The sequence below is a fragment of the Neltuma alba genome, unplaced genomic scaffold (genome assembly GCF_004799145.2).
Source record: "Neltuma alba isolate B1F8T4 unplaced genomic scaffold, ASM479914v2 tig00013419_pilon, whole genome shotgun sequence".
NCBI lineage: Eukaryota > Viridiplantae > Streptophyta > Magnoliopsida > Fabales > Fabaceae > Neltuma > Neltuma alba.
This window is the reverse complement of record NW_021637672.1, coordinates 96,370-168,458: the sequence shown is the minus strand read 5'-3', so window position 1 is coordinate 168,458 and position 72,089 is coordinate 96,370. Positions and strand designations below refer to the sequence as shown.

Here is a 72,089-nt window from a genome sequence, read left to right as displayed (position 1 = left end):
CTTATAACAGTTAGAAATTCAAGTTGTATTCTAAGGTTAGGTTGCTGTCCAATTTTGGTTGGAATGAGCATGGATTAGGAAAGGATAGAAGCCTTGAAAATGAGTTGGAATTATCATGTTTAAGTGATGTTTGGATTGAATTTTGGAAGAAAACCAAGTTAAGATTCTTAAGTATTCAATTTAGCCATGATGAGTTCTTGGGATAGGAGTTTGTTTTGCTGTATTTTGATTATTCCAATGAGTTTAAAATGTGTTTTTGTGTAGGAAAATACCAAAAAAAATGTGTTTAGAATCATTGGAATCAAAATTAAAATTTTGAGCTTAAAAGAGGTACTATTCGACTAAGTCAAAATGGAAGGAACTGAGCGTGATTTTATTAAATATAAATTGATATTTGGATTTTATATGAAAAATTGTGTAGAAATTAATCAAGAGATTGAAAGAATTGAATAAGAAATAATTATGTCAAAAATAAAGAAAAAATGGGATTTAATTAGGCTTAGGGTTAAGTGTTTATAATCAAGCTTGAATTATTGATAATCTGGTTTGTAATTATATTAGATTGATAGGTTTTGTGGAGGAGAACCAAAGAGAACATTAAACCCTTATGAAGACAGAATTGAAGCAAAGTTAAAAGGTAGCATTTGAATCCATAATTTAATTGTTTTTCCTGCTTACTTAATGTGTATGTATTGCTTGCTTCATTTTGGTATGAAATGGTTGGATTATTCTATGGTATTATGAAACATCCTTCTTTTAACCCCTCAAAGTGCACATTTGGAAGCGTTACGGTTCAAGCGATTCACAAATCAAGCCCATAGATTGAAAATTTACAATTGGTTCTTGGGTTACTATTTACTGGTTAAATTTTAGATTTTTGGTCCAATTTGAAAAATCATAAATAATTATAAAAAAATTATATTGAGGTGGTTCAAAATTATATTTGAAGATATTTCAATTTTCTATAGGGAAAAAAAATAAAAATGGATTTACCCTTGCCAATTCGTACAGTTTATCCATTGAATTTTACTATTCATTTAGTAAAAACTATACTTCCCAATTTCTCTACCCTAACTTTGGTCAACCATAACTCTTAAGACACACATCCATTCTAAGTGATTGATCACTTGTTTTAAAGCTTAGGATGTATACTTTAATCATACTAAATTTCACAGTCAGAATCAATCGTTTGCCTTACATCCATTCTGTCACTATTTTGTGACTCATTTAAGGATGACTTATGCCCCTTATTCACCTCCTTGAGGCTTCCAACATAACCTTTGGCACATTTATCTCTATTTCTCATTCTTGGGTCTCAAGACTTCATCCGTTTTTCTTAGTACTAAAAATTTTTTTCTTTGCGATTTAGTCCCTAGGAATCCCTCTGTCTCTCCAGGGGACTTCTGGGACTCCTGTCACAAAGAGTCTAGTAGCCTTTCCATTTTAGGCTAATTCTGGTACTTCTAGGCGCAAAATTCGAGATATGACAATTCTTTCCCTCTCAAAAGAAATTTCATCCTTAAAATTTTTAGCTCAAACCTCTATTCTTACTCTTAATAAGAGGCTAACTAAGGAGAATATCCCCACTTTTACTCAACCTTAGCCTCTTTAACTTTCTGTTATACTTCATTGTTAGGTTTTAATCTTGGAATTCATATTTATATAGCTTTATGTTCCCTATTCCTCTGTCATTTACATGAACTTGGCTTTTTCTTGTAAGCATTTTGCCATTATTGCTAGCATTCTTCTTATACTTTAGGCTCATTCTTTCATAATATTGATGTAGTTGTGTACCTATCTTCATAGTGTTTCACTGTACCATGGTATTTCAAGTTTCGCTAACACTGCCTTTATCTGTTCCTTTTAGCATACCCTACTATTCTCATCTTCACTTTAAGTCCATGTCTCCTTTCCTTCACATTCTCATTTCATATTTAGCTTGCCTGAATATGTACCCTTTAGGACTTACAGCTTATGGTTCCCTTAACTCTTACTTTCCTTACTTTCCTTTGTTGAGTAGAATAGAATTGAGCTTGATCTAATTAACAATAAAGGTATCTGTAGAAAAGTCAAGGGTACTCTCTCTATACTAGCCAACCAACCTGAGAAGCTTTCCCTATCTTAAACTCACCTCTGGTCATCTCATTCTCGTGCCTCAAAGAGATACTACCCTTATGGCTCAGTAATTTCCTTTAGGCTTGGTCTACTATGACCTTGGGAGCTACTGCGCTCTACCATAAGCCTCTTCAGGATCCATTGTGACCCTGAATTCTTTCACATTCTACACGAGCCATGTTTCGCTCTTTGGGAGCTTTTAGACCAGTGGATTGAGTTAAAGAATAAGTCACCTACCCTCACTTGGTAACTTGACTGATCATTTCCCAAGACTGATCACAGATGCCAGTAGTGCCTTTTTAGCCCTCACTCAATCCTTTTTGTCAACTTTAGAATCATTCATCTTTCCTACCTTTCCTTTTCCCTTAACTTTTGGCTATCTCAGGCCATTTCCCTTTCATTGTGCCCCTATAATTCTATAGGCTATTGGTTTACCTCGCTAGCCTTTTGGGCTTGTCATCATGTTAATTGAATCAAATTGGGAGTGCCATGCTTTCTTTAACCTCTTCATGTTGCTTATTACGATGGTCTCCAATTTTAGAAGCCCAACCTATGATTCAATGCACAATTTATGAGTCCACATAGTAAACAATGGCAACTACAGAAAATAAAATAATTTGATGTTTAATGACTCGACAATTATTTGAATATGGTACAATTCAGATGCTCAAATCATAGAATTTATAACCTCTTCTGTTGCAGCTCCATTTCTCCCTCTCTACCAATTATCTCTTCCATCATCTCACACCCTGTTATTTTAAGCTCTTTAAGGTTTGGAAAACTTCCAACCACAGAAGACGAGAATAAGTACTTCAAGCCGCCACAGTCCTCAACACTCAGGTTGGTCAGCTTGTGAAAAGAATTAGCCATAGAAAGGTGATCATCTTGCCAAATATTTTCTAGATGGATTGAACTCAACTTTAGAGTCTCCAAATGAGAAAACTTAACCTGTTTAAAAAAAAAAAAAACTCTTATTCTCATAATGGTAAATAAATAAACAAATGAATTGTACAAGCACGATGAAAATATGGGGAATTAATCAAATTAACAATAAATAATAATGTTGTTATTGATCTTACTTTATTAGTGTTTGTAATGGTATATCCTAGTATTTCAAAGATGCATGTACACATACATTGGAGAAAATGCAATATCAGAATAAAAAAATACCTTTGCATTGAAAAAAAAAATGATGATGGAACATTAATGTCCGACAACGAAGCAGAGTAGAAATCTTCAATGGCTGGCAAATACCGTAGAGCCAAGGATTGCAACGAACAGAACTCAATATTGTCATCAGCAGTCACTGAGCTTGAGAAAGAGTTTTCTACAAGCACAATCTTCTTCATAGGACTACATTCCAAAACTTCAACCTCAACAAGTTGGCAAAGAGCCTTGACTACGAACCCCGAGAATAGATACTTCAACTGGTCACAACATTTGACTTTGACAGATTTAAGTTTTGCAAACGAATTATTTGTAAATGGGCCATTGCATATCTTCTCCAATTTATTGAGATTTTGAAGTATTAGTGTTTCCAATTTTGGGAAGAAAACATTACTTGTTTTTCTCTCCATTGAGTTGATGATGTGTTGAATTTTTCCATTATTTTGAATGCAAAGGTGCTTTAACAAAGGAAATCCTTCTCCATTCAAATCGTAAAGCACATTGGAGATTCCGTTTACTTCATCCAAGTCCAAATCCTCCACTGGTTTGATAAGTTCTTTAATCCCATGCTCTAAATGAATGATAGTACCAAGTTTGAGCTTCAACATGTTATAGGCCCCACAATTGTCACACCATTCCCAAACATCTCCTATCATTATTTGGTATCTTTCCAGTCTGTCAAATACTATGTCCCTTGGCAAAACCCAAGCTCCTTTTATTTGAATTTCTAGAGCAATCAAGTTTGTCAAAGTCTCTAAGTTCAGAAAGGGAAGCGTTTTTGTTTTCCTCAATTGAATCTTCTTGGTCCCACCTAAGGGAGGTATCGCATAAATACAACTCCTCCAATTTGGTCAATTTTGATATAATGTTGGAAGGGAAGATTTCAATTCCAGAATAAGTCAAATCCAACATTCTAAGATGAGTTAATTCCCCTAGTTCACTAGGCCATGTTATCATAGAAGATCCATAAAAGCTAAGAATTTGCAAATTCGTTAAAGCTCCGATATTGGTCAAGTCTCCCAAAGCACATTGATCCAAACAAAGTGTTTGAAGGTCAGTAAGGGAACAAAAAGATGGGGGCAATGATGGTAAGTGCATGCGGCTCAGATCTAATACTCTGAGTTTTTTCATTCCATCAAAGAAATAATCTGGGACACTTAAAGAGTCGTTCTTATTAGACAAGTGGAAAAGTTTAACATTAGGACATTCTAACCTGTCAGGAAGCTTAGGAATGTGACACCCTTTTAAGATGATTTGATTGCATCTTTGAAGAAATTCATTGGATGGCCAAAGCTCATCAGCCCTTCGAATTTTGCAAACATGTTGATCTCTTGAAGCGATTGAGACTGCTACTTCATGTACAATGTCATGCATTTTAACTTCCTTGTTGGAGTTGTTTTCGAGCAATAGACAAGCAGCCTTTAGGGAAGCAATCAACTTGTGAACTTTAACTCTTGCATCTTTTAAAGTATAAGTTTGCTTGAATGTTCCCAAACCCATAGCATATTTCAACAAGTCTGCAACATTAACTTGGGTACCTAGTAATCCACAAAGCAAGAAAAGTGCCTTGACATCATCACCCTTAAGATGATTGTAACTAAACTCCAAAGCCGAATAAATTTTCTCATTCATTCCTTCCTTATCAACAATATTGAGCTGGTTTAAGGCATATTTCCAAGATTCAATATTATCATCATTTTTTAATGCTCCTGCTACTGTCACTATAAGAACAATCAAGCCTCCACATTTTTGGGCCACTTGAATTGCCACATTACGTAAACTAACATCCCTAACACCATCACCCGCTATGTCTTCAAACAACCTCCAAGATTCTTGTTCATTTAAAACCTCCATCAAGAAATCTTTTTGAGTCTTCATTTTTTGTAATATATCTAGATATCTAGAAGTCAACAATAGCTTGCTACCCTTCTGATCATTTAGAGGAATTCCAAGGTTATCTAACTCAAGCACATCCCAAAGATCATCCAATATGACTAGGATACTTCTCTCATTTTCAATCCTCTGCCTGAGGCGAAATGCTTTTCCAACTATGGTCGTCTCTTCAAAGCGAAGACCCAAAAGATCTGCAATTTCACATTGACTTCTTTCAAGATCGGCAGCTTGGGATATATTAGCCATAACAACTTCATCAAACAACTCGTCATCTTTAACTTGTTTGGCAATTTCTTTAACTAGAGTGGTTTTTCCCACTCCGCCAAGCCCATAGACTCCTATTCGGCTTAAGTTGGGGTCTCTTAGAGCCAAGACAATATCCTCCTTCATTTTCTTTCTTGACTGAAGCATTTCACTACCTGTAGCATAAGTGGAGCCTGCTCCCTCTAGACCAGGCAAAAATGCAAGTGGACCAATGTTATCTTTTCCTTGCATTACTCTATCAACATCTCCAACCATTTTCTTTGATTTTCTACTGAGTTGATGGCGCGACTTTAAATCAGGAAATGGGCCCTTACAGCAACTGACATTCCTATGACGACGATCGCCACAAAGTTGCTCTGCTGCTTCTACAATTTCATCCACTCTGTTCAGCCAGTTCTGTGCGGCATCATAAATTTGTCGTCCATTTCTTCTTTCTGTTTCCATTTCATGACTGATAGTGTCCTTTACTCTCTTCAGCTCCTCAACTTGATTCTTGAGATTATCGACATTGTCTTTGTAGAAAATCAAATAACCCACTTGCCTTGCAATAGGTGCCACAGTGTAGTTTACTATCGGTTCTGCAACTTTTTCAGCAATGGTCGTGGCAATAATCTCCATTTTCCTGATTTAGCTGCGGAACAACTCAAAAATAAGATCAGCAGATAATATAAGGAACAGCAGTTAGTGAGACAAAAACTGAAAAGAAAAAAGGCGCTAATACCTATGTCCGTTTACATTACAATGGGTAAGATATTGTAACGCTTTAAAATTTAAAAAATAAAAACATTATATATACCGTCTTTCCACCAAAAATACAATCTAATTTATCATTTATTTTTAATACTATATATATTATATATAAATAGTTAATAATATTATTTTTTGTTTGAATGAATTTTTAAATCAAAATATTTGTCAGCGTTGCCAAAAAAAAAAAAAATTTAAACATCAAAGAGTGAAGAAGCAAAATAAGTTAATTGAAAGTGGAGGAAATAACATCATGTGTTTCTTGAAAGTGATGTCGAACATTTGTTTGATTGACGTTTGAGTAATTGCTAAATGATCTTGAATATTTCATTTTGATTTGGGGATCTTATAACATGTAAATTGTGATTACATCCTTTCAAGTAAAGGCTAGCTAGTTCTTTTAAGACTTTTATAAGTAGTGTTGTAGCGGTTGGCCTTTGTTTATAGGGAACAAAACCCGAAGCCTGAAAATAGGGGCATTACTCTTGGCCAATTGATTGAAGCACAGCTGAATTTACATTAAAAATCACCAAAATCATACTTTCAAGACCTAATAAGCTATCTGTCGCTATAGATATGTTCCTTAGGAAGGAAAGAAAGCATATATAATTCTTTTTTTTCCCCCCATGAAAAGTGGGGCGAACCGCCGAAATTATTCAATCATCAACAGAAACAAGTCTAGGGCATTTAAAGCTCAAGGAATCTCTATACTGCAATTGACGCAAATCCTCAGAAGGATTGGTTAACAGCTGCACGCTTGACTCTTGAGATAAACTCGAGTTAGCCAGCCAATCTGCATAAATATTGCCTTCTCTATTAGTATGCACTATACGCATGTCCTAATCATCAGATAACCATTGAGACACCTGTCCCAAGAATCTGTTTCCTATCTTATTATGCACAACGAGATCCTTTAAAAGGGACACAATTGGAGAAGAATCTGATTCAACTATAACTCTCCTATACCTCATGGGTTGTGGCATCCAAAACCCAGACCACATTCCCCATAATTCCACTGTGAAAACATTGCAAATTCCAATATTATTTACAAATCCACCTAACCAATTACCATGCTCATCACGGATTAGCCCTCCACAACCTGCAACTCCTGGTTGCCCTTTAGCTGTGCCATCTATATTCAATTTAATCCATCCCTTGTCCGGCGGCTTTCACCCCACAGATATCCACACCCTACTATTACCCACAACAGTATCAGAATAAGAGTATATATAATTCTTTACCTCTTGATATTCAAGCATTTACTTGAGTTCCAAATCCTGAATATTATACTATTTCCTTCTATGACTATCACGGCGTTGAAATTTTTCCTGATAATTTGAGCCATATTTTCTCTTTGGTTGCCACCTATAGGCTCAATATTTCATGACTTCCTTGAGAACAATGTTTTTGGTTTTCAGAGTGCTCTAATTTTTCTAATCCGCTTTTTAAGACTATATATTTTGCTTTCTAGTAGAACGAAGGAAATAGTTGATCATGTGAGAAATTATTTTCTGATCTAAACTATTCAAATTCTTGCCAGAAATCGTTTCAGCTTTGCAAAAGAAGATTGCAAGCTCCATGAAAGACAGGATCTTCAAACTCCAAATTCGAAAATGTGGCCTGATTGGAGCTTCTACGTGTTTTATTCTTTCTTTTTTTGGTACTCATCCACTACAAAAAAAAACTGACTTTCAGCAGCAAAAGTTACCGTAGAAAGTCACTGAAAGTCTAAATTTCAATGGTAATTTTAATTGTCACTGTTGAAAGTCACGCTTTCAGCGGTAACCAAAAGTTACCGCTAAAAGTGTGGCTTTTTAGTCTTTATAACAATTTTTTTCACCAATAAATATATATTTTTGTTTAAATATAATATTTAATGTTTCAAAACATTAAATGTATTATTTTATCATTAAAAAATGAAATAAGATAATGATATTCCATTTTTATAAAATTTATGCTTAAATCAGTACTTTAATTAAAATGTCTTATATATTTCCAATTATATGCTATGTACATATAAAAATATTTTTATTGTTTTGGTGTCTATATAAAAACAATTGTTCTACCAATTTTGATTGGTAAAGTTTAATATGTTATATGTATGTATGCATGTATATATATATGTATGTGTTTTGCTGTTTTAATTTCTTCTCTCTCCGTATCACGAAAAAGGGAAGATATATTGGGTCATATAAAAAATATTCTCTTACACCTCAATCAAGATGTTTTTGTTGATAAGATTGGAGATATAACTGGAAAAAGGTCTCTTCTCTTATATTTCCATTATCTTCCCTCCTATTCTTTTCTAACTCTTAGATCAATTTTTCAAAGGTTTAGATTTTAATTAAAAGTGTTATTAAAAATTAAATTACAATACTAAATAAATAACAAAATACAAATAACAAAATTAATTTTAACAATTTACAAGTGATATAAAGAAAGTGACTTTTAGCGGTGATTTAGTTTGTCACCATAGAAAGTCATACTTTTAGCAGCAACTTTTAGAATCTCTGCTAAAAATAAGACTTTTTACAATAATTTTTTCTTACCATCAAATGTCTTTCTTTTTTTTGGTTTAAATCTAATGTTTAACATCTCAAAACATTAAATTTATAATATTATCATTAAAAAAATAAAATAAGGTAATGATATTCCATTTTCATAAGATTTATATTAAATCAATACTTTAATTAAAGTGTATTATACGTTTACAATTATATATGTAATGTATGTATGTCTGTATGTGTGTGTGTATATATATATTTATGTATGCATTTATGTGTTTTGCTATTCTAATTTCTTTTTTCTCACACATCACGAAGAAGGAAGGGAAGATATATTAGGTTATATAAAATTTTCATATTTTTTCTATACCTTAATCAATATATTATTATGGATAAAATTAGAGAAATTGTAATAGCTTAAATTTATTTATGTATTTTTATGTAATATTATGATCACGATTTTATGAGACATTAAATCTCAACTGTATTATAATTAATATGAGGATTCAAATCCTTTTCTAATACTATCTGAAAATATGAATATAAATATAAACATAACATGGGATAAGATATGAAGAAAAGGAGGGAAAAAAGAGAGTAAAGGATCCCAGTTCTTTCCTAATTCTACTATAATCTATAATTTATATTTAAAAATTTAAAATAATAAAAACTGATAAAAGCATGAAAAAAATTTCAATAATTAACTAAAAGAAAAATAAATTTTCAAATAAGAAGATTATTAATTTTTATATCGTAATTTCTAACGTAATATTTATATGTTAAATTATTAATTAATATATTCAATAAATATAAATATAGTATAAATAAAAATAAATTAAATTAATAGTATTATACTAATTATATACATATTTGAATTTCTACCAAAAAGACTATTATAAATATTATACTCTTATATAAATTAATATTATATTTTATAATTTAATATATATTGAAATGAATGTAAATGTATATACGTTCATATTTATATATTAATATTATATGTATTTGCATTACACGTATTAAAATATTTTTTATATACCTTTTTTTTGGCCAACTTTATATGTGGATATGTGTGTTTGTTATGCTTAATATATGCGCGCACGCACACACATATATATAAATATATAATTTTGTATTAAAAGATTGTAGGTTCATTCTCACATGGCAACAAGGCCTTGCATAGGAAAGGGGAGATCGAGTGTTCGGATCTTAACAGAGGTCTTATGAAGGGAAAATATTGGAGGGTGATGTGGCACAATAAGCCATTGACACATGGATCTTATACAATGAAGCTCTTGTTTAGAATCGGTAATATGGGTTGAGTCCATGAGAGACTCAACCTATCAATCTATCATAAAGTGATGGATTGGGTCAAGGAAAATAGGAACCATTTTGATGCGGTCCTTTTCAGCCTCTACCTGCCAACCTGCGGGTTAGCCCACCAGCCCATTTTTTCCTCTCTTTTTTTTTCAATTTTTCTTTTACAATTTTATTTTAATAAGAAAAAGTCTTATCATTTTCACTTGATTTGTATATAACTTTATATTTTATTAGAGACTTTGATTCTAAATTTAATTTCTCATTTTTTAATTGTTTTATCATTTTTATACTAATAAAATAATTATTAACAATGAATTATATGTGTATATTTTGACTTTTGAGATTAATTTAATTATATAATTATATGAAAACATAAGAACAAGAAAAAATTAATCTATAAAAAGTTATAATTTAATTAAAAAATTTTAAATGTATGTGTAAAAAATTTTTTTAAAAAAAGAATAAAGATTGACGGGCCAACCCGCCAACCCACCCTTTGATAGGACGGGTTAACAAAATATGAGCCTGCTAGGAGACAGTCCTTTTAGGATCGGTGCACATGGTTCCAAACCTGCGGCGGGCTGTTTCGTAACTGATAGGCCAACCCGTTTTACCACCTCTCCTCTTGTCTCATCATTATCATGCGATGTGATGCACAATGGTCTACAGAGACAAATAACCCACCAAAACAAATTACTGCAGACAAATGGCGCACAGCTATATGATAGTAGTATTTTATTTTATATATCCAATGGTGGACCTATGTGAAGTTGAGGGCGGGGAACGAAAAACTCACAGGTATTCATTGCAATTTTTGAGAATTTGCCTCTATTGTGTCAATAATTTAACGTCTACTAGTATATATTAATTCTTTTTATGATTTCAACATTTTATATTATTTATAGCTGCGTTCATCACTATACAAACACTGTATTTTATATCCAATGTACCCCCCGGGGGGGGGATAACATTTACTAATTTATAAATAAAAAAAAAAGATAACAAAGAACTGAAAGAGATTAAATAAGATTTTCTATCGTTTGACGGAAACAATGGATGGGGCTCTTTCACCCAGAAGGAATCAGACATGATTTGATTTGAGTGATATAAATTTCATATTGTTATTGCTCTATTTTTTTTTTCGCAAAACATATGCATGAAATGAAAATAATCTCTTAACTTTAACAAAAACTATGATTCATTATTAAGAATATTAAATTTAAACTATTTAAAAGTAGAGAGAATTATAATAAAGTCTTAAGAAAAGAAAAAAAATTATAAAACAAATTCCAGATGTTCTACTTTAAAATTTGTTATTGCAAACTGTTTTATTGTTTATATTGTTATTAGATTTTTTAATAATTTTTTTTTTCAGGTCTTATCCATCAGTCCATAAACAGTACTACAAGAGAATCAAATCCAAAAGTTACCTTGCTCAACGTGAACGAGGCGTTGACCTGACCTTCTTTGGCTCGAGATGTGAGAGGCAGCAGCTAAAGTTCCGTAGTTGAAAACCAGAGAGAAAAAATGAGTAAACAAGAAACATATTATCGTTTATACCAATCCAAATCCAAAATTTCTAACCATCAAAACACAGATTTTAATTACCAGTATTACTTTATGATCAGCACCACTTTCTTGCGTCTGAGATATTAAAGCACAGATGAAGACAGCACCAATACTTCTAAAGTGCACACTTCTTCTTCTTCTTAGATTGATTGATCACAATAAAGACAGCAGCATATATATGCACAAGAATAGTAGCAAGAAAAGAAATCTTCAAACCAACTTTTTTCTTCTTTTCTTTTTTTTTTTGAATTCAGTTCAGAACTAAAGAGTTTACAGCAAGCAGTACAAAACCTTCCACAGAAAAAGTTTTTTTTTTTTTTTTTGCAAGATTGTCAGGAAAGCAACCAACTTAATCAATGCAAAACAAGAGAGACAGCCAAAAAAATTTTAAACGAAAACACCAACCTTTTTTTTTTTTTTTTTGAGTGAGTTTATTGAACAGGACAAGCAGCAAAAAAACATCGGAGGAATTTTTTTTCCCTTTTTTTCTGATCCTTAAATATTTTTACGGGTATATGATGGACAAGAACGCAACAAACTTAATGCGAAAGAAGAATAACACCTTTTTTTTTTTTTTGAGATGTAGCTTATATCTGGAAATCGCCCAAACAAACTCGATCAGAAAATTGAGAACAAGTAAACAAATATAGTAAACAGGAAACGATTCAGAAAATGAGAAGTTTGATTTGAATTGACTTCGTCTGTAGTTTAAAGGAAACTGCAGATCGAAGAAATTGGAAGAACACAGAATGCTGATGAAGAGTTTGAGAGGAACTAGAAACAAAGAAAATGAGATCACCAAGAAGAAGTTGAAAACAAGGATATGTAAGTAAAGAACGTATAAAGAAAAGAGTACAGCTTAGCTGCCCATATCAGACAAAGACCTGCAATTTTTATATTCAGCACATCTTATCTGGTTAATTAACTCTGAATATTATTATAACGATTTAGTAATAGACCAAGACTTTTTCCAAAGTTAGAGTCATCTTTATTATTCATATCTTGCTCAATTTAGTTCAATGCAGGTATGAAAAATAATTCAATTGCTCAATACATGATATTTTCATTAGTTTCACTTCAAAAATTAATTAAAATTATTCTTGATTTGAGTATTTTCTTTGTATTCGTTTTCAATTTATACAACATACCAGCCATGCGTACACTATTATATCAACACAACAAAGTTGGAACTTGGAATTTAATAGAAAAAAATCATACAGCATGTGAAGCCTATATATATAAATTAAGTATGCAAGTATACTAATGATAGCAAAGACTTTGACTTTTCAAAAGCTAAGCGGTAAGGTAACCTCCCTTCCGATGTAATGATACTGGTAAAATGATATCTCAATATATCCACAATATAAGCCTGTTTTTTCTGAATTTTGATTGATTAAAATATAAATTTACCCATTTAATATTTTTATATTTCACCATTCCATACCATTAAATGTTATAAGTGATTAACTCTTTATAATTTACGTAGTATTGACTTTTGATAACGGTATAGGTTTAAGCTTTTAAATATTGCAAACAACAACAAAAATTTCCCCACACGTTATTAATATTAAAGTTACTACAAATTTAAATAAATATTCATTTCAATTCAAAATATAAGTCATTTTCAACTACCTCACCAGAAAGGGAAAAAAATAATTGTCAACTCATTAAATTTATTTTAAATTTTGCCCCTATTCAAATCTGTCTCGCCTCTCTTTCTCCATATTCGATATGGCCTATCAGAAATAGGTAGAGGTAAATTGAAAAGCGGTATTAACAAGGGAAAATAACCATAAATATCTTATGAAAATCAAAAAGACAAAAAAGGAACCCAAATAAGAAAAATGTCCAAATGATCGAGGTATGAATTTGGGATTTTCATACTTTGCTAAAGTGACTGAAATGCCCATGAAGTGAGAGAAAAAGCTGCTGAATATGAAAACACTCAGAACAGAGCAAGATATTGAAGCAATGCGCAAAGGATGAAAGCTAAAAAGAGGAAGCTTGGAGCAACATGTTTAACACTGGAAAGAAGAAAGTGTGAGTCATTTACCTTTCGAAATGCTATTATCCTACTCATCCGACCATCATCATTTTGTAGACATTCTTCATTTGGCTGGGTTTTGCTTATAAGTAAGTGGGTTTGTATGAGGAGAAGGAGTAAACATGCGGTATTATGTAAGTGAGTAGAAGTTGATGATGGGGTTTGTGTTCTTCATTTTTGTGGCTTTTTCATCGTTAAAGAGGGACAGGTTTGTTAGTGAGGAGGGTTTAGATTGAATATTTGATGAGGATAAAAGATTGACATATCAAAAATGAAAAAGTGGTGGCAAGTGATTACGTGACCGTGAGGATTATGTGCAAATATTATGGTCAGTGTTGTTAAAATCAATAGTCCAGTTGTGACATCTTATGCTGAAGTTGTCAATGGAAGAAGAGTGTGTTCGCATTTTAGATGGCATGCATATTGATGAAAATTGATATGCATTGTCTAACTATTCTTATGATATTTGACTTATGGTTGTATACGGAATTTGTTTACAAATACATATTTAATCATTGTTATTGTGCAGTTACTTGCAACTATTTTTATCAATTTGCACACAATTTTACTAAGCAGGAACTGAGATTCACAACCTGTGTAATGAAAATTAGCATTTGCTTAATGAAATTTGCAACCCGTTTTGAGGAGATTTTTAACATGCTTTTAGGAGATTTGCAATTTATTTATTTGGAATTGTTTTTAATCCATTCACTTACAATTTTACTAAACATGTAACGTGGATAACAACTTGTAAAATGAAAGTCTTAGTGCTCGTAACAAGTTGAACAAGTTTTGCAACTTGCTCTTGATCCATTTGTTCAAAATTTTACCAAACATGTAATAGGATCATAACTTGTGTAGTGAAATTTACCACTTGCTTAATGGGATTTGCAACCTTTTTTTCAGGGAATTTGCAATTGGTTTATTTGGAATTATTTTTAATCTGTTCGCTTACAATTTTACTAAACATGCAATATAAACAACAAGTTGCTAAATGAAAGTGACAATTCTTGTAGTGAGTTTTATAACTTGTTCTTAATCTATTTACACAAAAATTTTACTAAACGTGTAATGAGATTCATAACTTACATAGTGAAATTTTCTACTTGATTAATGGGATTTGTAACCTGTTTTCAGGGGATTTGCAACTTGTTTACTTGGAATCATTTTTAATCTATTTACTTATAATTTTACTAAACATGTAATGTGAATAACAACTTGTAAAATGAAAGTGTCAGTTCTCCTAACGAGTTTTGCAACTTGTTCTTAATCCATTTGCACACAAATTTTATTAAACATGTTAATGGGATTAACAACTTGAGTAGTGAAATTTATCACTTGCTTAATGAGATTTGTGACTTGTTTATTTGAAACCATTCTTAATCCATTCTTTAAGCGTACAATTTTATTGAATATACAACGTGAATAACAACTTACGAAATGAAAATGACAATTTTTATAACGAGTTTTGCAATATATTCTTAATTTATTTGCACACAATTTTTCAAAACGTATAATAGGATTCACAACTTACAACAAACAACCATAAATCAAAATTTTAGTTCTCTAACAATCAATTTTCATCAATATGCATGACATCTGAAACGCGCACATACTCTTCTTTCATTGACAATTTCAGCATAGGATTTCACAACTAGACTATTGATTTTAACAACACTAACCATAATATTTGCACGTAACCTTATGGCCACGTAATTGCTTGCCACCACTTTTTCATTTTTGATATGTTAATCTTTCATCCTTATCAAATACTCAATCTAAACCCTCCTCACCAACAAACCTGTTCCTCTTTAACAATGAAGAAGCCACAAAAATGAAAAACCCAAATCCTATCATCAACTTCTATTCACTCACAAGCAAAACCCATTCAAATGAAGAATGGCTACAAAATGATGATGGTCGGAGGAGTAAGGTAATGGCATTTCAAAAGGTAAATGACTCACACTTTCTTTTTTCCAGCATTAAACGTGTTGCCCCAAGCTTCCTCTTTTCAGCTTTCAACCTTTGTGCATTGCTTCAATATCTTGCTCTATTCTGAGTATTTTCATATTCAGCAGCTTTTTCTCTCACTTCATGGGCATTTTAGTCAGTTTAGCAAAATATGAAAATCCCAATTTCATACCTTATGACCATTTGGGCATTTTACTTATTTGGGTTCTTTTTTTGTCTTTCTGATTTTCATAAGGTATTTTATGGTTATTTTTCCTATTAACAATTCTATAAGTAATGTCTACTACCTCTGGTCTTAAATATAAGATCTAGCCCTTAGTGTAAATTACACTACAAACTATATCTTATATTTAGGACCAGAAGTAGTATTATGAATAAAGAATTTCTTTTCAAAAGCATCCTATATTTTGAATCAAAGGGAGTAAGTTATAAGCATTCCTTCGGTCCTTAATATATGAGTTAATTAGAGAGTAAACGTTGGTTCTATATATAAGACCAATTTTATATGTTTATCATTTTTTTTCAAGTTAACCATATTGATATTCACTGAATAATAATCAAGTAGGAGGGGAGGGAAGAAAATTAAAGAAGATGCCTAAGATGTATTAGGAAAAAAAACATATTATATTAACTAATTTAATTAGTATCTTTAATCTTTTCGAATTAAATTAGTTAATTAGCTACCGGAGGATTATTAATTATGTATGACATGAAGCGTGCGTTAAGGAATAATGCTTAATAATTAACAATTTCCATCACATCTAAAACGCAAGTTGTTTTTTTTTTCCAATTAATTTTTAGAGTACACTGTTTCTTTTTCTTCAGGCTCAACTTCGTCACGTCGTGCTGCGTATATATGGACAAAATGGCTCTTTATAATATTCGACTGCTAATTTTAAAGATGATAATCCAATGTTTGTGTTTAATCTAGATCTTCTAGCTCAACAAAAATACATTCTAAAATATTGTACTTTTATAATTGCCAAATTTGTAGCACAAGTGTGATTTTTGGTTAAAAATATAATTAAAAAAATTTAAATTTTGAATACGAAGAGCTATCAAGCGAATGAGCATCCAAATATCCATGTGCTTTTAAACAAGTTTTAATTTTGTGATTTCCTTGGCTGTCTTGCAGTAATTAAACAAAGCAAATGGTGTAAATGGAAGGGGTGTTCAGTTTTTAAAACAAGTGATTGGAGTTTTAATTTTCGATTTTTGTGTTAGGGAAATCTTAGTTAATTAGGGGAACGTATAGAGCTTAGCTACCGATATGGGAAAAAGACATGCATTTTTATATTGAACAATAAACATATATGATTAATTAACTCTTAATTATTGTACTATTATTATAAAAATTTATAGTAGTGGACCAAGACTATTTCCAAAGTTGGAGTCAATTTTATTATTCGTAACTTGCTCATCATCAATTTAATTAATTCAACTAACGTAGGAGGAAATTATTTTTTTATCATATGGGGTTTGATTTTCCCACATTCACATACATGAAAATTTAGTTTCTTGGGAAAAAAAAAACTCTTTGAACATAACCTTTATATATCCTCAATATCATAATATAACAAACTAGTCTTCATCACAAGCAAAGTAAAGAACAGTCTTAAATTAACGATCTCTTACGCTAATGATATGAAAGTTTTCTTCAAAATAAGGAAAGGTACGCTATTTTGCCTGGCTTTTCAAAGATTTTTCTTTTTTTTTTTTTAAAAAACAACTTGGTTATTGAAAGATGCCAAGAAGATAACCACGCGGGCGTGGAAACAGGATAACACTGCAAAAGTCCAAAGGGAAAACAAAAAATAATAAACAGAGCCACCACGTTATTAATTAAGTACTGATCAAAAAGCAACTCGCTAATTTTGTGAAAACCAATATCCTACTATGTAAAGCTGGCAGAAAAAAGCTACTATATAAAACGTTGGGAAAAAAAAGTTGAGTAATAAATTTTTAATTTTAAAAATAGATGTAATATTCCGGCAAACTTACCTCAATTTTGTAAATTTTGGGTGGATCTAACTTTCCTGCCCACAACCCATCACACAACCGTTAACCCTGCAGTACGGACTTGGATTTATTATAATTTAGTTAGCAGAGGATAAGGGGAAAAGAAGAAAGGGTATATTTAATCTTGAAAATTGAAACAACAACCCCCCAAAAAAAATTATGAGAGAAAAATTTGGGATTTACAAGAATTATATGTAGCTTACAAGCAGAAATACTGTAAGTCCATAAAAAAGGATCAGTCAGGGACGAAGGAGAAAACAAACAAGGGTGGAGCCAAGCGGTCGCGGTTCTACTTAAATATGCAACAAAGATTTTTCCTTAAAAAAAAACTAATATAATGAAACAAGAGACAATCTCGCAACAAAAAGTTTGAAATTAGTAAATCACAAATCAAATTTGTTTCTCACACTTTAATGAGTTTTGACAACACTTGATTTATAAATAACAACATACTTTTATAAAAAAACTTTATTTGAAATTTAGTAATTTCAACATTATTATTTTTGGATGCCAGCCCTCAACTCGCGCCCTGTGGTTTGAAAGAATAACTGTAAACCACAAAGGCACGGCATAGCGAACGTAATTCCAACATTCTTTTTGTATGATTCTCCCATGAAACCGAGGGAATAGTTTAAATATTACCTCCAATTTTTAATATAAGAGCTAGTTTGTCTTTTTAATTTGGTTCTAAATATAAGACTCCAATCTACTTTGTTTCTCATATTTATTCATTTTTTTTCAAAGTGGTCCTTATAATAGTTGTATAAGTTAAAAGTTCTATCAAATGGTAGCTCTAGCTAATATACATGATTAGTAAAGATATTTTAGGAAAGATAATATCTATTTATTATAAATAACTAATATAACAAACTTTCTTAATATATTTAACTTAGTCAACTAGCTCTTATATTTTTTTTTTTTGGACTCAAACTAGCTCTTATATTAAATACCAGAGGTAATAGTCATTTTTGCTAATGCTATTAAAAGTTATCATCATAAAAAATAATAATAAATGATTCTAAAATCTAATAAACAAGAAAATCGCAATAATATATTCAATGATGTTTAAAAAAATAAAAAGACACCAAATAGCTCAAAAGAACTTTTCCCTTCAAGTTTTGAATGTGAAGTTGACCGACGACAGAGCTAATCTATTGGAAAGACAAGCAAAGATTGATAGATTAGGAGATAAATGATTAGTTGATGGATGAAGCATCTTTATCCCACGTTCCCAAGCAAAGAAGAACAAAATGGTTTGCCTCCTCCTGTTGCATGTCCCTAACGGCAACAACTCAACTGAAAAGAAGAACAGCAAGCCATAAAGTGATTTCAACAGATTAATCACAATCCAGAATCATGAGTGCAAGAAAACTTGATGAGATCATATTCAAAAGCTGGAACAGGAGACATGATTTTGAGAACAAGGAAAAGGAGATGAGGGGGGATTTGAGGGTATTTTTTATCTTTTTACATTGGATATTAACGACTAATAAGACTTTTTCAAATAAGTAATGGGATGGAATTCCTAGAAGAGAGGTATGAATGGGGACTACCAAATTGTTGGTAATTGTCATTACTATGCAAACCTTATTAACATACCAAGAAGCAACCAAACATCCTCTTCTTGGTAATGCAATTATCATTACTATAGTAGACGTGCACCAGGGTTAAACCAAATGGGCACTAAGTCTTACTACACTAAGTGGGAATGCTTACACATCGCACAATGTTATTGTACAAAAAGTAAAACTTGAGTTGAGAAGATGAGGAAGAAAGAAGAGTCAATGAAATGAAGCATGATGTTGAAGCAGAACAAAGTTCATTAGATTTAAAAAAGAAGCAAAGCAATTACTTTCAGATACCTTAACTCTAAGAGTATAAATGCAACAAATACATGTCGCTTTGTTCTTCCCCCGTCCTATCCCCAAAGGTGATTACTGTATGGGATCACATTAACGGTTTTTATGTTTTCTAAAAATAGGTTAACTTGTAGTCTATCAAGATGTCAAAGACCAAAATCCTACTTCATCCATCCACTTATAATATATCCATACATTTGAGATTGGATATATTATAAGTGGATGGATGAATAATTGAATATATGCTTAACACGTTCTTTTCCTTTAGAATGACTAAAAATTAATCTTCCACATTGCAATCCAAAACCATACAATTAAAACAGTACCCTGAGAAGGATATAGCAGCATTGCCAGTGTCTGCTGCAATATATTATAACACTGCCCATAATATTGTGCAGTAGACGGAGACCACAAAACCAGCAGCGCAGAAACAGAAATTGTCAGAGAAGGTAGCTCTAAGAGAGTACGAACACACAAACTTCAGGATTCAATGAAATCGTCCAGTTTACTAGCCTGGTCAAGCAACAACAGGAGGGAGTCCTCCACAGAAACTAACTCCTTCTTGATGGACTTAAGTTGAGCTCTCAGGCTGGAAGCTTGGCCTTTGTTTTCCTCAACCTTCCTTTTGATGTCTTCTCCATCACCACACTCCCCAATGCATTCACACCCGTAGCTCAGCCATGAAGCGTCGAAACCAACCACTTCTAGGACGCTGCAACACTCCCTGATGTAGTTTCGATCATCTTCTGTCAAGTGGCGTTTTCGAGTGGTCCTTAGAAGGCGATTCACCTTAGCAAATAAGGAATATGAGGAGGGAGCAAACACTTTTCTTCTCCTTGGGTTGAGCCAATTAAGCGCTTGAGGATGGCACTTCACCTCAGCTTCCACATTTGGCAACAATTGTACGGAAATTTCAACCTCTTTAAAGCTGCTGCAAACATCTGCTACTTGTGTTGTTGATGAAGATGAAGCTTGTGAAGGAGCTGGATCAATAGCTCATTAAATAAGTTAAAAAAAATTCAGGAAATAGGATGATGTAGGTTTTGCAACCAAAAAAAGGGACTAAAAACGCCTTATGTGCTCTATTTTCAGTCATTACAGGGTTTGTAGTCTGACAAGAAAAGTTAATTCGGAGAATTATTCCGGGATCGTCTGATTTTTCCTCATATATTTCAACTCACACAACAAAGTGTTTGAAAAAAATAATTAATTAATAAAAGGGAGATTTCCATACAAATTAATGAGTTATTAAACATCACTGGATCAATAAAATAATGGGAGTTAAAATGAAGTAGAACCTTGAGAACCATAGCTGATGTATTAGACCCTGTAAACAAAAAAAAAAATTAAAACAATTCGACGAGCATTTGATCCTTTATAGAAACTTGCAGACCACAAAATAATATGATATATCAATGCCTGTATCGTAAAGCAGGGTAGGACTCAACACATTTTGGGCATCATGAACTAAGAACGTCCTCTTGGATTCATACGTCTCTTGAATCCCCACAACCGGAAAGGAATTTCTTAGAAAAATTAGGAAATATAATTATACAAGATTTTGGCAAAATTGAAATAATTTTTCCCTTGAACAAGTTAAAAGAAAGCATTGCTTTCTTTGTAGTCTGTAGTTACAGAAGTTGTGGTCTAGCGGAACAAATTCTCACTAAGGTAAATATTTGAGTGGTGTGATTCTTCTTTCAATTAACACAGTATAACAAATTAAGATATAAAATAGTTATGGCAATTTTGGAGACAACAAAACCAGGTTCATGAAATCAAACCTTTCTCCCGTACTATGGTAATGTTCCATGTGTTTTGCATAGCTTGGACGAAGGGTTTATCAATGCTCTTATGCGTCACATGAGTCCTAGTATCTGCACAAATAAGCAAAACAAACCAAAAAAGGAAAAGAAATGTTGGCAAAATACACATAATTGTTTTCCTTTCCAAAATGTATAAAATGCATTAATCAATACCTATGTCCTAATGAACCGAGGCAGGGATTAACAAGTCTTCTAGTTGGTTGGGCTGGACTAGGTTTCGGGCCAAACAATCAGACTGCTTGAACTGCTGGTCCGATTTGGTCTAGTGAATTTTTTATATTTGTAATTTAGATATTATCTCTAATTATTTTTAATGTTGTTAGAGATTTTTATGTATTTATGATTAAGTTTTAATAGTCTAGAATGAGTTATTTTTTAATTGTCTTAATTATATTTATTATGTTGAAATCTTGCTTCCTATAGAAAAAAATTTAAAAGGAAACAAAAGACAATTGGGGTCATGGACTGTCTGGACCAGTCTGCTAGTGGACCAAGTCTAGTTCAACCTAACCTTTGGTTATTACTGAATTAGACAAGACTACAAACTACCAAATCAAACCTGAACAAGAATGATGCTAGACTTTGAGTTAGGTTTTGGTTCGGTCTAGTCTATTCGTCATTTAGCCCTACCTTGACATAATATAGACGCGTACCACCAACCAAGACTTTGACTCTTTGATATGGTCTCTTTTATTTAGAAAAAATTTCTTAAAAAGACACTTAAGTGACCCAAATTTTTATTTTGGTTATTAAATTTGTCAAATCTTTAATAAGGTCATGTGACCTAAAGAGGGATTTTTAAAATTTTATGAAATGACTCTAATGCCTATTTCATTAGAAACCAAAAAAGAATTCTAAGCTAACATGTTCCATTTCCTAGTTAATGCATTTCAATTCTGAATTAACAGTTTTCTATTTTCATAACACATTTGCAATTAGTCTTTGTGTAAAACTTAATCACAATATAATCTTGAAAATTAATAAGTTCAATTGTATAGTTAACAAGTTTCAATTTCAAATTAACAACTCTGTGTCCTCTTAACATTTACAATAAGCCTTTAAATAAAATTTTATCACAATACAATATTGAAAAGTAACATGTTACATTTCATGATTAATATGTTTCAACTTTAAATTAACAATTTTCTGTTTTTAAAACACATTGCATTAATCTTTAACAAAAAATGATCACCATGCAACTTTGAAAATTAGCAAGATCAATTATACAGTTAACAGGTTTTAATTCTAAATGAACAACTTGAAAATGATAGAAAATTCTAATTTCTCTTGGTTTCTAATGTAATAGATCTTAAAGTCATTTCATAAAATTTTAAAATCCATCTTTGGGTCATGTCACCTAGTTAGAAATTTGATAAATTAAATGAACCAAATAAGAATGAGTTGTTTAAGTGTGTTTTTGAGGGATTTTTCTTTTTATTTATGGCATGAAATATTTAAGTCTTTTTCTCGTGCTCCATCCATTCATATTGTGAGTCTTTTCTCCTCATTTAAGTTATTCTAAAATACAAGGTCAGTATGATAATATTTATAACATCTGAAATTTTTTTTCATCTTATCCTTCTGTACTATTAGATATATTACTTTTGACAAGTAATCGATTCATTATACTCCTTCGGTCCTTAATATATGATCCAATTGTCGAGTTGGTTTTTGTTCTAAATATAAGATCCATTTCTCATATTTATCAATTTTTTCTAAATTACCCCTATGGATATTCCTTCAATCATAATCAAGTAGAAAAAAAAAAGATGGGGTATTAAGAAAGATGATTATAGTGTTTTAGAAAAAATGTCACTTTTCTTATAATTAACTAACTTACATAATTTCTTTAATCTAATCAAATTAGTTAAATGAGTCTTATATTAAGAATCAAGAAGTAATTAGTTTCAGATAGTTTTGAATTGTGACAGGAATTTATATCCGCCCATTTTGCTTTGGAGTATAAGCGACGGATTCATTATAATTAATGTAACATTGACTTTTGACAAGGGCGGATTTGGATGGTATTATAATTTTTTTATTGGTATGCGTGTTGTAATACCCCAAATTTTTTAACTTACGAAAAGTAGAAAAGAGAAAATTTATTTAAAATTATTTAGAGCCTCAAAATTATTTTATTAGTTTAAAAGCCTATTTTCAGGTGAAATTTTAGGAAAATTAAGGAGAAAAATATTTATTAAAATTATTTAGTACCTAAGAAAATTTGGGGAACATTATAGAATATTATTTTGACAATTTAGAAAGTTTATGAAGAGGTTCAATCCCCCAAATATGGCTAATGATCTATTTTTTGAAAAATTCAAGCAAAAAATAGTTAGCGGCTTATATTTGAGCTAGAAATTTTTAGGATAATTATTTTATGTTATAAAGAGGCTAATTGAGGCATAAAATCCTTAAAATGAGATGAGGATTAATTTTTAGAATTAAGTGCTATTTTCTTAGAAAATTCAAGAAAAATAGTTGGGAATTGATTCTTGACCTGCAATTTTTATGAAAATTATTTCAGGGGTCAAGGAAGTTATTGGATAAGAAAATTTCATTTAAAATATTGTGAATTAATTTCTGATTTTATTTTACATTTTCAGAATCATGGAGGAAGGATGAAATTAGAAGTAAGGAATGAAATGAAGGGCATAATGGTCATTTCACTCTCCGCTACCCTTATTTTCTGCCAACGCACCTCTCCCTTGTCATTTTCATCGTGCTGAGCTTTTGAAGAGAGAGAGAGAGACCGAGAGTGAGAGTTGAGAGAAAACCAGAGATCGATGAAGCTAGAGGAGTAACCGGATGTAGGGAAGTTTACATGCAAACCGATTAATTGATCAAGGTGAGTCTCCTAAGCACACTTCCATCATTATTTTCTGCTTTGGGTGGCTGGATGTGAAGTTGATGATGACTTGAGTTTGGATTTAGTGAGAGAAAGTGAGGAAACATATGAAATAAGCAAGGAGGGTTGTAGATTGAAGCTTGTATGGTTAAAATATGGTGTTGCATGTTGATAAATCTGGTTGCATGTGGATTTTCTTCCTCTGGTTTCCAAGGCTGAAACAGGGATTAATGGTTCAAGGAAATGGCTCTGGCTTAATGAGAAAATAAAGAGCATATATGTGTGTATAGGACCGAGAGCTTGGGTGTGCAGTGATGGAGATTTAAATTAATGTGTATATATATGTTGTTAATGGCGTGAGGTGTAGTCACTACAAAAAAACATGCTTTTAGCGATGGAATTTAGTGACGGAATTTTTTATTTAGTGTTAGAATTAGCGATGGATTAGCGACGGAATTTGTTCCGTCGCTAATTACCGAGGGAATTTTTCCGTCGCTAATTCTTGACAGGAATTTCCGTCGTAAATTAGCGACGAAAAAATTCCGTCGCTAACTCGATTTTTTAAAAAATAAAATAAAATGCCACGCACCTCTACCAATTGCCATGTGATCACTGGGGACCACCTCCACGTGTCGCTGCTACCTCACATCTACTGCCACGTGTGCTGCCACCTCACCTCTGCCTGCCACGTATGCACCACGTGTCACACCTCTGCTGCCACGTGTGCGCCACGTGTCATCACTACATAATTCCCTCATCAAAGTGACTTCTCCATAACTTGAACCCAGGACCTCCTCCATGCGCACGTGCGGCTTTAGTAGTTGAACTGCAATGAACCTGTTGACTTATTATGTAAAATTAAATATATATTATATTATTTTACACAAACAATTATATATACATATCTATTATTAAAAACTAAAAATATACTATATGATAATTTTAATCATAACTATTTTAATGAAAAAATAATTTTTAAATATTTGTTTTACTATTTTTTATAATTTTTTATTTTTTAAAAATATTTTTAATATAATTTTAATTTCTAACGACACTAATTTTGAATTTCAAATCATAAATAATTTTTTATAAATATTTTTTAAATTTATTTTTTAATTAACATTGATAAGATATACAATTTAATTATATATATATATTACATTACATTATATTATATTATGTATATGTGTTTTATATATTTGAAGAAAATCATTTACAATTAGTCAAAAAATCTTGTTATTCAAAAAATAACTACTATAATAAAATCTAATAAATTATTCTCTATAAAAAATTAAATGATTTAAATAGATTATGATAAACAGTATTTTCCTACTTGTATATATATCCTATATAATTTATTTTCTTAAAATTTGCAACGGAATTTGTGATAAAAACAAATTCTGTTGCTAATTTCTAACGGAATTGTGATAGAATTTCCGTCGCTAATTTTTTTGACGGATTAGCGACAAAATTAGCAACGGAATTTTCTGAAAGAAAAAGATTCCGTCTCTAATTCTATCGCTAAATATTTATTGACGGATTAGCGATGGAATTTTCCGTCCCTAATATTAGCGACAGATTAGCGATGGAATTTCTGTCTGTCTCTAAATTCTATCACTAATCTGTCGAAAAAATTATCGACGGAATTCCCGTCGCTAATTTGCGACGGAATTTTTTTCCGTCACAAATTCGGTCGCTAATCAGCTGTTTTTTTTTGTAGTGAATTCTGGAATTGCAATTTTCAAAATTACAATGGTTGTTGTTTTGCATGTCCTTAGCTTCAGATTCTTGATTTTTGTGGTTATGGGATTCGGTCTCTATGACAATAAAAGAGAATGACGTAGTAATGTGGAATATATATGCGTATAAAAGTGTCCGAATGGTTCAGTGGAAAAAAAAAGGGGGAAATTGTTAAATGAAGTTATAAATTAAAGGAGGGGTTAGAGTTTTCCTACATGGAGTTAGAAAGTCATTGGTTTTAAGTTATTGGAGATTTTTAGAAGTTATTAAAGGGTAATTGCTTAAGTGGAATTTAATGTCAATGGATATTCAAAATGTTTGGCCGAAGGAAATAAAGGAAGTAAAGAATTGATACAAATGTTGAAGTTTGGGGTTTTGAATTGATGATAAGATTGATTAAGATTTCAAAGTGATAGCTCAAAAGTATTTTGGAGGTATTGTAAAAAGGTATTGGGGAAAGGATTAAGAGAAAAGTAAGAAATTTAATAACAGGTATAGAATGAAAACAATGGGAAGTTTTGGAGATTTAATGATAGAACTTAGAACTAAACTTGGTGGCTGTTTTGTGGATGAAAGAAATTAAGCTAGGAATTGGTTTGAAATTTATTGTTGAGGTTTGTTTGAGGTTTCCAAATGGTGAATAGACTTTGTGAATGGATTATTGTTTACGATGTTTGGAAATTATTTTAAAGTATGCATTTAGGACTCAGTGGTATACAATCAGTGATTAAGGTATGGGTTAAAATTGACAATTGATTAGAAAGATTGTTGGAGGAATGTTAGACCAAAGATTAAAAAGATTAATAGATGATTAGAAATTGAAATTGCTTAGTTTGGATTTAAATGATAAGTATTAAGTTAATTATGAATCAAAGTAAGAGAGCTTATAGAATTATTTTGGAAAAATGAAATAAAATCAATTGGTGCGGTTATATATATATATATAATATTTTTGACCAAGATGACCGATTACTAAGTAAAGTAACTATATGGGTTAAGATAAAGAAGGAAACCCTCCAAAGAGAATAGTTTGATTGAGAAAAATTGTCCAGGGTGATTAACTACCAAGTAAGGGTAGAGGTTAAAAAAGATTGGAAATTTAAAGAGAGCTATTTTAGTTTATAAATTATAGTTGGATCAAGTATTGATCTATCTTTACGAATATGGTAGGTTTTGATATCTGCTCAAACCTACAAAGAAAGTAAAAAAAGAAGAAATTTGTAAGGTTTAGTTTGGAGGAAAGCAGACTAGGTAATAGTTCTTTCCTATCTTACACTTATGTATGATTGTTGCATGTCTATTTGTGCCACATCGCTGTTTTAAAACACGAGAATATGTAATCCTTAATTCCTTGCTTAGGTTATTGAGTCGTGATCATGTATAGCTGATAGACATAGGGTAGTATCTGCTAATTATTTGCACATTATTTATTCAGTTTGTCTATATGTCATTATACATAAATGTTTAATTGCATTAGCTTGCAAAGTTATATTCTATATTGGCTTGCTTTGCATCCTTTATGTAATTTGCACATTTGTTTGACAGAAATTACTACTACAAAGATTCTTTAAAATCTCATCCTCCCTTCCGTGATATACAGTAAAGGCGAGCAGCTCTAAGGGAAAGAAAATTGTATAAGAAGAAGGGGAGCTGGTTGAAAAGCAGGAATGCATGGTATTTTCTCTCTGTATGTAGTAGAATATTTTGATAAGTTAATATTTATACTATTATATATGTTATATAGGCAAGTAACTATTACTTACTTTATATAAATATTATTTTGTATCCTTCATAAGGAGGAGAGCACTGTTGGGTATGAGTATATGCCGTCAACCGAGATGGTTGCTATATTTTAGTAGAATATTAATTATGAAATTTCACAGTATGATTTCATTTTAAGTGATAATAGAATAAGTTGATAGTGAGTCTGTCGTAAGCTTTTGTGAAAGTTTAAATTATTTTAACTATAAATTCCAATGTTAATTTCAGGTTCAACTCCTGAATTGGATTCTATTTCATAGTAATTTCAAATGATTTGTGTTTTGAAAAAAAAAATTTGCCTCCTTTTTCTTGGGCCTAAAACCTGGTATTAGTGATTCCCAGACATTATATTGACCTTATTAGTATCTAGAAAGTTAGGTGTTGCACGCACAGTTAAATTAAAGATTAGTATGACTTTTTTAATTTTAAAAAAAATTAGTTATTTAAAGATGCCGAGGAGGGTCGTGAACTACGTAGTCGTGGGAACAGGATAACACTCCAAAGTAGTGCTGATGAGAAAACAACTTGATAATATTACTTTTGTAAAAACAAATATGTAAAACATTAAAAGCAGAAATATTTTTCTGATAAAAAAATATTTCACTACATCCACCTAGTCATATCTCAAAATTGCATATTATAAATAATGAAGTTGCAATTATTTTTTAAAAGGAAAATTATATTTAAATTTCGTTGTATATAACTAAAATTTGCCGTGAAGTTCATTAATGAATTTAATTTTTAATGTTATCCCGGCCCATACAAAATAAAATTTTCAAAACTCATGACGCGTCTCCTTGTTGCTGATAAACATTTAATGGGTTCTTTAATCTCCTGTTCAAAAGTCAAAACATCGAGCCCATATGATTTGAAAGGAAAAATTTTTAATGGCACATAATGTTAAGAATTAAACAAGAAAAAAAAAACCCCTTTTAAAGACCCAAAAAAACATCAGATTAGAGACAGATTAGCGAGTTGTTTTCTTTATCAGTACCTAACCTGGGTAATTTGTTTATTATTTTTACGTTTAGTTTTTTTTGGTAAGAATGTTAAGTTTTTTCCTTTTTTAGCGTTTTGCTTCGTGAGTGTTATCCTGTCCTCACGAGCTCGACCGCGTGGTTCCCGGCTCCCGGCATCTTTCGATCGTTTTTTCTTTTAAAGAAAGTTAAAAATTGTTGTTAGGTGACGAATCTTTAGTATTGAGATCAAGGATATTTTTCTTAAAAAAAAAACTATTTTTTCTCTATACGCAAAGGTTAAAATTAAATGTTATAGGAAAAAAAAAGTTTAAAAATTAAATCTTGTTGGTAACAAAAGTTGATTTTTTTTTCCCTCACTCGATTGCTCCAAACAAAAAAACAATTTGAAAATTGAAACTCGACCCCATTCACACTAATAGGAGTGGGTGGTTGCTTTTTTAATTATTGCAAGACAGTAAAATAAAACGCTATGGGACTAAAAGCACATATATATTTGAATGCTCATTCTTTAACTGTAGCATTCTTCTTTAAAACACGTTACGCGTCATATATAATTGATGGTCATTACTTGCTCATTTATCCACAATACAGGTGTCTTATTTAATGCCTGCGTGCAAACAAAAAATGGTAGTTAAATCAAAATTACACCATTGAATATGTAAAAAAATTTGTGGTAGTGTCCAAATCTATCCTTATTAAAAATAAATATTACATTAATTGCTTATAATATTATATTGTATTATTATACCGTACGGTAGTTTACAATTTGGCTATTTGAAAAGTCTTAAGTCTTTGCGGACGTCGCTGTACCTGTAATCTTTATTTATATGGGGTTCACAGTACGTATGATTTTTTTTTTATATGGTGTATGAGTTTTTTCCCCCCTATTAGCTTCCAACTTTGAAAAGTCAAAGTCTTCGTCGAGGTTAGTAAATGTATGATATTGCTAACATTTTATAAAAGGCTTGTATGAATTTATTTTTAACTGTATTTTGCAAATTAAAATGGAGGTAAAAGTTAATTAGTGCAATATAATTTATGTTTAGGTATGTTTTTATAGTCAGTTTGACAAATTAAAACTTATTAGAATGATATCATTGAAAAGCTGTTTTAGATGTAAATAACAAAAAAGCATGAGTTTTGATATATACATATATATATATACACACACACCCTCATATAGTATGTATATAATTTGATAACTTTGAGAGAAATATTAAAATTATAATTATAAAATTAAAAAAATTTAATGTATTATTGAAAAATTATAAATACTTAAAAACAATTAATTACATGTATACAATGAATAAAAATCTAAATATATGTAAATATAAAATTAAAAAATAATATAAAAATTAAAAAATTAGAAAAAGCATATTAAAAATATATATAATTTCAACAAAGTTGAAAAGTGATATGATTTTCACAGAATTAACTTTTAAACATTTTGAATTTGAATAATTCCTGAATATTAATAATATCAGGGTTAACTATTACTACTTTTGATCTTTAATATAAGACACAATTGATTAATTTAAAAAAATTGAGAAAGTTATTAAATTACTTTAGACTATTACTGTTTTTTTCCCTCCAAACTAGTTTGTCTTATTTATAAATTGATATATAATATAATGATTAACATAAATATTTTAAAGAGATCATGTAAAATATGTTATAATTAAGTAATTTAGTGACTTCTTTATTTTTTCCAAATTTTTAGAGACCCCAAACCAAATTTTCTCTTGGGGTTGATCATTCCTATAGCTCCTCTTAATTTCTGCTTTGAGATTTGGCGTTAAGACTTTTAAGAGACATAGTAGTAGTGGCTGTATCACATATTCACATTCACCCTTATGAAAAAAAGAAATGATTGGAAATCTTATGAAGTTATAATGTCATTTACTCAGCATAATATATATGGAAACAACAGAGACATATGAATTTTTAAGAGCTTTTTTGTCTTCATTCAACTAATTATTTAATTTTTCATACAACAATTTAATTAAATTGAGCAAGCAACGAATAATTAATATAGTTGATTCTGACTTTGGAAATCGTCTTGGTCTATTACTAAATTGTTATAATAGAGCTAATAATAAAGAGTTAATTAACCGGATAAGATATGCTCAAAATAAAAATGTCGGTCTTCGTCCTGTATGGGAAGCTAAGTCGTGCCTATTGTTTTGTTTACAAGTTCTTCAGTTACAGATCTTGTGATTGCACATCTAACTTCTTTTTCTTCTTGGAGATCTCATTTTCAGAGTTTCAAATTCCTCACAAACTCTTCATCAGCACTCTGTGTTCTTCCGATTTATCCGGCAGTTTTCTTCAAGTTGCAGACGAAATCAATTCAAATCAAACTTCTAATTTTAACGTTTCCAGTTTTTATATTTACTATATTGGTTTACTTGTTCTCTATTTCTTGATCGAGTTTGTTTTGGTAATTTTCAGGTATAAGTTATATTTCCAAAAAAATTGCTATTCTTTTGCATCAAGTGTTGCATAGCTTTTGTCAGCCATATACCCATAAAAATATTTTTAAATTAGAAAAAAAGAAGAAAATTTCTTTCAATTTTGTTTACTGCCTTCCCAGTTCAGTATAAACTCACAAAAAAAGATTGAGTGTTAGCGTTTGAAATCTCTTTAACAGTCACTCTTCTTGTCAATCTTGAAAAGAAGAAAACTACTCTTCTTTTGCCCCAAAAAAAAAAAAAAGAACACAGTCCGTTTTATTCAAAAAATAAAGAACGGAAAAGGAGTCTTGAAGAGACGTAAGAAAGCAGTGCTGATCATAAAGTGATACAGATAAAATCTTTCATTTGGATTGGTGTGAACAATAATATGTTTCTTGTTTACTTATTTTCTCTATCTGCATTATACAGAACTTTAGTTGCTGCCTCTACACATCTCAAGCTCAAGAAGGTCAATTTCTCATTCACATTGAACAAGGTGACTTTTGGATTTGGTTCTCTTGGAGTACTGTTTATGGACTAATGAGACCTAATGTTCAATTCATTTGTCCCGGAAAAAAAAATCTGATCGTTTTGAATAGTTTAAATTTAGCAATGTTATTTAAGTATTCATTATTAGGGTGCAAATTTAATTTCTTTTTGTCCAGTAAATTAGGGTCCAAATTATTTGCTACTGGGTAGTCAAAAATGCCCATTAAATGGATTTCTTTGTCTTGAGGGTCGTCTACTTATTAGCTACATAACCACTAATGCCATTTTATTTGACATTGCAAATATTTCTTTCAACATTCGCTCAATCCTTTCATTGTCATCGTCCCTGCTTTGTTTTCTCACGTCTTAAGTTTGCTTGTCATTTTATCTAGGAAGTAAAAATGGACATTCTCATTCCTGTTGCTTCAACAATAGCAGAGCTTACTGTGCAACCCATTGGAAGGCAAGTGGGATATTTATTATGCTATAGAAACAATCTTAGGGAGCTAAAGGATCAAGCAGAGGAGCTTCAGGCAACGAAAGAACGTATCGACCGTGAAGTTGAAGCTGAAAGAAGAAATGGAAGAGAGATTGAAGGTGATGTGCTAAGATGGCAAGAAGGTGTGATCGAGACATTAGAAGAAGTGAATCAGCTTTGCGAAGATTCACGTGATGCAAAAGTCGGGTGCTCCAATGGTCTTTGACAAACTCAATTATTTTATATTTTTTGATATCTTTTATATGGGTTTTGTCAACTTAATTAGTCCTCTTTGTCTTAATTGATTGTTAATTGATTTAATATATTTTATTTTGAATTATTAATTTTTAGGGGCAAAATTGTCATATTTTGGTTTAATTATGATTAATTAATTTTTAAGGACAATTAATGCTACCTTATCTTTAAATTTTGTTTGCAGGTTTTGGAAGATTTAAAAATAGAAATTAAAAAAAAGAAATAAAAATATAATAAAAATAAATTAAAAAAATAATAATAAAAAGAGGGAGCAAACGTTGCGTTTTGCTCCCCCTAACATAACTTCCCTAAATTATTCAATTCATGAGGGGGGATTGGCGGAAGAGAAGACGCCGAACGAGGAAGCGGCGCACAAAGACACACACACACACACGCGCGGGGCGCAGCGAAACAGAGGCGGGCAGCAAACACGAAACAGAACAGGGGAGGCGCGAGATAGCGAAATCAGGCCTGCGTCTCTTTGATTCCTCCTACAGTTTCTTCCTTTTGTTCTTCATGGCTGGATTCGGTGGATTGCTGGTGGCAGTGAATTTGATGGCAAACCGTGGCTAATTCATAATTCTCCAATTCAACAATAATGGCAGGAGCTTGGATCTTCAAAGGGGAGTTCTAGTTACTTTAATTTCCTACTCAATAACTGTTTAACAATTTCTAGGTCTTAGGATAGTTTTTCTGATTGTTGGGATAATTGTATTGCTTAATCTGATTATATTTGGGGATTATTGTGACTGAATTATTGCTTAGTATTTGACATTGGGCTGTTTATAGTTTTGATCTCAATTATAATGTTGTGGTTATGACATTTGTATTGATTTTGGAATTAATATATTGTGATTTTCTAAGGTGGCTTAGAATTTTGGATCATATAGTCTCTTACTAGCTTTAATTCTATTATTTTGGATTTAAGAGTTCTAATTAAGCATTGGTTTTTGGCATCCTTAATCCCATTTTACTATTCTGGTTGCAGTTAGTAAGTTGGGATTTTAGGAAAATATTTTGTGACAACTCGAGGTGGCTCGGTTGTTGGATTAAAAGCTTAATTATAATTCTTAATTCATTGTTTTAACTCCCACATCTTTTAGAGTGATGATTGCCTGCGTTGTTGAATTGGAGGATTGACTTTTATCAGTGTTATTTGTGTGTCTCATTTTCATTTCTTTCATCTTCAGTTATTTCAATCATTTTTATATAAAAGAAAATAACAAAAAAAAGTATTTTAATCTCAATTTGATTCGTAGTATTTAATTAATAGCTTTTCAACATCAAAAATCTCTTTTTATAGTTTAGGTTACTTGCATTTATTTACTAGGATTTAATTTCGTTTTCGGCTCCTCAAAGTGAAACGACCCGGATTGTGCACTATATTGCATTAATTCGGTTAATTTTTGGAGTAACCCCAAAGCGACAATTAAGGGAAGTTCAACTTCAAGTGGCGCCGTTGCCGGGGAGCCAAGAAATTGGTTCCCTAGTAATTAAGTGTCAAGTAGTCTTGATTGGGGTTCATTTGTTGAGCCTTTTTAGTTTTCATTTATGTTATTTTTTTTTAGTAGTTTGCATTTGTTTTTTTTGTTTTTCATGGCTTGGTTTAATAGCAATCATGATCTACTCTCGCATTCTCAATTTTTTGCAGGAAATAGTACGTGGAATGAAACACATTCTCATTCAACATGCTCTCAAGAAATTGAAGAGTTGTTACAACAGTTGGACTCCTTCCAAGCTCAACTAGAGTCTCAAACGCCTAATCACATCTATGCTCATGACACCTCTTGGATGAACCATCATCTACATCAATCACCTAATCCATCACTCCCACCTCACCAACCATACTTTAATCATATATCTCCACCGTATACATACCACCAAGAACCACCTCCTTTTCCATATGAATACTACCACCAACCCTCGTCCCAATCCAAGTACCATTCTCTCCCCCAATCTCATGAATATCAATTCAATGAACCTGACCCATTTCTTACTATTCCTAAGAAGGAACAGATACAATTTTTAAGAGAAGCTTACGACCGCTTAAATTCATATTACCATGGATTACTTGAAGAGGGAGAGATATCTGGGATTTCTAAGGAATTAGAGGAAGAGCTAGAAGAATGTCAAAGTGCATTGGGAAAGTTCTTGAGTGATATAGCGCGAATTGAGTCTGAGATTGGGAAAGATGAATCAAAGTGTCTAGATTCACTCATGCAAGAGGCTGAGATGAAGCAAGAACATCTACAAACTCACAAGGACTCGTGCCCTACATCAGGTAATATTGCTCCTCTTCTTGAGGAGATTGACCCTTGTACTAGAACTACTATTCCTGTTGAAGTTATTGATAATGTGAGTGATGATGAGGTGGATGAGGAAATCATAGTTGAATCCCCTCAAATGTTTAACAATAAAAATTCTCACTTGAACACTTCTAATAGTAGTTGTTTAGTTGATGATATTGCTTACACTGTCACTGCTTCTTTGTATGAAGAACATGCTTCTCTTTCTAGTGCTAGATTAGATGGTGCAATTGATTCTGATTTGAACGAACCTCTATCTTGTTCTTGTAATGCCCACACTATATGCATGGAGTGCATTGATAACAAGTATGATATACTTGTTGGGTTGCAAAAGCAGAACTTTAGTAAACTGTGTGCATCGCCTTCTAGTACTAAAAGTGCTGACAATATAAAGCATGATATTGATGTGAGTTGCTTAGATGTTAATCCTGTGGAGAAATGCGAATTTGAACATAGCCTTGGAAATTATCTTTCTGAAAATCCCATTGCGTTGCATGCTTCTAATGAGTTAGTAGGAAAAGATTCAAAAATTTTAAAAGACAAAATTGTAAATAAGAATGAATCTTTTCGTCTAATTCTTTCTTGTGACTTGCCTCCTGATTTAAGTAGCTATGTAAATAATAATATTGCATTGCATAATCATATTGTGCATGAATCTTCTTCTTCTTCCACTTTTTTCACCCACTTCTTGTGTTAGTAAAAGTGATGTGATGTACTCCAACCACTGTCAGTTGGATTCTTCATCTTTCGCTTTGCATACACAAGACATTTTTGAAAATATTTCTGATTATTTGATTCCTATAGAAAGAAATCCTATTGACTTTCTTGGGTGTGATATTTACTTGGAAGATTTTGCCACTCAGATATACCTATGCTACTCTAGATCTTTCCAAGTTTTTCTTTTTGGACTAGATACTGCTGCTTGTTCAATGTTTCCCTTGCAGGAACTCTCACCACCAAGAAATGTCAATGGAGAAGTGACCACACTAAAGAGATATATGTTTCTCATCCGGGATGAGAACTTCTCTACAAGTGCTTGAAGAGATTTCGTTCTAAAGGTTGTCCCTTTCCTTCCTTAACTCTTATCTTTTGAATTACTTGCTTGTTTTGTGAAATAAGTGTGGGGGAGGGGCATAGCCAGTAGTAAAAGGTAGCTTGTGTTTTGTTTTATTGTTTGTTATTAGTTGCATGCAGTACTTTCCCTACCTTGTCCTTGCACATTTTGAGCTTCCAATTGTTCATATCTTTAGTCTAAGCTTGCATTGAGGACAATGCAAGGATTAAGTGTGGGGGAGTAAGTGTTATGTTTTGTTAGGATTTGTTTTCAAAAAAAAAAAAATTTGCCTTTGGATTTGATCTTGTTTCCTAAGTATTGCTGCTATAATTGCTCTCTTCTTTGCCTTATTGGTTGATTTTTGAATTGCATCACATGATTTGAGAGTGATTCTTGCTTGAGAATTTTGCTGCTAGTTTCTATGTCCTCTTGTTTTCATTCGCCTCAGTGCTCTGCACTGCTGTATGGGCGAGTTGCTGTTCCCTCTATTGCTGACTTGACTTTTGTAATCCTTGGGCACCTCTTTTTAAAATCTTTTTGCACAATGCTTGTGAATATTGCACGGCTGAGTTTGATTGCATTTGATTTGAGTGATTTCTGTTCTTAGTTGATTAGCATAGTAGAATACTTTTGGTGCAATGTTATTAACCTTGTTTCATAGCTTGATCTTTAAGAAGAAAACATCTTAGAGAAAGCCTTAATGGAAGGATTGTTGAGCCATATATTTTTTCTCATCTTGTGTGATTTTCACCTAGTTTTGGTTAGCCTCTAGAACTTGTTTAGATTCTTTTTCAAAGCTGTATTAATACCTAGATTTGTGAAGATGATAGGGGCATTCATTTCTAAACCTTTACCCAAACACAAACCACTTCATTTAACCTTTGTTCACCCCTTTGAGCCTTCACTTTCATTCCATTCACTACTTTTTAGCAAATGTTTTGCATGAGTTATCTGATTTTTCATTTTGAAAAGTACATCATAATGTCTATATCTTTGCCTTCTTGGGTTTGGATGCCAAAAAAAAAAAAAGAAATAGAAATAGAAAAAGGCAAGAAAAGAGAAGAAAATGTTTAGAAAAAGCCAAAGAAAGAAAGTTATAAAAAAAAAAAAGAGAGAAAAAGAGAAAATAAGTTGCAACAAAAGAATAAATTTGAAATAAGGCATTCCATGGTGGTTTGAAGAGCAATGATTTCTGTCTCAAAAGGTTAAAATCTGCACTTTGGTGTTCTTTTATGATTGTACTTAAGCTCACTTTGAGTTGATACTTTATTACTCATGCATTTCATTTGTTAGTCCATTTTATTCATTTGGCCATAGTTTCCAACATTACAACCCTTCAAGTCCCCTTGATCATGAGTCTAAGGTATGTTAGTAGTGGAGATATTAGAATCTCTACAAGCTTATGGTAGGTGCTAATCTAGGTGGATTGAGTGAAATTTTTCCCATTTGAGAGATGAGTGAAACACTTGTACCTTATGTGAGCTCTATTATGTTTCTCTTCTTTTATCCTGCTATGTTTCTTGTGTTAATTTCTTTGCACTGAAGTATTCTATGATTGTTGATTAATTAAGAATATGCTTAGTTAGTTTTATGTTTGCTTGCATTGAGTGTCTCTATTGAATTCTTCTTTATTGATACTTTGCCCAGGAGTGCAAAAGGCTAAGTGTGGGGGAGTTGACAAACTCAATTATTTTTATATTTTTTGATATCTTTTATATGGGTTTTGTCAACTTAATTGGTCCTTTTTGTCTTAATTGATTGTTAATTGATTTAATATATTTTATTTTGAATTATTAATTTTTAGGGGCAAAATTGTCATATTTTGGTTTAATTATGATTAATTAATTTTTAAGGACAATTAATGCTACCTTATCTTTAAATTTTGTTTGCAGGTTTTTGGAAGATTTAAAAATAGAAATTAAAAAAAAGAAATAAAAATATAATAAAAATAAATTAAAAAAATAATAATAAAAAGAGGGAGCAAACGTTGCGTTTTGCTCCCCCTAACATAACTTCCCTAATTATTCAATTCATGAGGGGGGATTGGCGGAAGAGAAGACGCCGAACGAGCAAGCGGCGCACAAAGACACACACACACACACACGCGGGGCGCAGCGAAACAGAGGCGGGCAGCAAACACGAAACAGAACAGGGGAGGCGCGAGATAGCGAAATCAGGCCTGCGTCTCTTTGATTCCTCCTACAGTTTCTTCCTTTTGTTCTTCATGGCTGGATTCGGTGGATTGCTGGTGGCAGTGAATTTGATGGCAAACCGTGGCTAATTCATAATTCTCCAATTCAACAATAATGGCAGGAGCTTGGATCTTCAAAGGGGAGTTCTAGTTACTTTAATTTCCTACTCAATAACTGTTTAACAATTTCTAGGTCTTAGGATAGTTTTTCTGATTGTTGGGATAATTGTATTGTGTAACACCCCGAATTTTATGATTTAAAGATGAGTAGAAAAGAGAAAAATTTATTAAAATTATTTATTTGCCAAATAAAGGGGGAAAATTATGGAATAATGATTTTTAGGGTTTAGAGACATTTTGGAAAAGGTATTTCCCAAAAATGGCTTAAATAATTTTAATAGATAATTTAAGAGAAAAATGGTTTATTTTCTCTGAAAATTATGGAAAAATACTTAGAGGTTTCTAATTAACTAGAAAATTTTAGGGAAAATATCTTATGATGTAGAGAATTTATTTGAGGCATAAAATCCTTAAAATGGGTTAAGGATTAATTTCTGGATTAAGGGCTATTTTCTTCCACAATTCAAGAAAAATAGGTAGGAGATTATTTTGACCCGAACTTTTTATGGACATTATTTCATGGGACAAAGAAGCTAATGGATAAGGAAAATCCATATAAAACATGGTGGAATAATTTCTGTGTTTATTCTCTAAGTTCAGAAAAACATAGAAAGGAATGAAAGTGAAAACAAAAGTTTGTTGAAGGGTGTAATGGTCATTTCTGCTCTCCCCATTTCATTAACCTGGCGGCAGCTTCTTCCTTTCTTCATTCTGTATCGGAAATCAGAAGAAAATAGAGAGAGAACGAGAGAGAGAACGCAGAAGAAGCTACCAGCGAGAAGGTGATCGGAGGTGATTCTATTGCATGCAAACCGATTAATTGATCAAGGTGAGTCTCCTAATCACTCTTCCATTGTTGTTTTCTGCATTTGGTGGCTGGTTATGAAGTTGATGATGGGTTTGAGCTCGGGTTTAGAGAGAGAAAGTGGAGAGTTGGGGTATCAAGTTGCAGAAATTGTATACTAGGACTAGAATGGAGTGTGTAGTTATGATTTTAAGGTCTTCATGTGCCTCTCTACGGCTCTGTCATGTGACTCCGAAACTGCGGCTGAGTTTTTGAAGTTACGGATGTCGGGTTCTAAAGTTCTAGCAAGAAAGAGATTTCATGTTGATATATATATATATATATGTATGTAAATGAGGCTGCTTTAGTTTGCATGTGTGTCTTTTTGGTCTGCATGTGCTACTGCATGTTGATCTTTGCTTCGGGTTTTTGGCTATCCGAATCTGGGTTGTCAAAGAATTTTAAGGATAGAAAGGAAAATGGTTGGAAGTTGTTAGAAGCTTGAATATAGTTGTCATGGGATTGCATGTCATGATCTCTGCACGTTAAATATTAAGTTCCTCTGTTTTTCAAGGCTGAAACAGGGGTAATAAAAGCATTGGAAATGGCTTTGTATTTCATTGGTGTTGGTGTCGGGCTCTATGGAATTTGAAGAGCAAAAGGTGTGGTGTTAATAGATGAATGGCAATCGGGTTATATAAGTGAATATATATGAATTTGATTGTTGTGTGTGCTGACCGTGGAAGTTAAGGACGGAGAATGTTGAATCTGAAATTGTTTTTCACGAGGAGGTTAGGCTGGGGGGTTTAATGGAAGGAGTGATTAAAATTGATATATTTATATGTGTTTGTTACGTGTGTTTGTGTGTTGATTGGAGATACATAGAAATCTGGAAGTTCTAGATTGAGAACGTAATTATATTGAGCGTTTTTGGGAGTTAAATGATAACTAGGAATTTAGGTTAGTTGAGAATGTTATTAAGGCCATGGGAAGCAATAGCCATGACTAGAACTTAAAGAAAAGATTAAGAGTTATTTGGAAGTGAATAGATGCAGTATTGGTATTTCAATTGAAGCTAGCTTGATATAAGATTTCAAAGTTCTGGTTTAGCAGTGTATGTTGAATCTGGAATTTCGGAAGGGATGCTGTTCGGATCTTGTGAGAATGAGGAAGTGTTGAAACGCTAAGTTATATGTGTGATGCTTGAATATGGGATTATGGAGGCATTATGCGGGGTTCAAACTTTTGAAGGTGAAAACTAAATTGAACATTGTGATTTATATTTCTAAAGGTTGAAATTTCCCCAAGATTGGGTTTCAAATTCTCTGCTCTGTTTCGTTGCTGGCCAAAGAGGGGAATATATTTTCTAGTTTGGTTTAGAACGAAAGTTTAGGTGTTTTAAAGTATTAAGGAGCTACTAAAGAATAGAAAGGACGTGTGTATATGATGTTTGTAAAGCTAGAAATTTCTGGATTTAATGACGTAGCTGATTGTATAATAAAGAAGAGGCAAAAGACTACTCAGAGAGTTGTAAATGAGATATACATATGGATAAGTAATGTTATAAGTGTGGATTGTAACAGGACTTTTGGAAGTGGAAATTATAGGTGTTTAAATGATACAAGAACATATCTACGTATGTACGTACGATATTTTTAACTGTATTATAATAGATGGTTGGAGATTGAAATTGCTTAGCTTGGATTTGAATTATGAGTATTATGTTAATTGTTAATAAAAGCTAACAGAGCGTATTGAATTATTTTGGAAAAATGAAATGAAATCAATTGGCGTGAATATATGTGTATATATAATATTTTTGACCAAGATAACCAGTTACTAAGTAAAGTAATTGTTTGGGTTGAGATAAGGAAGGAAACTCTCCAAAGAGAAAAGTTTAAATAAGAAAAATTGTCCAGGATGACCAACTATTAAGTAAGGGTAGAGATTGAAAGAGATTGGGATTTAAAGAGAGTTATTTAATTTATAAATTATGTTGGATCAAGCATTAACCTACCCTTACTAATATGATAGGTTTTTATATCTGCTCAAGCCCACCAAGAAATAGAAAGAAAGGAGAACGGTAAGGTTTGATTTGGAGGGATGCGGACCAGGTAGTAGTTCTTTCCTCCCTTACACTTGTGTATGATTGCTGCATGTCTGTTTGTGCCATATTGCTATTCAAAAGCATGAGAACATGTAATCCTTAATTCCTTGCATGGATTATTTAGCCGTGATCACGTGCAGCTGATAGACATGGGGCAGTGATTGCCAATTATTTGCGCTTTACTTATTCAGCTTGTCTAACAGACATGGGGCAGTGATTGCCAATTATATGCGCGGCAGTGATTGCCAATTATTTGCGCATTATTTATTCAGCTTGTCTATCTGTCATTGCGCATAAATGCTTAATTGCATTAGCTTGCAAGGTTTTGTTCCATATGGCTTGTTTTGCATGTTTTATGTGATCTGCACATTTGTTTGATGGAAATTACTACTACGGGGATTCTTCGGAATCTCACCCCCCCAATTTATGATGAACAGTGAAAGCTAGTAGCCTGAAGGACAAGGAGGTTGTATAAGAAGAAGGTGGGCAGTTGAAGAGCAGAGATACCTGTTATAATTCTGTAAATTGTATAGTAAAATATTCGGGCAAGTAACTTTACTTGCTTTATGGAAATATTATTTTGTATCCTTTAGAAAAAGGAGGTGAGCGTTGCTTTATTTTTTTAATATAATATTATAAGATTGTATAGTATGAAATTATTTTAGGTGATAATAGATTGAGTTGAAAGCAGGGTTGATATTGGATCACTAATCTGTTATCTGAAGGTTTGAAACATTTGATCAACGGGTTCCAATATTAAAGAAAAAAAAATCCCTGTCTTTTCCCAGGACGGAAACCTGGCGTTAGTGATTCACAGACGTTTAAAATGGTCCTACTAGTATATATAAAAGTGAGGTGTTACATATTGCTTAATCTGATTATATTTGGGGATTATTGTGACTGAATTATTGCTTAGTATTTGACATTGGGCTGTTTATAGTTTTGATCTCAATTATAATGTTGTGGTTATGACATTTGTATTGATTTTGGAATTAATATATTGTGATTTTCTAAGGTGGCTTAGAATTTTGGATCATATAGTCTCTTACTAGCTTTAATTCTGTTATTTTGGATTTAAAAGTTCTAATTAAGCATTGGTTTTTGGCATCCTTAATCCCATTTTACTATTCTGGTTGCAGTTAGTAAGTTGGAATTTTAGGAAAATATTTTGTGACAACTCGAGGTGGCTCGGTTGTTGGATTAAAAGCTTAATTATAATTCTTAATTCATTGTTTAACTCCCACATCTTTTAGAGTGATGATTGCCTGCGTTGTTGAATTGGAGGATTGACTTTTATCAGTGTTATTTGTGTGTCTCATTTTCATTTCTTTCATCTTCAGTTATTTCAATCATTTTTTATATAAAAGAAAATAACAAAAAAAAGTATTTTAATCTCAATTTGATTCGTAGTATTTAATTAATAGCTTTTCAACATCAAAAATCTCTTTTTATAGTTTAGGTTACTTGCATTTATTTACTAGGATTTAATTTCGTTTTCGGCTCCTCAAAGTGAAACGACCCGGATTGTGCACTATATTGCATTAATTCGGTTAATTTTTGGAGTAACCCCAAAGCGACAATTAAGGGAAGTTCAACTTCAGTCTTTATTTCTTAATTTGAAGTCGCGACATCAACGGAGTAGAAAAGCAAAGCAAATGGCAAGCACCATTGTTGAAATTAAGGAAAAGGGGAATTTTGATAAAAGAATTGGGTATGTTCCACGTTTAGATATAATAGACAACTTTTCTGCTACTAAAGAAAGTGATGAGCTTGAGTCAAGAAACTCAATCAAGGAGCAGGTTGTGTTGTCTCTAAAGGACCCCAAGGTCAGCAAAATTGGGGTTTATGGGATAGGGGGAGTGGGAAAGACCACTCTAGTTAAAGAAGTTGCCAAACGAGTTAAGGATGACAAGCTGTTTGATGCGGTGGTTTTGGTAACTATATCCCAAACAAATCTTGAAAGAATTCAAGATGAGATTGCAGAACAATTAGGCCTTCATTTAGAAGAGATGACCTCATCAATTGGAAGAGCCAGCCGATTGTGTGAGAGGATAAAAAAAGAGAAAAGTATCCTCATCATACTAGATGATTTGCAGGGAAAAATTGATTTGGACAAGTTAGGCATCCCTTCTTCAGATACATGGGTAAAAATTAATCCTGAACAGGTGGGAGTTCCTCTAAAAGATTATTACAAGGGTTGCAAATTATTATTGACTTCAAGGAGTCAAGATGTTTTACACAAAAATGATACTCAAAAGAACTTCTCCCTTCAAGTTTTGAATGATGAAGAATCATGGAGCTTGTTTGAAGCTATAGTTGGTGATGTTGTTAAAGACGCTACTTTCCGAACTATAGCAACCCAAGTGGCTCAAAGGTGTGCAGGCTTGCCAGTTTTGATAGTCGCAACTGCCAAGTCATTAAAAGATAAGAACATCCACCATTGGAAAGATGCCTTGAACAATCCAGAAGAGGTTGATAACAAAGACATGCGTGACACCCTTATTGGCTAATAATTAGTGGACGTATAACTTGCAAGAGTTTTACTATAACTCAGTAGTTTGGTGTCCTCATCGTTTAATTTGTTTTCCCAGGGAACGTCGAATACCGATGTTTCATCCATCATTTAATCATGTCTCTTAATGTATCTTTGCTTGTCTTTCCAATAGATTTCTGTCATCTGTCAACTTCAGATTCTTTGAATCAACATGATGTACCAAAAACTTCTATAACATCTGAGTGTGCATTATTTCTTGCAATTATTAGATAGATATGAAGGGTAATTCAGATAGAGACAAAAATTTTAGTGAATCGCACATGTTAGGTGGTAATCTGTTTTTTTTTTTGGCAAAAAAAAAAACACAGTCCGCTTTATTAATAACCAAAACAAAATATTAATACGCGCCAGTAGCCGAAGCTGAGAAAAGAAAAAGCACTCAAAAAGCCCTATACAACAAAATCTGAGAAAGAAAAAACACATAGCTAACCAGATATACAGCAACAATATAGAAAGAGAAAAAATATAGAAATAATATAATATGAAAAACAGAGGCGTATATGTACAGTACCATATGAAAGCAATATAAAAGCAATATATTCAAAAACTATCAGGCAATACCACTCCTTTCTTCATTTAAAAACTTCCTCAGTCTTTCGATTTCTTTCGTCAACAGTGACTAGAGTTTGCTAGAGGAGGTGATGGTGTCTCCACCCACCTAATTTGGGATAACTCTCTACCAAAAGCAACAGCAATAATCCAGTCAGCTGCCTCATCTCCCTTCCTAGGTGTCAGGGGCAAACTCAAATCAGGTTCATTTACAAGTAGTGGAATCATTATTAGAACTCACAAACCAAATCGAAGAAATATACTACATTTAGTTTTTAACATAAGATCCAGAATCCAATTTACTTTGTTACCAATATTTATTTATTTTGCCCCCATGTTATTCTTATAGTGATCACACATGTTAAGGAGTTTTCATTAATAGATAGTTCTAATACACATAATTAACAATGATATTTTAAAAAAAGGACAACGTTCATTTATTACAAATAACTAACTTAACTAATTTTTTTAATATTCACAAATTAGTTATAGATTAGGTTGATTACATTTTGAGGAGTATGAATTAAGGGCATTTCTTGAGTCCAAATATCTGAATCATGTAATAATTTTAGAACATTAAAAGATTTCAGTGGACCTAATTGTTGGTGAATGCAAGGAATACTATGACAAAGATTGATTAACCATAACAAAGTTGCTCTGAATTAATTATGCTGAAGTGGAGACTATATAGGTACGAATAGATTATGTCAAACCTTAGTGTGTTTTGGGCAGCATGAATCTAGAGTCTCTCAATGATTTTACATATTTCGAGCTCGAAAAGTTACAGTGAGCTAAAAGAAGTAAAATTTGATTTAAAATTATAACAAAATATTTAAGTAAAATAAAGATGGATTACTTCCAACTAAAATGTAAAGCAACATCACTTTCTCCGTTGTTGTATAGAGGTTGTGATTTGTTGAATTGAATTCACGACGAATAATTTCTTATGCCGCGTGAAACAAATTTGAGTTAAACACTAATTAAAAAGTTATAATTAATATTACCTCTAGTCCTTAATATAAGATATATATATAACTAATTTTGATAGATTAAGAAAATTAGTTAAGTTAATTAATTGTAACAGATGTGAGTTGATTTACCTAAACTACCCTCTTTAATTATATGCATTTACACTATTCATTGGGAATCCTTAAAATCAATAAAGATATTTTAGATAGAACATTATGGATTTGGGGGACAAAATAGATTGAATTTGATCATATTTATGATCAAATTCAATCTCTTAACTAGCTCTTATATTAAGAATTGGACATAGTAATGAATTTAGTCAAATAGTACAAAATCACGAGGTCGGAGCTAGCAGGGAGTGCCTACTCTGTCTTGTTTTCATCAATTTTCGTCATTCCTTTTTAACAGCAGCACGCCTTCTCCAGATTCCAAATTTTTCTTTTGATAATTATGGAGACTAACATCACAAAATGCTGTCATTATCGAGTTGATAAAACACATTTGTCTCCCTTGCCTTTCGCTTCAGTTCCAAAAGATAATAGGAGAAATCAAACTAACTCTTTGCAGCTTATGGGCAGTAATTAAAGGTAAAAATTGCTTAACATATTCTTTTCTTCTAGCCTGACTTAATATCTCCCGTACCACAATCCAGAACCATGTAATTAAAATAGTACCCTGAGAAAGACATAGCATTGCTAATGTTTATTATTGCAACATATTATAGCATTGTCTATAATATTGTGCTGTAGAAAGACCACAAAACCGGCATATAAAAGTAAATATATAGTGTTGAAAAAGAAAATGTCAAAGCAGGTAGCTCAAAGAGATTTTCAAACCATATTATTATTAAAACAGTGCTCTGAGAAGGATAACACTACAAAAAAATTGACTTTCAGCGGCGACATTGAAAGTACAAAAGTCACCGCCGAAAGTTTTTTGCGGCGACAAGTCACCGCTGAAAAGTCGTTGCCATAGTAGCCGTGGCTGAAAACTTTCAGTGGCAACTAAAAAGGTCGCCGCTAAAAGATACTTTCAGTGGCGACTTTTAGAAGTTTCGGCGGCCACAAAACACTTTTAGCCGCGACAAATGTCGCCGCCGAAAACACTTTCAGTCGCGACAAAAAAGTCGCCACAGAAAACACTTTCGGCGGCAACACTCTTGTCGCCGCTGAAAGACTTTTCAGCGGCGACAAATCCTTAAAAAAACTTTCAGCGGCGACAAATCCTTATAAGGATTGCCAGTGTCCACCGCAACAAGTTATAACATTGCCTATAATATTGTGCAGTAGACAGACACCACAAAACCAGCACGCAAAAGTAAATATATAGAGCAAGAAAAGAAATCTTCAAAGCAGGTGGCTCTAATTAGGAGATTTCACACAAACTTCAGGATTCAATGAAGTCGTCCAGCCTACTAGCCTCATCAAGCAACAATACTAAAGACTCTTTTATAGAAGCTAACTCCTTCTTGATGGTCTCAAGCTGAGCTTCGAGATTGGAAGTTTGGCCTTTGGTCTTCTCAACCTTCCTCGTGATGTCTTCTCCATCACCACATTCCTCAATGCATTTACACTCATAACTCACCCATGAAGCATCAAAGCCAGCCACTTCTAAGACGGTGCAGCACTTTCGAATGTAGTTTCGATCATCTTCTGTCAATTTGCCGCTCCGAGTAGTCCTTAGAATAGAAGTCACCTCAGCGAATAAGGAAAAGAAGGAAGAAGCAAACACTCTTCGCTACTTTGTGTTGAGCCAATTAAGAACTTGAGGATGCCGCTTCACCCCAGCCTCTAAATAAGGCAGCAACTGCGCGGAAATGTCCAACTCCTTAAAGTTATTGCAAAAATCTGCTATAGATGTTGTTGATGAAGAGACAGCTTTTGAAGCTTGGGAAGGAGATGGATCAATATCTGGTTAAATAAGTAAAGGAAATTAAAATCAGCAAATAGAATGACTCAGGTTTTTTTTTTTTTTGGGGGGGGGTGGGGTGGGGGATGTTATTTTCTATTTTCCTGTTTCCAAGAGACTGAAACCCCTTACATGCTCTATTTTTTGCCACTATGGAGTTGGATGTTTGACAATACAAGTTGTTTTCAAAAGTAAATTTTAGGTCATCTGATTTTCCAGCGTTAAAAAAAATAATTCATTCATTAAAGGAGGATATTCCTATACAAATTAATGAGTTATTAAAGGGAGCTAAAATAAAGTACAACCTTAAAAGCAATACTTGAAGTATTAAAATTAAACCTGTGAAATAAAAAGGAAGAAACTTCTACAAGCATTTGATCTTCTATGGCAACTTGGAGACTACAAAATAATATGATATCAATGCCTGTACCGTAAACCATGGTAGTACTCAATACAGTTAGAGCATCATGAACTGAGAAAATGCTGTTGGATTCATAAGTCTCTTGAGTCCCAATAGCTGAAAAGAAAAATAATTTCTTAGAGAAACTAAAAATTAAAATAACGCAAGACTTTGTCAAAATGGAAATAATTCTCTTTGCCACGTAAAAAGCTGCATTACTTTCTTTGTAGTGTGTAGCCATAGAAGTGGTGATCTGGTTGAAAAAAAATTCTTACTAAGATGAATATCTGAATCAGTGATTCGTCTAGTTGATTTCAATAAATACAATAAAGTTAGGATCTTTATCCAAAGACTTCTATAACTATTAGTATAACAATAAGTTATAGAGCAGTTATGACAAATTTGGAGACAACAAAACTGGATCCATTAAATCAAACCTTTCTCTTGTCTTATGGTAATGTCCCATGCATTTTGTGTAGCTTGAACGAAGGGTTTATCAATACTCTCTTGCATCACATGAGTCCCAGTAGCTGCACAAATAGGTAAAACAAACCAAAAAGGAGGAAAAAGAAATAGAATGAGAAGATTTTGGCAAAATACACATAATTTTTCCCTTTCAAAATGTATAATTTGCACTCATCAATACCTATGTCTTGAGTTGAGAGAGGGATTAACATATCTTCAGCATTTTCAACCAGTGGTCTTTGAATGGGTACATGGATCTCTTTAGTCCCTGTATCTAAACAACCATGTGCTTATTTTCCTTAGAGAAAAAATGGAACGACAAAAAATTTTGGAAAAAAATAAGCAAAATAAATTCCTTTGGAAAGTAATATTACTTTCTTTGTCATTATTCATAATAGATGATGTGGTCTGGACCAGCAAATTTCCACTTGGATGAAGTTGTAAACCCTGTGATCCATCTAGTGCATTCCAATTCACAAAAGTAATTAATAAACAGAAAGTATTATAATGGAGTTATTACATACTATAGAGCAATTTTAGATCATTTGGTGCATATTATATAGTCTGCAAAACAATAATGCAAGTACCTGCATCATTCTGTCAATGTTAATGAGTTATAAAGCATCACTAAATAAAGGAAATCGAAGCAAAACAATAAAGTTAAAGCTTGGGAGAAATTCCTATAGCATTTGAAACTAGAAAACATATCAAGGCAAAAAAAAAAAAAATCACAGCTTGTAGATTGCAAAACAAAATTAGTATCTATATCGTCAATCACGGAAGAGCTTAGTACATTTTGAGCAATAGGAACCAAGGCCTTCTTCAAGGTCTGCTGCGTCTCCGGATCTGAACGTAATTTTTCAGTAGTTTAGTTAAAATAAAAATAAATAAATGATTAGTCAATCAAAAGAATATAATAACAAGACCAATTAAACGGAGCATAATTGTTTTAGACATAATATTGTGTTTCAATAGAAAACAAGATTATAATAAAGCACTTCATTAATATGATATGTGACGGATGGGAACCACAGAATAATATTAATACCTATTTCTTGGAGTGAAGTATGAGTTAATGTGCTTTCAACAGCTTCAACGGATGATGTTTGAATGATGTCATTCATCTCTTCAGTCCTAATGGCTGAACAGGCAAATTTAGATCAGTGAAAAAAAAACAAAAGAGGCTACAAGATTTTTCAAATTAATATGAAATATTTTTCTTCTTCGAAAAAGTAAAAACCAAAAAAAGTTTACTGTTTTTGTCATCAATCATAAGTTCATAACCGATGTGTAGATTTCCACTTGCAACGAATTTTTTAAGTCTTATTCATCAAATGGATTTTAATACGTGGTAGAAAAAAAAATTAGATTTCAATACATATGAAAGAGCATTAAAATTCTAATTACATTGGGCTGCACAATAGTGGGGAACACAAAAAAATTTTATGATAAACAACCATAAAATAAGCTAATTCATGAAGAAAATCCTTTCAAAGTATTAAAGATTAATTTTTGAGATTTATTTAATAATTAAGAACTAACAACGTGAACCAATGTTTGAATCTCCACTGGGAGAGGTACTCACATTTAGTGCCTAATAATACCCTGAATAGGATTACCTCTAATAGGAGGGTTAGAGAATAAAATCATTTTATAATAGTAGACATTACTGTAGCATGAGAATAAAGTTATCACCGTTGTATTGTATATGTCCTTGTATTAGTACGTGGCTCTTGTATATTGGTTACCCTGTACCATTTCCCTCTATATAAACGTGCACAGTGGGAGCCAGTTATCCATCAAAAGCTTTTGGCTCGTTTCTCATTTTGTGATTTTCGTCTACTTTCCCTCTTGGTACCAGAGCCAGGGGTTTTCTATTTCACCAAACATGTCGGACTCTGTTTCCACCGGAACCAATGATACACCTACCAACATTACTTCAATACTGTTTCCAAAACTAACCCCCTCTTTCATAATCAAGCTACCTCAGTCAAGTAGGACCGAGAGAACTATTTATTTTGGGAGTCAATTATTCTACCTTTTATTGAAGGGAACAAACTTGAAACTCATGTCAATGGAGTTAGCCCTATTCCACAGAAGTTCATCCCAAAAGGTGATGAGGTGAAACTCAATCCTGCTTATGAAGAATGGTCTGCTGTTGACCGACTACTTGTTGGATGGCTCAGAAATACAATGAGCATGGAGATAGGAGCACAACTTTTTCATTGTCGTACTACTTAGGAGCTTTGGGATGGTGCTAAAGGTCTTGCAATGGCATCAACCAAAGCCAAAGTCATGGCGCTCAAGTCGGAGCTCCAGCGAACATGCAAAAATGGGTTGCATATGGACGAATTTCTGACTAAACTGAAGAACCTCACAGATCAACTTGCTTTGGCTGGCTCCCCTGTCTCCACTGAAGATCTCATTGCTCAAGCTCTAAATGGTCTTGATGCAGACTATAATGCCATAGTCATTAAACTTATTGATCAACCCAAACTCACATGGATTGATGCTCAAGCTTCGTTGTTAGCTTTTGAAAGCAGAATCGAACAGCTCAATCAGTTTTCATCTCTAACTATTCAACCTACTGTTAATGTTGCACAGTGAGATTATCACTGTCCTGAAGCTAGTCAAGGTTCATGGCGTGGTGGATGAGGGACCCGAAACAACAATCGCAGTCATGGGCGCTCATTCCAGAGCGTAAGTGGTGGTCGTCCCTATTGTCACCTGTGTCATCGCTTTGGTCATCTAGTCGCAAACTGTTACCATCACTATGACCGTTCCTTTCAGCCACCAACTAACTTCGGAAATGCATCATCAGGGGCCTTCTCTCCTTAGGCTTATTTTGCTTCACCAAGTACCATTTCTGATTCAACTTGGTATAATGATAGCGGTGCTAACTACCATGTTTCTCCATCTTCTAATCATTTAGATAAGACTCTTCCAGCTAGTAAGTGTCATCTTCTTACTGGCACTGGTGAGAAAACTCAAATCCAAGTTGTTGGTTCAACTACTATTCCTTGTTCTCCTTCTTCACTCAAGCTGAATGATATTCTGATAGTTCCCATTGCAACTAAGAAATTAATGAGTATTTATAAGTTGACTGAAGATAACATGGTTGATGTTTTGTTTACTGATCATGGCTGCATTGTGAAGGACAAAGTGACAGGACAAGTGTTGATTCAAGGGAAACCACGACAAGGAATGTATCCAATGAGGCATGATAATGACAGTCAAGCTCAAGCTCATTTTGTTGCTGCACTATCTTTTGCTCCAGAAGCATGTTTTTCTGATTTAGTTGAATGGCATCGTAAATTAGGACACCCTTGTGACAGAGTTTTGAGACAAATATTAAGTGATTGTAATGTGAAAATCAAGTCTAGAGACAAACTTTTTTGTGAAGCCTGTCAATATGGAAAATCTAAATATTTACCTTTTCCTATTTCTAGCTTTCATGCTTCTGCTCCTCTTGATTTAATTCATATTGATCTCTAGGGACCCTCACTTGTTCAATCTATTCAAGGGCATCGTTTTTATATTCACTTTGTAGATGATTTTAGCCATTACATGCAGTTGTATCCACTAAAGAGCAAAGGAGAAGCAATACATGCTTTCAATCAGTTCAAAGTTTTAGTTGAGAATCAATTTGGAACTAAAATTAAGAGCCTGCAATGTGACATGGGAACAGAGTACAAGCCCTTTGTTAATGTTGCTCAAACTCATGGAATTAATCTTAGATACACCTATCCATATACTTCTCAACAAAATGGCCGTGCTGAATGCAAACATCGGCACATTGTGGAAACTGCTTTAACTCTTTTGGCTCAAGCTCACATGCCTTTAACATACTGGGTTGATGCTTTTCAGGCTGTTGTATTTTTAATTAACAGACTCCCCACACCAGTTCTCAACAATAGCACTCCTCTGTTTAAACTCTTCAAAACAGAGCCAGAATATAAATCCTTGCAACCATTTGGGTGTGTGTTATCCCTGTCTTAAGCCTTATAATAATCACAAGTTTCAGTTTCATAGTAAAAAATGTGTGTTTCTTGGCTATGCTTCCCAACAAAAGGGGTATAAGTGCTTGAGCTCTACTAGACAGATTTACATTTCAAGGCATGTAGTTTTTGATCCTTCAGTTTTTCCCTTTGCAACAGGTTTTTTAAATCGCAAGTCTGGTGGGATTCAAAGTGAACATGTGGTCCCCATAGTCATTCACTCCATGCCTCATTCTACAGCAGCTTTATCCTCTGAGCAATCTGATACGCTGCCTCCCTCACCAAGACAAAGCTCACACACCACTATCTCACCAAGACAGAGCTCACCAGCCACTTTCATACCTCAACATTTATTGAGGAGTGATGATACCATTGCACAACCAGCTATCTCTTCTTCTGCATCGGGGAGCAACTCTTTATCATCTTCCTCTTCTTCAAGTGGTCCCACTAACATCACAGATCAACCTATTACTAATGTGCATCCTATGACCACTAGAGCTAAGAGTGGTATTTTCAAGCCCAAATACTTGTTTGTTGGGCTTTTATCTTTTGAAGATCCAAAGTCCTTAACTCAAGTAGCTGAGCCCAATAGCATTCCTGAAGCCTTAGCTTCACCTCAGTGGAGATAAGCTATGGTGAGTGAATTCGAAGCTCTCTAATGAAACCAAACATGGTATCTTGTACCCTATGATGGGTCTTCAAAGATCATTGATTGCCGATGGGTGTTTAAGACAAAATTCAATGCTGACAGCTCTTTGTTGAAGCACAAAGCCAGGTTGGTGGCCAAGGGTCTTCAACAAACTCCTGGTGTTGATTTCAGTGAAACTTTCAGCCCGGTAGTTAAAACAGCCACCATTAGAGTTGTTCTTACAATTGTTGTCACTTTTAATTGGGAAGTAAGGCAGTTGGACATCAATAATGCTTTTCTCAATGGATTCCTTCGAGAAGATGTGTATATGTGTCAACCACAAGAGACCAAATCATGTATGTAAGCTTGTCAAAGCGATTTATGGATTGAAATAGGCTCTACAGGCTTGGTATGAGAGATTAAGAATGACTTTGATGCAGTGGGGTTTCAAGAATGCTCAAAGTGATATGTCCCTATTCATGCTTCGTACTAACAGACTCACAGTATTCATTTTGATTTATGTTGATGATATTTTGATTACTGGGAATAATTCGTCCTATTTAAGGTCCTTTGTGCATAGGCTAAATTCTCTCTTTTCTCTGAAAGACTTGGGTCCCTTGCATTATTTCTTGGGTATTGAGGTGGTGCAAGATAGTTCTAGCATTTTTCTTAATCAGGCTAAACACGTTCTTGATCTTCTTAAGTGTTTTAATATGCTTGATGCTGCACCGGTAACTACACCAATGGTCACAGGAAGACAATTTTCTATTTATGATGGTGAACCACTCACTGATGCTACAAAATATTGGCAAGCAATTGGAGCACTTCAATGGCTTACAACAACTTGTCCGGGCATTGCATTTTCAGTTAATAAACTTAGCCAGTTTTTATCAAAACCCATGGATGTTCATTTTCAGGGGGTGAAACGGATACTTAGATATCTCAAGGGAACTTATCACTATGGACTTCACATTAAACCATTTGTGAACCTACATTTGACAACTTTTACAGATGCAGATTGGGGTACAAATGTGGATGATCGCAAGTCTATGGCAGGTTTCTGCATATATCTGGGCAATACTTTGGTAAATTGGGCTTCTAGGAAACAAAAAGTTGTGTCAAGATCAAGCACTGAATCTGAGTACTGTGCTTTGGCTGATTCTGCAGCAGAGGTCAACTGGCTATGCTCTTTATTATTTGAACTGGGTCTCTTCTTAAAGCATCCTCTGATTATTTGGTGTGATAATCTCAGTGCAAATGCCTTAGCAGCAAACCCAGTCCAACATGCGAGAACAAAGCATATAGAAATCGATATTCACTTCGTTCGCGATCAAGTATTGGTGAAAGCACTTGATGTTCGACATATTCCTTCACCATGCCAAGTAGCTGACTGTTTGACCAAAGCTTTAACTTTCCCTCAGTTCTCTGCTTTTCGCAACCAACTTGGTTTGTGTATCCCCCTGTCTCATATGAGGGAGAGAGTTAGAGAATAAAATCATTTTATAATAGTAGACATTGCTGTAGGATGAGAATAAAGTTATCACCGTTGTATTGTATATGTCCTTGTATCAGTACGTGGCTCTTGTATATTGGTTACCCTGTACCGTTTCCCTCTATATAAACGTGAACAGTGGGAGCCAGCTATCCATCAAAAGCTTTTGGCTCATTTCTCATTTTGTGATTTTCGTCTACTTTACCTCTAGGAGAATACCTATGTTTTAGCCAAAAAAACAACTAACAAGAAGGGGGCAAAATAGTAAATTCATCACCTAATCCCAAAAATGATTTTGGGTTAAGATTAAGCCCAAAGTATCAAGCCTGAATGTGCCCCAGCGAAGCAGGTGGATCACTGCCGGATGTGTGTGGATCTGGGATAACTTAGGGAGGGAACCAAGCTGCAACGAAATCATTCCCTTCTAAGTTCTCCTTCGAGTTGCTGGCCCCACGCACAATCTCACTTTACTCGCACTGCGGAACACAACAGAGCGAGAGAGAAGAAATAAAGGACATCGGGAAAGAAGGAGAGGGAGGAGGAGGGCTCGATAACCTCATGCAACACTAGTTTTAGGACAAGGTGGGTCTCCTAAACCTTTCCCCCATCTCTATTTTCTTCAATGGTAGATATTTGAGAATGATGGGGCCGATTGAAATCTACTGCTTTTGAGGAAGAAGCCAACTTCCTTGTGGATTGAGGATGGTTTGGCATAGTTTCAGCTTCCTAAGAGCAAAATTTGGTGTTATGTGTGTGTAATCGCTGTTGCATAGTTTGAGGTTCCAAAACCCCCTGTCCTGATGAGTGTAGGATCGGTTTCATAGTAGAGAAGTGAAAGGAAATACTTTCCAGATTATATAATATTGCTGTTTTAAACATTTTTTAAGGTCAAAAGCTCATTATAAACTTAGATGAGAAACAAGTGCATTTGTGTGAGTGTGAGAGTGTGTGTGTGCGTGGATGGGTGATGATGCTTGTTGAACAGAATTGTTGAAACTTCAAGCCAATTATATTTTGCTGTTTTGAGGTTTCAAAATGTTAAAGAAGCAACGCAAAGTATTAACTATGATTAAGGATGCTTAAATGATTATTGAAAATGTTATTTGGAGGCTAAGATAATATTCTAAAGCTGGAAAATTTCCAGACTGTGGGACATGGCCACACGATTTATAAGGAAAGGCAAGAACTAGGATGCCTAAATGTTATGAATGTGAGATATGCATTCATATGTGCAGTTTATGCATGGATGGAGAGTGAAAAATTGAGTTCTGGAATTCGGAAATTTAATTAGGGGTTACCATTGTTGCCTCTACAGGATTAGCAACTATCGTTGTTGACTCTACAGGATTAGTAGCGACCGTTGTTGACTCTACAGGATTAGCAACTAATTTAGATGGTTAAAAGTGTTTGGAGGATGATTACACTGTTAACTATAAAGCTGGAAAGTTTTGAAGCTAGAGACTACTGAAGAGGTTTTACTGTTCTTGAGCTCCTAAAGTAGGAGATAGTTGTTCCAAATTTAAAGATTCATAATAATATGGTTTTAAAAGCTACTTGCTGGTGATTGGTACTGAATATAGTTCTAATATAGTTTTAGAATATTTATAGAATGCTGAATCTAAGAAAAGATGACCAGTACCTGCATCTTGAGCAATGGTAAAGCTCAATGTGTTTTCAGCATCCTGAACCATATCTCCCTCAGTCGTTTCATGCATCTCTCGAATCTCAATGGCTAAGTGTTTTTAGCGAAAAAAGATAAGATAATTTTTTTGGCAAAACGCTAATAGATTACTTCCTTCCAAAAATAAAAAATAACACTGCATAACAAGATCAACACCTGCATCTCCTTTTGTGTGACTAAATATATTTTGACTAGCTTGATCTAGGGGCGTCTCAGCAATTTCACATGTCTTTTGAGTGTTAATACCTAAATAAATAAAATAAGGTTAACTAAAGAGTGGCAATATAGAAAACCACTAGAATCTGTATGAAAAGAAAATTAAGGCCAATATTTGAGCAATATAACGATCATTTACGAATAAACTAAGAATACATAACAGTCTTAATTAGCACCTGTATGTGGAATAGGAAGTTTGTGGATTTTTTGCTTCCCTGAATCATCAACCTCATCAGCCTTTGACTCTGCTCCATGCTCCTCAGTGCTTGATGCTCTCTTTTTGCCTGCACTCTTTTGATGTGTTTGACTACTTTGTATATTAATGCTCGAAGATTCTTTATTGCCATCTTCAATTCCTTCTCCAATCGCCTAATTGAGTCAAGCAAGCAAACATCATATTATGACACTTAGCATTGTTCTATAATTTTTCCAAATAAAGGTCAAAGGCAAACAAGCAAAGTTTATCACTTATGGGAGGAGACAAATGAAAAACAAGGAAGATAAGAAGGGTATAAAAACTTTTGGAATTTACTTTTTTGACATACATACTTTGTCTATGAACAATTGTTTAATAGTGGTGTTAAGGTCCCCTTTCTAACGTTTCTTTCCATTTTCCACTTCCACTGATTCCGCAAATGGGGCAATGACTCTAGATGAGAAATTTTGCATTTTTTGGCGTCCTATCATTATCAATCTCCCCAAGGACGGGAATATCTAGGTGTGTTTTCCAGAACAAAAGCTTTTAAGGCCTGATAAACAAGTTAGTTCCAAATACTTCAAGCTTTCAAATGTGATCTCTTCTTCTAATTCTCCTTCATTTGTTCCTTCATCTATAATCACAAGCACCTCTAGCATCCCACAATTGCTAACTGTTAAGCTTGTGAGTTGGACAAGACTTTTAGCTGTGCGAGATGTCATGAAGTACATAAGCTCATTGCAATCTGTCACTTCCAAAGAAGTCAAACTTTTGAAAGATGCAGAAAGTGGTGCTAATCTTGTTAAACTAGAACATTCCACTATATATATATCTTCAAGGTTTTGAACTAGGGGATGTGATGCTGAGTCATCATCATTCCATATATGCTCAAGCTGTTCCAATTGATATAGCCACAACTCTTTCATTTGGGTGGGTTTTTAAATATCGAAATGACTAATTTCTGCTGTAGGAAAAAGCGTTTCAAAAGAACTCCAACGTGCTTGAAGTTTTGTTGCTCTTGGGAATCTTTCAAGCAACTCATTTAGAAATTTTATTGGAGTTTCCAGAAAATATTGCAAACGAAGTGTTTTTACCTTTTGAAAGAACTCTTTCTCATAATTTCCATTTAACATCCTCATAGCATCATTTTCATTTAGTAACAACTCCTCCAAGTTTTCCCGTATCTGAAAGACAATAATTTGTTTATTTCATCATATAATCAATTAACAAGTTAATATAATCGATTTATTTGCAAAGCACATGTATAACTATATAGAATGTACATATATGTGTATATTTATTAATCACATGTATAATTATACTGAATGTTTATTAGATTGCCTCAATTATTATTTTCTTTAAAAAGAATTAAATTAAAGACTGATAAATAACTAGAAAAAGACGGTGTATACCTTTGCAATATGAAATAAAGCTTGTTGGATTGGCAAGTCGACACAAACCCCTCTAAGCTGCTTGGATTGGGAATCCAAATGTCCAAATGCAAATATCTGTAATGCTTCACATCGGCCAACATTTAATGTCTTCAATGAAGGACACTCTAGAGTATATTTTTTTTGGATAAAAATCATTAAGCTGTGTCAATTGTGCCAGCCTAAGGATTCTTAGCAGAGGAAAGTAAAACTTAGGCTCCTCTAATCCTTTTTCATTTGCAACAATTTGCTCAACACCACACGACTTAATGTATAGCTCTTCAAGCTTCCTCAAATCTTGGCATAGTGATGGTGAAAACACATACTTCAAGTTGTTGCACTTATCAACTGTCACAATCTGCAAGTTTTCAAAGCTAATTATTTCTCCAGCTTCTCTGTTCCATATGTTTTTCAAATTTGGAAGCTCTAAAGAGTGTTAATTTTTTCAACCGACTGGCTTCATTTGATTCCATTGCTTTGGCGTCCGATGTTTTTACATCAAATATTGCTTCTAATGAATCACACTCTAATTCCTCCAAAGTATTTAACAATTGCAATGAATTTGATGAAAAGATCACATTGAGTGAGAATGTACATTTATGCACCACCAGATGCTTCAAATTGCAAAATATTTTCTGCTCAACTTGGTCATACCATAGTTCTTTCACTTCCGGATAGAGTTTCAAATAATTGAAGCTACTAAACGCCACCTATGCAAATGATTGTCAAGGTAAGTGATAATAAAAGAATATTAAAATACATCAAACAATGTCTTGGATAAAATTGATGCGTCTCCCATGAACAATGAACTTATTGACTATTTGACAAAGGATTAATTAAGCCAAATTATTTTCTTTAATTTTTTTATGTTGTAGCACAATTAAATAAGTTTTAGAATGCATTTGAATAGATGGATTTGGATTTTATATGTAAAATCTCATATTTAAAATCCATTTATTTTAAATCATTTTTAGGTAATATAAAAAATTTAAATTATAAAATCGATTTGGACTGAGAGAAGTTTGAACTGTAACAGTAATAGTTTATTTGGATCTGAAATAACCTAGTTGAGGGAATATGTGAAATTCTAAAAAATTATAATAATAAAATTTACTCAGGATATTAAGAGAGCTTCAGATGTTTGAAACTATTTCACCAAAAAAAAAAGAAAAAAAGAAAGAAAGAAAAAGAAAAGATGCTCGAAACTATAAAATGCAACCAACAGAATTTGTTGTATACGTAAAGTGGAAAATAAAAGGGAATTGCAAACTAAACAATAACAATCAGCTTCTATAAATGCTTTGCAATGATGTTTGTTCATTGTATACCAGGAGAAAAATTGAATGCAGTTCATATAGAGAGAACAACGATGTCTCCCCAAAAAAATGCTTTTCTTAAATCAAAACATACCATATCCGCAAACACGTAATCACATTAGACAATAAATTTGTACTATTTTCAAATAGCTTTCATAATATGTTAAAAGAAATTGCGACTGGTGGACATAACATAGAAATGATATTCTGACGCTCAACATATATGATTAATGTCAGTTAAAACAAAACAAAACAAAACATACCATATCTTGGAACATCTTGCTGATTGTTCTCATAAGATCGCCTTCCCAAAACCATATTCCATCGTCTTCATCTGTCATTATCTTTTGAAGCATTGGTGCACTTGTCTCCCTTGCAGAAAAGCCAGTCATTCTTGGACATCGCCTTATTACAAGTTTCTCTAACAACGGAAACTTCAACAAGCAGTCGCTAGAGCAAAACGTCTGGAGTTTTGACAAATTGTCAAGTTCCAAAATTTCAAGATTGTTGAAGGCAATTTCATTGATGCTCTCCCCTCCCTCTTCCGCCACGATTTGCTCAACTGAATCACACTCGCTTATCTTCAATGTTGTTAACTTGATCAGACTTCTTGCTGTTGAAGAGGTAATTAATTAAATACATCAATCCCCTGCAATTTTGTATCTCTAAATGTACCAAGTGATTCAAGGTTACGGAAGATGGCCCCAGGTGCTTCAAATTGGAACATTCATCCACATCTAGGTATTCTAGAACATCAAGAACCGGGTCCAATTGGCATCCTTCTTTACATATATGCTGGAGTTTGTAATATCCCAAATTTTATGGATTTGAGTAAAGCATGATGAAGAAGGAATTTTTAGGGAAATTGTTGAGATTAAGACCCTTAAAATATGGTCTGAATAATTATAAAGTTAATTTCAAGAATTTAGAACCTATTTTCTTGGAATATTCAAGAAAAATAGTTAGAGGCTAATTTTTGAGGTGAGATTTTTAGGATAATTATTTTATGGACTAAAGAAACCAATAGAAGAAAATTCATATAAAATATCCATGTTTGATTTCTGGAATTATTTGATTATCCAAGAAAAATAGAGAAGGATCAAATTGAAGAGAAAATGAAGACCAAAGGGTATAATAGTCATTCCACACCCCCTTACCGACTTATTCTACCCTAATATCTTCTCCCTTCTTATTTTTCCTCTGCCATTCGAAGTTCAAACAGAGGGAGAGCTGAGAGAGTCTGAGAAAGATCAAGAAAGGGAAAGGCTAGTAGAGGAGAGAATCGGTTCATCTAAAAGTGGAAATCAAACAAGGTGAGTCTCCTGAATCTTCTTCCATCTTTATTTTCTGTTATTTGGTCATGTGTTGCAAGACGCTGATGAAGATGAAATCTGGTTTTTGAGGGAGAAAGTGAACAGCATGACAGTCAAGCAGTAGAAACGTGCTTAATGGTTAGGATGAAGTTTGTGGTTGAGATTTCTTCACTTGGTTTTCACAGTTGATTGCTCTGGTTGAAGTTTCTGAAACAGGGGTTTGAGTATTTAAGGAAATGGCTTCTGGTTTGGGTAATAGATGATTAACAAGTCTAAATATAATTAATTATTTTCTGGTTGTATGATTATAATATGTTGATTTTATATGCTCTGTGTGGTTATTGAGGGATCGAAGAGTGCGTGCTTTGAATAAGAAAAATTTCAGACTTAAGGAGGGAAGGATGCTGTTCGATTTTGCTGGTCAAGAAGCATTTGAATGCTAAAACGAAACGCATGAGCTGTATATATATATATAGAGAGAGAGAGAGAGGACCAAGCCTTTTGAGACGGAGTATTGGGAGAAAGAGTTGGGCTGATTCTAATTTAATGATATTCTCGAAGACATGTTCGGACCCAACATCCCAAATGTTTATGTTGATACGTGGCCTCCATTCTTGAAAGGCAAATGGAAAGAGATAGTATTAAATAGTTCTACATAATATTTTGGGGTGAAGGCCGTATGGTCTAATGGAAGAAGGAGTTATTATTTTGTTTGGGTTAAAAACCGCTGGATAGGAAAGGGGCAAATTGAGCTTGAATATTTGAATGCTACATGGATTGGAAAGTGATTGTTCTTTCAATCGGAATTTTAATAAAAGGAGGAATTGTTGAATTTGAGAACCAAAATCTGATTTGAAGTTTATTGGGTTGTTGATTTATTTTTGAAGCCTAGGAATAAATGATCTATAGATATATAAATATTAATTTGCTCTTACCTATATAATTTATAGGATTTGATATTTGTTCAAGTCCATCAAGAAGGGAGCCAAAGAAGAAGCAAGGGGAAGTTAGTACGGAAGAAAAAACAAAAAGGTGGTAACTCTTTTCCTTTAATGTAATTGTGCATTGATTGCCACATGCTTGGATGTGGCTTTATGCTGATTGTGCATGAGAACATGTAAGTTGCCTTTGCATAATAATATTTGTCATGACAATATGCGCTGGTTTCCATTTATTTTGGAATGTGGGCGCGATAGATAGCGATTAGCTATATGGGTGTATGGTGTATATGCATCGTTGATTATACTTGGATGCAAGGTGTTGTTCTCTTTGGCCTGTGTAGCATGTTGTTTGTGATCTTGTATGATTATGTGAGGGAAATTTGTTACTACTGGGATTCTTTAGAATCTCACCCCTTCTTCCATGTAATACAGCAAGAGCAAGTACTCCTAAGGGCAAGGGAGTAGTGATCGGTGGAGTTTAAAGGTGCAAGAAGCTGGCGATCATTTGTACATATATATTTTGCTTAAAATGCATCTTATTTTGGAGTAAAGATATATATTGTATATCTATTTTGGTATGTAAATATTCCTCCATAAGGAGATGACTAAGGGCAGATAGACCATGGTAACTGCTATTGAAGGAAATGATCAATATTTTGATATAGTTATTATTTTGCTAAAGTTATGCGTATTTGTATATGTAACTCGTTGTACGAGTCTGTGGCCAGAATGTTGAATGTTAGATCCTACTGGCTATAATTGATTTGATATGAGATCTAATATGTTGGATAGAAAAAGAATGGATTCGATGGTTGAATACGAACCATAGGTCTTAAACGGTTTTTACCATTTTTATAAAAAGGTTACAGTGGTTACTCGAACCACTAGACAGGTTACATGAAAGTGAATTTTGAAAGGTTTAAAACTTTTCAGAAAATCCCATTCCTTGAACAGGATCAGACTTTGTATTTGGGAACTAAAAAAAAAAAATTGTCTTCCCAAGGATTGGAATCTAGCTTTTAATGGATCATGACTAAATAGAATAATCCTACTCGTATATAAGGGATAGGTATTACAGAGTTCATTCAATTTATGCAGTGTCAACTCCTTGATTTGTGTTTTAATCTCAATTTCTCCATTCTCGTCTTGAGGCCTTTCTTCAGGGAATATCACCTTGAAAGAACAATCTTGAATGAATAGCCACTAAAGAGAAGATATGTTTTGGAGAAACCAATATGGAGAAGTAGCTGGAGCATCTTCTAATTCGTACAACCGTAAAAAGTTGACTTTGGAAAGTTGTATATCTCCTGCGTCATCCAAGGAAAGAAGTTGCTAACTATAAGAGAAAATATTTGGTTTTGTTTTTACGGTAGTATTTACAGGAATCCATGGTGCTCCTTGAAGTTCATTAAATCTCTATTCCCTAACAATGTAATAGAAGTGTCAATAAGTAGTAATACCATTAAGAATATAATTGTTATTAGCATGCGTCATATTTAGATTTGAAGGGAATTTTAGAAACTCTTAAAAGTTAAAACTAGAAATTAAAACTAGAAATAACAACACATCTGATATATTAAAAAAAGGTTAATACAGTCTTTGATTCCTTAAGTTTGTCTTCATTTTAGTTTTAGTCTTTCAAGTTTCAAAGCATAGTTTTTAGTCTTTCAAGAGGCAAAATAGTTTGGTTTTTAATTGAATTATAGGACAGACATTGTATATGAAAAAAAAAATTTTGAAGAACTAAAAACTATAGTCTAAAACTTGAAGGATAGATATTAAAATGAGGACAAACTTGGTGAATAAAAAATTATATTAATCCTGTTAAAAACGAACAAGCAACAGTGCCCAACGGCTTAGACCCCCACTTTGTACAGGACCTCCAGTGTGTTTGTGTGATCAGCATACAAAACCCATATTAAATGTAGGCATTATCAATATTTTTCATGTGGTAAGCCCCATAAAAAATGTGTTAGATTAGGGCGAATGTAAGTGGTATCAAGCACAAAACAAAATTTTGTACCAAAAAAAGTATAAAGCAAAAGAATCAGAGAAAAATTTATTTTAAAAAATTAACAAAAATGACATTGGAAAATTTTTGTTAATATTAAAAAATATTTAATTTTCAGTGAACATTATGATGTTGACGGTGTCGGTTTATTTTCGGAATTGAGGGTATTTATGAATTTTTTGACAGAAAAAATTAATACTCTAGAAGTGTTATCCTATATAAAAAAAACATATTATATTCTCGATACATGCATTAGATAGAAGATATTATATTGACAATACCTCTAATAGTTGTCACTTTTGAGAAATTTCTTAAAATTAATATACTATGTTACAAGATATATTGCATGGATTAGCAGTGTTGTCAACTGAAACAAGGTGTTATAATTACTCCCTCCATTCCTTATTATAAGAGACATTTGATGCTTATGGCATGTTCCTATATATAAGAGACACTTAAAAGTTGTCTCTACTTTTTTGTGTTGATTTCCTATTCTACCCATATTTATTGTCTCCAACTCACACTCTCTCTCCTTCCTACTTCTCTTTCTTTTAATAATTTACCATTGTTCTCTCTCACGCTCTCTCTTCTTATTAATGAGGGTATTTTTGGAAAAAAATTTATACTTTTTACCTATTGATTGTTCTTAACTAATTTTAACTGTTTTTTTGATCAACATAATTCGATTATTCGTCTCTTATAATAAGGAACGGAGGGAGTACTTAACTTGCCGGGGAACAAAAAAAAAACAGAACTACAATAAAAAATTGATGAATGATTTTGCAAGAACAGAAGCTAAAAAATTATAGATGTTAATAAGTAATATAGACCTATGTCTTCACTCCAAAAAAAAGAAATAGACCTATGTCTATTTAATGACGTACCCTAGAGCCTAATGATGTTTGGACACATGACACATCCTTCACAAACAAACAGATTAAAAATTATAATTATCTATTTTCTTTAAAAGATGAGCCATACCTCTTCAAGTGCAAAAAGAGGCTATTGCATTGAGACATGGAGATCAGAAAGTCTTGCTTTACTACTTGAACCTTGTGTCTTGAACAGCTTCAATTTCCGACAATTGTAGACATGTAATGCTTTTAATGATGAACAAGATAAGCTATGATTTCCAGCACAAAATCCCTGTAAATTTTGCAAATTCCAAAGCATCATTGAGGATAGTTTGTCGAACACAAATCTCACAGGATAATCTAAGGGTTCTTCTCTCTTGGAAACAATTTCCTTCATCTTTTCAGCATTAATTATTATAATTGCTTCAAGCTGAGGTAGGTGCTTAGCTATGGAGAATGGAAAAAGTTACCCTAAATCATCACAGTCTTCAATACGCACAACTTGTAGATTTTTAAATAGAAGACTTGATTGAGGATCTCTGCTCCAAATTTGTTTTAGCTTTGGCAATTGAAGCAATGTGATACACTTGAGTTGTGTTGTATCATCAGTATTGACACCCAGCTGGAATATGCCTTGCACTGACTTACAGTCTTTAACCTTCAATGTCTCTAGAGTTGCAATTTGCAAATGCTCCATTCATATATTCTGGAAATATTTTCTCAATTTTTTCACAATTTTTTACTTTCAATATCTTGATGCAGGCCAAGGAATTTGAAGGCAGAATGAGGCGCCAGAGCGTCTTTAAGTTCTGCATGTCTCTTATGATTATTGCCTCCATTTTGGGAAAAAGCACCTGTCATCCGTTTGCAAGGTTAAAAGCGAACCAAAAAGTAAAACATAAATTACTTGAAGTGTCTGCTATGACTCTGATATCATGAGAATGCTTTTTTAGAAAGACATGACGGTTCATAGACAATTTCTTTTTGCATTTATTTTAGTTTCATGCTGACATGCTGCTTTTGCAAATGAGAGAGTAAGGTTGTTCACATGGAATTTCAACTTCTAGAACCAAACTATGATTGACATAAATGGTTTCAAGTACCCAATAAAATCTTTTCCGTTCAAATTGAATTTACCTCTTCTAGTGCGGCGCCATTTGTCTTCTCTGCAGCAATTATCTCCTCCATCATATCACATTTACTTATTTCAAGTTGCCTGAGATTCAAAAGCCTTCCAACTATAGAAGATGAGAATAAATACTTTAAGCCACTGCAATCCTCTACGGTCAAGTTGGCCGACTTTTGGATCAAATAGAGTGCAGAAGACTGGTTATCATCCCAAATTTTTCTCAAATTGAGTGAACTCAACTTCAAAGTCTCCAAATTAAAAAATTTAACCTGTAGAAAAATTGTTTTTAGTTTGATTGTGATGAATGAAATACGCAGTAAAACAGTATAGTTATATAATGTTAATGTTGAGAATTTTGATAGACCATGGATATCTAAAAGGTGACGTCATTCATTTAGAAGAGGATGCTGATAAATTTTTTTGATAACAATTGAACTACAATGTTATTTATTAAATAAAAGAAAATATCAATAGTTGGATATTACTCATTTAGAGCGGTATATAAAAAAAAAAAAAACTAAGAAATACACCTCGGCACTAAAAAATGGTGTTGGAATATTAGCCCTCTGTAAGTTCTGCTTAGTTCTCAGGGAATACGTCAACTCATGATAGCAAAAATCATCAATAGTTGGCAAATGTTGTAAAGTCAACGAACGCAATGGAAGTATCTCAATCTTCTCATCAATAGTATTGCCACTATCTAGACTTTCCACAGACACAATTTTCTTCATAGAACTGCATTAGGAAACTTCAACCTCAACAAGTTGAGAAAAAGCTTTAACCATTGAAACAGAGAAGAGATGTATCATTTGGTTACAACTTTTGACTTTGATGACTGTGACTTTGTGAAAGGAATTAACAGGAAGTGGACCATGACATATCTTTACTAAGCCATTGAGATTGTGAAGTATTAATGTCTGCAATTCTGGGAACAAAACTGGAGTTTGATTCTTCTCCATTGAGGAGATGATATGCTGAATTTCATCATTATTTTGGATCTGCAAATGCTTTAGCAATGGAAATCCTTCCCCATTCAATTCAAAAAGCACATTTAAAATGCCACTTATTTTATCCAAGTATAAATATTCCACTCTTTCAATCAGTGTTTTGATCCCTTGTTTCCAACGAACGCTAGTATCGAGCTTCACTTTTAGCAACCTTGAGGTCTCTCTGTTGTCTGACCATTCCCATTTATCTCCAATAACAACCTTATATCTTTCTAACTTCTCAAAAATCAAAATCTATGTCTTCAGGCAAAAGCCAAGACTCATGGATTTGGATCTCTAGAGCAGTCAAGCAAGTCAAATGGCCAAGCTTAGCAAGACTAGCATTCCTCTCTTGCTTAGTTGAACTTTGCTCCTCCCGCTTAACTCTAGCATTACCCATATACAATTCTTCTATTTTGGTCAACTTGCACAAAATATTGGGTAGGGGGTTCCCAATTCCAGAATTGCTCAAACCCAACATTCTAAGCTTGGTCAACTGCTTTATTTCACGTGGGAACTCTTCCATGGATGAATAGTAATAGCTAAGAATTTCTAGATTCATCAAAGCACCTATTCCAGTCATATCTTTCAAAGAGCGAAAATCCAAACACAATATTTTGAGTTTGCTCAAGTACCTCAGAGATATAGGTAATGAAGACATGATTATTCCATTCAAATACAATGCTTTGAGGTTTCCTGTCCCCTCAAAAAAGGAATCTGGAATTTTTAAAGTGCGATTATCAGTGCTGTTTATGTGGAGAAATGTCAGATGTGGACAATCTAACCTTACAGGAAGCTTTTGGATGCAACACTAGTATAAGATAATATGGGTACACTTTTTAGGAATATCCTTTCTTGGCCAATCTTGTCACTTAGCATTAATTTTAGTAAAAACATATTTCGAGGCAATCAAGACAGCTACCTCACGAACAATGTCATGTATTTTGATCATATCTGCTCCTGCATCGTCATCGTCATCAACCAATAAACAAGATGTCTTTAGATCATCAATTACTCTATAAAGCCCATTCCTTGCATCCTCAATGGTATCTGCACGTTTGAATGTACCCAAACCAAAAACATATTTCAACAAGTCACCAATGAACGTGGATGTTCCATGCACACCACAAAACAAGAATACTTTCTTTACTTCATCTTCCAACCGATTCAAATTGAGTTCCAAAGCTGAAACAAGTGTTTCTTGCATGTCTTTGTTGTCAACCCTTTTTAGATTGTTCAAAGTATCTTTCCAATAACGAATATCCTTATCGTTTAATGACTTTGCGATTGTAACTATCAAAACAGGTAGGCCTACACACCTTTGAGCCATTTGGGTAGCTATAGTTTGGAACTTAGCATCTTTAACATCACCAACCATCCCTTCAAACAATCTCAAGGATTCTTCATCATTCAAAACTTGAAGGAGGAAGTTCTTTTGAACATCATTCTTTTGTAAAATATCTTGACTTCTTGAAGTCAACAATAATTTGTAACCCTTGTAATCATCTTTTGCAGGAATTCCCACCTTTTCTGAATTAACTTTTCCTCATGTATCTAAAGAAGGGATTCCTATCTTGTCCAAATCAATTTTTCCCTGTAAATCATCTAGTATGATGAGGATAGTTTTCTCCTTCTTTATTCTCTCACATAGGCGACTGGCTCTTCCAATCAATGATGTCTTCTTTTCCAAACGGAGGCCTAACTGTTCTGCAATCTCGTTTTGAATACTTTCAAGATTTGTTTAGGATATGGTTACCATAACCACCGCATCAAACACCTTGTCATCCTGCACCTGTCGGGCAATTTCTTTAACTCGAGTGCTTTTTCCCACTCCGCCTATACCATAAACCCCAATTTTGCTGACCTTAGAGTCTTTTAGAGACAACACGACGTCCTCCTTGACTGACTTTCTTGACCCAATCTCATCACTTCCTCTAGTGGCAGAAGAGTTGTTTGTTATATCTAATTGTCGAACATACCCAACTCCTTTATCAAAATTCCCTTTTTCCTTCATTTCAACAATGGCGCTTGCCATTTTCTTTGCTTTTCTTCCAAGTTGATGTCGACACTTCAAATTAGGAAAAAACCATTTCGAACACCGTCTACTAGCATGAGGTTCATCTTCACAAAGTTTCCCTACTTCTTTCAAGGTCTCAATAACATCTTCTCGCCATCTTAGCACATCACCTTGAATCTCTCTTCCATTTCTACTTTCAGCGTCAACTTCATGGTCAATACGTTCTTTCGTTGCCTGCAGCTCCCCTACTTGATCCTTTAGCTCCTTTAAATTGTTTCTATAGCATAATAAATATCCCACTTGCCTTCCAATGGGTTCCACAGTAAGCTCTACCATTTTTCCAGCAACAGAAATGAGAATGTCCATTCTTCCTATATAATATGACAAGACAATTTAATGCTTGAATAAACAAAGCAAGGATAAGAATTAAAGGATTGAGCAAATGTCTAATGACAAGGTTATGTAGCTAATAAGTAACTGAACCAGAAAGCAAAGAAATCTATTTGATGGACATTTTAACCACCCAAAGGAAAATAATTTGCACTCTAGTTCACTGGCCTAAAAGGAATTGATTAAGAGCATAAAATTGTAACAGAGGAAAGAAAAACTAAATGGCAACGGAATCTTGAAGAATGAATGTGTAGGAAACAAGTGTGAACGCTTGCAGAATGTTCATGACCTTTAATTTATAATTAATCAAGCTTTTGTCATCAAAATTGGAAAGACTGATTGTTAAAATCACCTCCTAAGGCCATGACAAATGAAGTCAAAGGCAAATACCACTAAATATCATTAAGGGTAAGAATATCGAATATTAAAGGAAAAATCATAAATAAAGACCCTGACAAATCAAAAATTGTGATGTGAGTTTTTGAATTCAAAAAATTGCTGCGAGATGCTGGGTCTTAAATACAAATTAGCAAATGTTGTGTAAAAGGCCAAATTACACTCCTCTTAAAAATAACAAGCGAACCATATATTGGAAATAACAAGTACAATATTAGAAATTACAAATCAAGTATTCAAAATAACAAGTTGAAAATTATAAGTTAAATATTCTAGATAATAATTCTACAATTGAAAATGATAAGTTCAAACAGCAAGACAATTTGGTCTTTTACATAACATTTGCTAATCCATATTGAAGACCTAGTCCTTGGCAACGATTTTTTAATTCAGAAACCCAAATAGCAATGTTATATTTCCTAGAGTTTTTATTTGTGATTCATCCAATATTAAATGTTGGAAATGGATAAGTGATGATTTGAAAGTAAAAATGATAAAACCATTTTGAATATCAAAAAATAACCGGTAGAGCTTCCAAGAGTAACTATTTCTTCTCTCTTCACTGCCAAAATAGGCAAAGACGTTAGTCTACTCTCCTGCCGATTACAGTTCTACTTTAACTCATATATAGCTTTGGATTTGCTATAATTCCAAGTAACAATATCCTCTACTTCTTGCTTCTTCTGCGTCTTATAGGTCAATCTACCATAAGAGCCATAATATCCTAAATTCTATGATTAATTGCTTCCTACATTCGTTGTTCCCATAAACTTTAGTATTTCATATATAAAATATACTACCTCACTTCTTAATATAAAAACTAGTTAAAGTCCTAAATATAAGATCTTAATTCATTTTGTCTCCCCCCCAGATATATAATATTTTACCTAAAATATCATATTGATTGCAAAAAATTCCCACTGAGAAATAATTCCAATGCACATGATTAAAAACTAATAAAAATGGGAGTTTAAAAAAGCAACACATATTTTGTTACAGTTAACTGATTCAACTAATTTTCTTAATCTAATCAAATCAGTTTTCTAACTTTTATATCAAGGACTAAAGGTAGTATATGTTTTGACTAGTGGATGTGATTTTAATAGAATACTACACCTGAAGATCATGATTCGAGCAAAGATGCAACATTTGTTTACATGTTATGAAACCAATTCACTGTGAGGACATCCACGAGTATATATCACTTGTGACCCCTCACATTTCTCTTGGTATTTCTTATTGAGATTTGCGTGTTTTTAGTTTTTTTCCTCGGATGTTCTTAAAATTACGTGCTGATCACTTGACACAATTGGTTTTGTTTTAAAATTTGTGTCCCAACTTCGTCTGTTAATACAGGAATCACTTTACCCTTCAATTTTTGGGCCTGGGATAGGAGAGTATTACATTCTGGGGAGAATCTCATAGGATTTTTAATTCTTAATATGCATATAAGTGAGATCAACACCATTTATTCACCTGGAAACCTTAAGGCCTAGGGTTGGCTGTCCCCCCCCCCCCTCACTCATATATATACGACATGGTAATTTTATTCTATGTGAAACTTCTCACATCAAGTGACATTTGAATATTAACATTAACCCTAAATGAAGATGGAAAACTAAATTATTTAGGACTTGTTTCTTTGGATCACAGATATCCCAAATTTCAAAACTTCGAGTTAATGGTTCATAAAGTGTCGAGGAGGCTTAGAGAAATTAGTTAAGTAATAAGGCCTTCGACAAGGATTTACTTGGTAAAAGCTTACTTTTGGGCGAGAAATTCAGGAAATCAAAAAAGAAATTACAATTAAAAAAAATATGGAGGCCAGAATAGTCAGGGTTGAAAACTTTAAACAATTGTAAGGTCAATTTCTTTAATTAAGAGCCTGTTTTCTTGATAAATTCATAAAAAATAATTAGAAATTTATTTTTAGCCCAAATATTTTAGGAAAATTATTTTATTAGTTAAAAGAATTAAACGAAGAAAAAGTGGCACAAAGGGTGAAATTGGGAATAGGCTAATAATTGAAGGCCAATATGGTCTTTCGACCACCGCATAACGGGAACACGTGCTATCTACTCCGTTATCAGCCACGTGCGTCAGTTAGTTATTCATTTAATCATTCATTTATTCAGTTTAGCTATTTATAAAGTGTTATTTTTTGTGGTTTCTTTTGCATGCTCAGCTATTTACCATGCATTATATATTGAAATATGGTTATTGCTAATGAACTTCCCCAATCTCAACCCTCTTTCTACATATTAACCATAGGGGTCAGTTCATCTAAGGAAAAAGAGAAGTTGGAGGAAGCTTAGTTAAGGTGGATGGGAGAAAGCATATCCATGTTTTGTTGTTGAATATTTTACGAATCTGTCTGGTACTTTATATTTACTTTCTGGCATGTAAACTTTAAACTATGTTTTGGGTTGTGAATACGCTCCACACGAAGGAAACGATAGAGGGTTATGACTCAAAGGTAAGTGCATGGCAATTACTCAATATTATAGTATTTCATTTGGTATATAAAACACAGCATGATTAAAGTACACGTCCTGGATCCTAGGCTCTTGTAAGAGCTCTAATTCGAAGTTAGGACAGGAAAACTAGATTTTACTGTGAAGATAATCTGTATTGCTGTGGAGGGTGGGGTTTTCTGGACCAAATGATATAAAAATAAACTCGGGTCTAAATTTCACCGGGAAAAGCTTTTCAAGGGCTGAAAAAAGGCTTGAACCGCTGATTTTGAAATTATAATGAATTTCTAAAGTTTTCCCAAAAAAAAAAAAAAACAAAACAAAATCCCTTTCTAGCACGGAGGGTTAGGAGTCCTAACGATTTTGAGAAAAACTTTTAAAAGTTGGTCTTTCTAGAACTCCAGCAGGCCACAAGTGGTTAGTGAACTGAGAAACATTATAAAGACAACGTTAAATAAAGATTCTTAGACCCTGTTCAGTATCAAGCATAGACAGGGATTGTGATTGGGATTAAGAATGTTAGTGCTAGTATTTGGCATAAGAGATGGTCTTTTACTTTGGATTGAGCAATAAGTGGGATATAGTAAGTACTATAGTGAACGTGGTACTAAAAATTTAATTTTGAGATTGCGATTTTTCATACGAAAATACCGTCCCTTCCCTCTAAATGACAAGGTTTTTTTTTTTTTTAATAACAAGATTGTTATAGTCTTTTTACAATTTATAATTAATGCAATAATTTCCTCCAAATATTACTACATACCAAATATAATCTTAAAATTCAATTTAATCCTACTTCCACACACTCAATCTCATTACCATTCTGGCCTTAGGTGTTACATTACACACGCCACGGCCTTGAAATTTTTCGTAGTGAATGGAGACTTGATTCCTCTTTGGATATCACCTCAT

General features: G+C 33.1%; 2 protein-coding genes and 2 long non-coding RNA genes across 4 annotated transcripts; 1 reads left to right on the top strand and 3 right to left on the bottom strand.

Annotated features, from left to right (window-relative positions):
- Positions 1-3,960: 3,960 nt before the first annotated feature.
- On the bottom strand, positions 3,961-6,057 carry LOC114737236 (disease resistance protein At4g27190-like). Its single transcript, XM_028925153.1, has one exon. It carries the CDS (start codon positions 6,055-6,057, stop codon positions 3,961-3,963), a length of 2,097 nt encoding a protein of 698 aa, XP_028780986.1.
- A 15,080-nt stretch (positions 6,058-21,137) lies between these two features.
- LOC114737228 (uncharacterized) lies at positions 21,138-47,927 on the bottom strand. The gene is made up of 3 exons (XR_003739404.1): positions 47,891-47,927; positions 47,682-47,774; positions 21,138-21,169 (listed from the first exon to the last, which is right to left on the bottom strand). It is a non-coding gene; the product is annotated as an uncharacterized LOC114737228 (long non-coding RNA).
- Positions 47,928-59,907: 11,980 nt separating this feature from the next.
- LOC114737229 (uncharacterized) lies at positions 59,908-61,688 on the top strand. Its single transcript, XR_003739405.1, has 2 exons — positions 59,908-59,979; positions 61,353-61,688. It is a non-coding gene; the product is annotated as an uncharacterized LOC114737229 (long non-coding RNA).
- Positions 61,689-63,933: 2,245 nt separating this feature from the next.
- On the bottom strand, positions 63,934-65,645 carry LOC114737235 (uncharacterized). Its single transcript, XM_028925152.1, has 4 exons — positions 65,445-65,645; positions 64,923-65,183; positions 64,529-64,639; positions 63,934-64,077 (listed from the first exon to the last, which is right to left on the bottom strand). Exons 1-4 carry the CDS (start codon positions 65,643-65,645, stop codon positions 63,934-63,936), a joined length of 717 nt encoding a protein of 238 aa, XP_028780985.1.
- Positions 65,646-72,089: the final 6,444 nt, after the last annotated feature.

Excerpts from the sequence above, each read along its gene's own strand:
- LOC114737236 (XM_028925153.1), bottom strand. The coding sequence starts at position 6,057 with ATGGAGATTATTGCCACGACCATTGCTGAAAAAGTTGCAGAACCGATA.
- LOC114737235 (XM_028925152.1), bottom strand. The coding sequence starts at position 65,645 with ATGAAGAAAATTGTGTCTGTGGAAAGTCTAGATAGTGGCAATACTATT. Across the intron at positions 65,184-65,444 it reads CACCATTTTTTAGTGCCGAG|GTTAAATTTTTTAATTTGGA; the intron begins GTGTATTTCTTA and ends ATTTTTCTACAG. Across the intron at positions 64,078-64,528 it reads CCTGCATCAAGATATTGAAA|GGATTTTGTGCTGGAAATCA; the intron begins GTAAAAAATTGT and ends CAAAATTTACAG.